The 60,948-nt window shown below is 36.1% G+C and overlaps 8 protein-coding genes and 1 pseudogene across 10 annotated transcripts; 4 read left to right on the top strand and 5 right to left on the bottom strand.

The window, feature by feature from the left end:
* Nucleotides 1–4,632: 4,632 nt before the first annotated feature.
* Nucleotides 4,633–9,669, bottom strand: LOC120264369 (beta-hexosaminidase 1). The gene is given in 16 exon segments (XM_039272183.1): nt 4,633–5,055; nt 5,123–5,373; nt 5,448–5,507; nt 5,607–5,705; nt 5,843–5,876; nt 6,131–6,167; nt 6,169–6,191; nt 6,307–6,407; nt 6,724–6,772; nt 7,095–7,111; nt 7,409–7,539; nt 7,662–7,732; nt 7,836–7,947; nt 8,639–8,674; nt 9,080–9,163; nt 9,249–9,669. Coding segments are annotated over 16 exon segments (1,653 nt in total). The 5' UTR covers nt 9,621–9,669; the 3' UTR covers nt 4,633–4,879.
* A 1,590-nt stretch (nt 9,670–11,259) lies between these two features.
* Nucleotides 11,260–15,534, top strand: LOC120264370 (serine/threonine-protein kinase AFC1-like). 2 transcript variants are annotated; one of them, XM_039272184.1, is made up of 12 exons: nt 11,260–11,606; nt 11,930–12,101; nt 12,628–12,654; nt 12,730–12,883; nt 12,965–13,013; nt 13,099–13,213; nt 13,428–13,519; nt 13,653–13,809; nt 13,937–14,001; nt 14,765–14,862; nt 14,958–15,063; nt 15,142–15,534. In XM_039272184.1, the coding sequence occupies exons 1-12, from the start codon at nt 11,499–11,501 to the stop codon at nt 15,289–15,291; spliced, it is 1,293 nt and encodes a 430-aa protein (XP_039128118.1). In that variant the 5' UTR covers nt 11,260–11,498; the 3' UTR covers nt 15,292–15,534. The 2 variants fall into 2 exon arrangements, with proteins under 2 accessions (XP_039128118.1, XP_039128119.1); XM_039272185.1 differs by lacking the exons at nt 11,260–11,606; nt 11,930–12,101 and adding an exon at nt 12,103–12,216.
* Nucleotides 15,535–16,392: 858 nt separating this feature from the next.
* LOC120265491 (metal tolerance protein 5) lies at nt 16,393–19,240 on the top strand. The gene is made up of 6 exons (XM_039273419.1): nt 16,393–16,610; nt 17,583–17,692; nt 17,811–18,056; nt 18,301–18,381; nt 18,476–18,709; nt 18,778–19,240. The coding sequence occupies exons 1-6, from the start codon at nt 16,448–16,450 to the stop codon at nt 19,129–19,131; spliced, it is 1,188 nt and encodes a 395-aa protein (XP_039129353.1). The 5' UTR covers nt 16,393–16,447; the 3' UTR covers nt 19,132–19,240.
* A 431-nt stretch (nt 19,241–19,671) lies between these two features.
* LOC120264843 (actin-7-like) lies at nt 19,672–22,433 on the bottom strand. The gene is made up of 5 exons (XM_039272703.1): nt 22,276–22,433; nt 21,383–21,458; nt 20,903–21,296; nt 20,201–20,814; nt 19,672–20,096 (listed from the first exon to the last, which is right to left on the bottom strand). The coding sequence occupies exons 2-5, from the start codon at nt 21,440–21,442 to the stop codon at nt 20,031–20,033; spliced, it is 1,134 nt and encodes a 377-aa protein (XP_039128637.1). The 5' UTR covers nt 21,443–21,458; nt 22,276–22,433; the 3' UTR covers nt 19,672–20,030.
* A 693-nt stretch (nt 22,434–23,126) lies between these two features.
* LOC120264372 (probable glutathione S-transferase DHAR1, cytosolic) lies at nt 23,127–25,797 on the bottom strand. The gene is made up of 6 exons (XM_039272190.1): nt 25,595–25,797; nt 25,150–25,240; nt 24,896–25,042; nt 24,497–24,614; nt 24,271–24,411; nt 23,127–23,397 (listed from the first exon to the last, which is right to left on the bottom strand). Exons 1-6 carry the CDS (start codon nt 25,668–25,670, stop codon nt 23,311–23,313), a joined length of 660 nt encoding a protein of 219 aa, XP_039128124.1. The 5' UTR covers nt 25,671–25,797; the 3' UTR covers nt 23,127–23,310.
* Nucleotides 25,798–31,006: 5,209 nt separating this feature from the next.
* LOC120265361 lies at nt 31,007–35,875 on the top strand. Its single transcript, XM_039273233.1, is given in 7 exon segments — nt 31,007–31,300; nt 32,244–32,332; nt 32,634–34,526; nt 34,723–34,903; nt 35,007–35,173; nt 35,175–35,582; nt 35,584–35,875. Coding segments are annotated over 7 exon segments (2,940 nt in total). The 5' UTR covers nt 31,007–31,197; the 3' UTR covers nt 35,683–35,875.
* Nucleotides 35,876–36,288: 413 nt separating this feature from the next.
* On the bottom strand, nt 36,289–38,089 carry LOC120264437 (60S ribosomal protein L35-like). Its single transcript, XM_039272250.1, has 4 exons — nt 37,999–38,089; nt 37,786–37,921; nt 37,549–37,705; nt 36,289–36,554 (listed from the first exon to the last, which is right to left on the bottom strand). The coding sequence occupies exons 1-4, from the start codon at nt 38,000–38,002 to the stop codon at nt 36,480–36,482; spliced, it is 372 nt and encodes a 123-aa protein (XP_039128184.1). The 5' UTR covers nt 38,003–38,089; the 3' UTR covers nt 36,289–36,479.
* Nucleotides 38,090–39,023: 934 nt separating this feature from the next.
* LOC120264606 lies at nt 39,024–41,111 on the bottom strand (annotated as a pseudogene).
* Nucleotides 41,112–46,414: 5,303 nt separating this feature from the next.
* LOC120264601 (ankyrin repeat-containing protein ITN1-like) lies at nt 46,415–49,831 on the top strand. Of its 2 annotated transcripts, none has more exons than XM_039272424.1 (4): nt 46,415–46,567; nt 46,657–47,148; nt 47,711–48,120; nt 48,722–49,831. In XM_039272424.1, the coding sequence occupies exons 1-4, from the start codon at nt 46,546–46,548 to the stop codon at nt 49,553–49,555; spliced, it is 1,758 nt and encodes a 585-aa protein (XP_039128358.1). In that variant the 5' UTR covers nt 46,415–46,545; the 3' UTR covers nt 49,556–49,831. The 2 variants fall into 2 exon arrangements, with proteins under 2 accessions (XP_039128358.1, XP_039128357.1); XM_039272423.1 differs by having other exon boundaries at nt 46,654–47,148.
* The last annotated feature ends 11,117 nt before the right edge of the window (nt 49,832–60,948 follow it).

The raw sequence follows: 60,948 nt of genomic DNA, 5'->3' as shown, positions 1-60,948 counted from the left end.
AGCGCAGTAGGCGGTGGGGAGGTGAACGTCGTAGAAGTGGTGGCCGTTGCAGTGGTGGTCGGCAATGGAGAGGTGGATGTTTTGCGGTGCCCGGTGGAGACGTGAACATTGCATTGATGGCAGGTGAAGTCACAGTAGGATTTGAGACAGACAGACAGACAAAGATTTTATTCCTTCTTGACACACACGATATATGCATCAATTTTGGTTTTTCTTTCATGTCGCCATTCTTCATCTTCCCTACATAGTCTCTCCCTCTTGTCTTCTCTCTCCTATCTCTCCCTATTGCATTCTCTCTCCTAAGCGGGGGCCGTTAGAGAAGAAGAAGAAGTCATAGTAGGATTTGAGACAGACAAATATAAAGATTTTATCCCATCACTTGAAATATGATCAATGGTTTTTCTTATATTTCATTTATGGTTATTTCAATTACATTATCATGAATTTATATAAAGGAAATTCTCAAATTATTCCTAATAACTGATTCCCCAAATCACTCCCACCTCATCACTGATTTACAAGTCTTTCCCTAAATATACAATGTCATATTCAACACAATCGTAATCTCATCAAATCCCCAAATCACTCTTGATAAGTGATCTTAACATTTGGCACAAACACACATGATATATGCATCAATTTTGTTTTTTCTTCCTCTATCGCCATTCTCCATCTTCTCTATTAAGTCTCTCCCTCTGGCTTTCTTACTCTCGTTTACTAATTATGTCTATCTTGCTCAAAAGCTTTAGTGAAAACAAATTTCCAATCTTTCTTGTATGTAGCTTCATTTTCCTGACCCTTTTGTATATAACCGTTAGTTTCAAGATTAGCCTAATGATAATTAAAGTCATTCTCTTTGCAATAGCTAGATTTAAATCATTGAAGGTTTAAAATTTATGGCTAGCAACACGGATGACCCACTCATTTAAAGATGAGCAGATGTGCGATGTGATCTCCCATCCAATAAATTGACCTGGTTCCCATACCCTAGTGTTGCTTGGAGTGACGTCGCATAAGAATACTTGGCCAATGTTTCATTTGTGAAGGCATACAAAGTTCTAATAAAGGAAATTGCCTGCATGAGTAAATAAACTATCATCTACATGGTGGGAATTCTCTGAAACAAACCAATAATCTCAATCTCTACTTTGAAAGCACAACTGCTTTTACTTGACCAAAAATAGAAGATTACAAAAAGTATCATTTCCAGGTAGAGTTTCAGATGCAATAGAAAATGTCTTTCCACATAAAATCTCACATGTAGCAACAGAAAATGATTGAAAGCCCACTATAAGTTAATAATAAATCAAGTTGGTGATCGACTATCATAGTTAATGAAAGCAAACAACATAGAAATGAAAAACAAATGTACAGAGAAAACAAATTTGTCAAGTAATTTAAGAGGGCAAATAACAAATAAAACACCTGCTCAGCTATGCTTGCTGCTTCAACATATGCATATTGAATATTTTCAGCTAGTATGTGAAGAAATATATTGGATACTCCTCCAGCAACAACAATGAATGAACTAATTCTTTATCGAAGAAAATAATGAATGGACCAGTAGTTAGTGTTAGCAGTGCAATCTGATCACAGTTAATCAACCCAACAACCAGACCTCCAAAAAAGGTAGCCACCTTCAGCATGCCTATTTTGGAGAATTTTATCCCTATCTTTTCTCTCTCCCCCGCCTTCAACATGCCTATTCCATTCCAACACTCTAGGGATTACAAATTCATTTGGTTTTTTATTCTTGTTTTGTCATTCTAGGTGCTCTGTATTTAGCTCTTAGTTATGGAAAGAGCATATTGGTTGTAAAATTATTTCTCTTCGGTGTAGCGGCAATTGAATTGCTTTTATTGTTGATTTTGTTTGTATGTTACATATGTCTTGAGTATTTAGGATTGTTCAATGAACCATGGCTGACTGAGGTGACCGGTGAGGCTGGTGCAACAGCAAAGGCCGTAGACGGCGCATTAGGAAGTGGAGAGTTGAACGTCGCAGAAGTGGTGGGTGTTGTAGTGGTGGTCGCCAGGTTGAGAGGTGGGCGTTTTGCGGTGGCCGGTGGAGACATGAACATTGCATCTGTGGCTGGTGAAGTCCTAGTAGGATTGGAGACAGACAGACAAACAAAGATTTTATTCCCTCTTGACACACACACACTCATGATATATACATCAATTTTGTTTATTCTTTCATGTCGCCATTCTCCATTTTCTCTACATAGTCTCTCCCCCCAAATAAATTGACTGGCTTCCACTCTTTCTGCACTCATTTTTTGGTTTTTAGGTTGCTCTATTGTCGGGTGATACACTGTAAAAATCCTTGATCATCTCAGAGATGGGGACTTACAGGTTTGTGGGTTTGCTTTTGATCTGTGTCGCCTCTTCCGGAGTGGTATACATGCTTAATGTTGGATGGGCGGTAAAGATGGTCAGATTGCTTTATTGTATGTTTGGCGCCATGGTATGCCTTGTTATTCTTCTATCCGTTGTTCTGAACGTATGTAGGTGGTGTGGCTATGACTTTAAAGGGGCCACCGCCGAAGAGGTCCAACTAATAGAAGCCTCGACAAAGAGGTCGACGAGGGCGAAGGTCTGAGGCCCGAAATACACAGGTTCTAGCTTCTATGTAGCTTTTATTTTGTTGTTTTTCTGTCTATTTAGGGTCACAGGTGCTGATGGTTTATGTTGGTTTTTCTATTTTCAGTTGGTTTATGTGCTTCTGTTAGGTTTTTTGTTTTCTGTCCGTCTGGACTTCTTTTGTCAACTCTCGTAAGATTTGTTTTTAATTTTCAGTTTCTTTTGTGTCTTTGGTTTGTTTTCAGAGATCCGTAAACAAATGTACAATGTTTTGATATAATTTAAAAAAATAAAATAAAATAGCCAAATAATAATAATAATAATAATAATAATAATAATAATAATAATAATAATAATGAAGAATTAAAAAATGAGAAAAAATAAAGATTTGAAAACAGAAATTAAACAAAATTTGATTAGTTTTGATATAGAGACTACGGAAAAAAAAAACTAACAAGAGAAAGAAGAAGAAGGCGGACTTGCGTATACTAACACTTATTGAAGACGCATGAGATTATGTTACTTGTATATGTCGGTGAGGATGAGCTAAGGTTGAGCGAACGTGGGCCATAACCCCACGGTTTTTGTTTTTTTAATATTATATATATATATATCAAATTAATACATATAATATAAAAAATAATATTTTTTTAAAAAAATTTGTGAAATTTTATTATTTGGTTCTTTAATATTTTATAAATTGATTTATATAGTTTTTTTTTATTTTTATAAAAGTCTATTGTTTGATAAGTTGACTTTTTTTACAAATTAGTATATATATAGCCTAAAAATATTATAATTTTAGACAAACATATTTATAAGATTTTATTGTTTAGCCTTGTAACATTTAATAAATTAGTTATATAGTAAACAATTTTTTCGGTAAAATTTATTTATTGTTTGGCAACATGATTTTCTAAAAATTAGTATATATATGCTATTAAAAAAATAGTTTTACAAAACTATTTACAAAAATATAATATTTGTTTCATTCACTTTCTACTTATCCTCTAAAACGATTTCTCCAAAAAAAAATTTCGATCCTCCCTTGGGCCAATTAGATCATGATAACCATCAATCAATCAATCTCTCTTCTTAATTTTCCCCATCTATCTCTCTAGCTTTATATATATACACTTGCCATTTTTATTATGTATTCTGATTAATAAATAATTTCTGTTTATTATTATTGTTGTTGCTGCCGTGCAAACATCTATTTTGGCAAGCATGTACAATTGTCTGGATAAAAAAAAAAGAAACTTTTCATATAAATAATCTATGTTGCTGTGTTGAAATTCAAATTCAAAATGTTGATATATCAAAAAATAAATTGTAATTATTTGACTGTGGATCATATATTATGTAGGGATATAAGGACTTATGTTTATAAGTTGTATAGACGTCATACAACTAATATTTATAATTGTGTATATCTCATTATTTAAGTTTTAAATAGACTCAATTGTTGTGATTCAAGTTTGAATAAAGGTCTTAATTATCTAATTTTAAATGGGTGGATTTACATATTAATCATATATTGTGTAGAATTTTTGGCAAAATCATCAAGTTTATGATGGGCAGACTTGTAATCAGCCCCATAAAATTTCTTATAAATTGATTTGTGGTCAATAAATTCAATCAAATAATTTATTAATTTGTTGGTAAAGTCAAAATTATTAATAATACTCCTATCCATTCATAATTTTTAAAAATATATTTTTTACGTTTAAGATTTCATTTACATAATTCGCTTATCATTCTATCCATATAATCATACATTTTTACTTTTTATTTTCTTACAATATTTTCTAAAACTATGTAAGTTTTTTTTTTAATTAAATTTTTAATTTGCATCTTATGCCCATCATTCTATTCACCTAATCTTAATAAAGCCACAGATTACCTCAAGTCTCATTTTTCCTGACCAATTGACCATGTGTTTAAAATTAATATAGAAAAGTTTCTTGATTAATTTTTAATATTATAATAATTATTCTTATTACCGGACTGTTTAATATTTTTCTCAATCAAATTTAAGAAAAAACTAAGCTGGCTCTTGAACTGCTTCATAGCCTACAAGGCCAACATAGTGCAATGTTTGCCATGCCAGCTCTCAAAGCCTCCATCATTACAAGTATCATCATTTGAATGTCAAGGTTTACAATTTCATTCTAACTTTGTCTTGCTTCAATGGGGAAAAACTTATTTTACAAACATATTTCCAGAATAGAATATATTCAATGGGGAAAATCAACAAGATAAATAGTTATGCACATATACAATTATGCTGCACGTCTTTATTGTGCAAAGCATGAACCTGGACCAACCGGCGCCGTTCTTGCCTCTTTGTTTGTCACAGGAGCAGCTGCAATTCCGCGGTGATTCAGTAAGCATCTGAAGTACTGCAGCCGTGGTAGCACTGTCGTATTTAAAGATTCGGTATCATTTATATACCTTGAACCCCACAGACGTTCTGCAATAGACAGAAATGTTCAGTTTGTATCGTTCAAAATGAATTCGATTGTCAAAGATATACATACCTGCAGCTGCAGCAGCGCGTGGCCATATAGTTTGCTGAAGATCAGAGGTGTCCCCGAATTCGTCCCACATGCAAACTTCTCCACCAATCACAAGTTGTTGTTGCGCAGGATCATCTATCCCTTCCCATGGTTCACTGGTGTAAAAATCCTCCCACGGAGTGTTCACCCAATTAAGGTACCATGCACCTTGATTGCTAAAGATGCATCTAAAACCATTAGCAACAACTTCAGGGCAAACTCCAGAGCTGTACCTGCATTTAAAAAACTGAAATTTTAACAGCTGCTTTTGAATGCACACATGTGTTACTTCAAAAGCAGTACCCACCAGTTATGAACCACTGTTTGAGGACTCAGTTTTTCCTTGAATGAATGGAATGTTTCCTCCCTGATTGATGTATAACACAGGCAGAACATGTTAGAAAGGACGCTTTGTTACTTGATGCTAATGGATGTTACACATACATGACATAGAGAGAGTGTGTACCAGTTGACAGGAATCCAATTATGAGCAAGTGCTATCTCTTGAGCTTTCAAAACAAAGTATTGATATGCAGCTTTGGTCGTCATGTTACGATCCTCAAGCCTGCAAATTGACAAAAAATGGATCTCTACTGTTTTAATAGTTTCCTCATGGTAATCCAGGATACTTTGGCATTTTTTAGGTGACTTCCTCCTGGTGCATCATAATTGTCTAGATTCAAATAAAGAAAAGTCTCCTACCATAGCTTAATATGTGGTGTTGAATTCCAACAATCTGCAAAAATATTGATTACACTTTTAGATAGTATTTAGAAGTATAACCTATAGAATATACAATGATGTGCGATATGACACGAATAAAAGGTACAGAAATCCATGTATGATGTAAATACAAGTATTTAAGTTCACCATCACTTTCCATGTAAACCGCCTTCAGTGGATATAATAATGAAAACTTTGAAAAAAAAAAACTTTAATGTTAACGCACTTCAGTTACTAATTAGAACTGGAACCATTAGGCAAACAAACCTGTATGGACTTCATCGCCTCCCAGGTGAAAAGAATCCAAATGGAAAAATTTTCCTCATGTCTGTAAGAAAAAAATAAAAATAAAAATGCAATAAGACCAAAACAGAAATTATAAACAGTTGGGTCAAGTTGCCATCATAAAAGTTTATCTTAAGTTGGCTACAGAGAGAGAATACCGGACAAAATTCCTGAAATCACTTCAAATGTGAAGTTCTTGGTAACATCCAGAGGCTCCGTACAATTAGAAGAAGGGAAGAGATCAGGATAACCATTACCCCTGCACCATGTAGCAGAATCTATTACACATAAACAAGCATAGCAAAGAAGAATCAAATCATAAAATGCTAAAAATGATATGGATCATATTTTGGACGAAAAAGGCAGGATGAGTTACACATCTACAACAATCCTAATTACAGACATATTTAAACAAGACTCGGATAACATTTTCTTACTCCAGCAGCATTAAAGTTGAAGTAATATTTGATGATCTGCAATGAACAGATCATCCGGTATGGGGTTCAATACTATAGAATATTAGCCAAACACCCCATTGTCAGTCATTAAGCATTCAAGCATAATATAAAACTCACCATGATTCTGCATGGCCAGGGACGTCAATTTCTGCCATAACATGGATCCCTGGGATAAGATAATTAATAACTGTTAGCGCTCATCAATTCCATCGAAAGGAAACAAATAAAATAAAGTGCTAATGATTTGAACTATAACCATTAGGTGCATGGTCTACCAATATAGATACTGGTTTTCTTATTCTAACATATGTGTGCATAACTGCATAAGAAACCATAATTCATAAATCAAGATTGCATTGGTATCTCAACTTCTAAAGTTTGAAACAGATGCACTTTCCAACTTTGAAAAGAATGGAACTTGAGATTTTACTATCTTGAAAATTTTTTAAGACAGCAAGTTTTTTGTAGTGAAAGAATAAAAAACATACCTCTTTTCTTGGCAAAGCTTCCCATGAGAAGATAGACATGCACAAAAAGAAGGCATAAAATACAAAATCAACATAACGTTAAAAATAAATATTTCACGTGAGAGAGAAAAGAATCTAAATGGCCAATAAGAAGAGTATAAATCAATCAAAGAAAATGTTGAAAGAAACATTTGCTTTCAATGTTGAACAATAACCGACAAAAAAATGATGAAACCAAAAGCCTTTGATATATATATATATATATATGTGAATTTGACAAGTAAAAGTATTGGTACGCATTGTGATGCGAAACAACTTGCAGGACAACAACTTACTTGACAATGTCTTTAGCATCTTCAACTGTGTATCTTTCCCACTTTGAGTATGAACCTTTCCATAAATCAGGATATGAAGGTACCTCTAAAGGGAAGGCTTCTTCATCAATAATGTGCCAATGGAGAACATTCTACTGAATGTAAACACCAAAATGCAAAAGCAAAATAATAATAAGTAAACAAAAACAACAAATGGGAAGAGAACGAAATGTAATACAAGCACTTTCATGTGTTCAAAATAAACGATTCTTACGAGTTTAGCATAAGACATAGAATCAATAACTTGTTTGATAGTAGAAATTGGTAGAAAATGCCGTGAGGTATCTGGCAATGAATAAATACGTTAAATGTTGCAGATAATACAAGAAGAAGAAGAAACTTTGATGAAATTGAACTTTATTTGATCAAGATACATGTTTTAGCTTACCAAGAAGAAGTCCACGGAAAGCAAACCTTGGCTCATCTTTTATGTACCACGGAGCCTTGTAAATTTCCACTCTCTTACTTTCATAATTAAATATACACAATTGACTGAATGTCTGTATTTAAAGAAATTGCATCAGATGAGAAAATCAAAAGCATTGGTATATAGGTAAGCATGTTAAGGAAAATGACAGATGACAATACTCAAGAAGATATAAAATAACTTTTCCAGCATGTTGTGCAATCTGTCAGTAGAAAAGCAGAGGCAGCAGCAGGATCACTAGTGTTTGTAGCAGATCAAATTACAATTTGCAAATGTTTTGAGATCATGTCAAGTTGTAAGCAGTTGTGCATGTATTCAAAATCCGAGACATAATACCATCACACAAAAAACGGAGGTAAAATAAGAGGATAACAGGATCACTGGTGGTGTGTTTCTAGCTTTCTAAGGTTTAGTTACAGAATTTACTTCTTAACTCTGGCCAACCTGGACAAATGGCAATGCATGAGCATAAGCAAACATGTCGCAAAGGTTACCTAAAGCTAAAAAAAGACTTAAATGACCATGGGCAAAAAGAGCTACCACCAGGATGAAAATTTAAATACATGAACAGATTAAAACTTATAGATGGAATACACCTTGTAGTTATTTAGAGATTGCAGCATGTAAAAGCGAACAGAAATCAATTCCATAAAGAAACATAGTAACTTATCAAGGTGAATAGATAGGTATGAAAGCATTCAAACAATGTTACTAAATCAAAATTAATATGGGAACAAGCACAAGTGGCAATATCTTCTGCGTACCTCTAATCCCCGTAGAGCCCCATAAATAGTATTGGCCTGCAAAGAAACAGATTACTGAGACATAAAGAATTATCAATATGCAAGTAAAGCACTGATTCACTGGACTCATAGTCATAACTCTCAAAAGATAAGATATTTAGCTGCCATTCATAAATAAGGTACAAAGCTAAACCTTCCCCTCTACAATAATTGAGAACCAAAGTAAATGGAAATGGAAAAGTCTCCTACTTTGCAAAGCAACCATTGCGGTTACAGTAAAAAAAGAGCCTTTTTCACAAAATCAAGATTAAGGTTCCAATTCTACTGTTGAACTCCAAGAAAACAGATGACAAAATAACAAACAGAACAAATAGTACGGGGGATAACCATATAATTGAAAAAAAAAAAAACCATACAAATCGTTAGGAAACTCGAAATTAAGGACCAGGAGCCCGTACGAACCTCGATAATCGCCTGTCCGATAATCGACGTACTATCTCCTCCAGCAACATATATCGCATAGCTCTCATCCACTCCAAATTGAAGCTATTGAAGCAAAACCATCACAACACTAATAACCAAAGCATCCATTCAAAAGCTAAAAAGACACAGATCCTCATAAGCCCCTCACCTCATCATCATCGGACTCGACGACCACCGTCAGCGTACTGACATCAAAGCTCACACCTCGCAGGACAACTTGCGACCTAAAAACGAGATCTTTATACCTCTCAAACGCTTCCGAAACAATCAAAGAGTTTCCACGAGCACCTCGGAGTCGTAGAGTAAGATCGGGATCCACAGTGAGTGTCTGGTCTCCTTGTGAGAAATTCTTAGGCAGTGGCCATAAATAAACAAGCGTGTCATTGAGATCGAGATCAAGGCTCGATTTGGAGACCCTCCGGCGAGCTTCCCGGGCTTTGCCAGCGTCGGAGAGTGGAGCGAGGACGAAGACGATGCCGAGGAGGAGCAGAAGAAGAACAATTCTCGATTTCGAAGGCATTCCCGATCGAAACGCGAAAATCGAAGCGAAGAGCGAGTGAAGAATAGAAGACCGGGGAACTACGGCCTAATAAAGCCCAAAGCTAATGATTTGAAGCCTGCTTAACTGACAGCTGGCGGTCAACATCGCACCAGGATCGCTACGTGACGGGATGTATGAAAACCGTCCAACGCCTCTAGCTTGTGTAACAAGTGGATAAGTCGATGACGTGGCGTGAAAGTGACTGCATGTAGGGGAAGGATGGGCTAGGCTGTGTGAGATTTTGAGTTTTGGGGGCCCATCACAGTGACTGCATGTAGTGGGCCCACCCTTGTCTTTGTCGTTTAATTATGTATGGGTGTACTAAAAATAAGGAATATTTATTAGTTGATAAAAATGAATATCAGTCATTTATTTTTTAAATTGAGAAATTTTGGTGATTATTCCACTCTGTTGCTTTCTTATCCCCTCGTCGTTCTTATCCTAGTTTCATAATTCATTATTTTCTCCGAGATAACCATCACCATGTCATCACCCAACTGAATATAGATATATGACATATCTTTTTATAGATATTCTTAAATCTTAAATTTAAAAATATCCTATAGTATTATTAGATATAAATCCATATGTTTTCATCATTTTATATATAATATAAAACCGTATTAAATAATATTAAATAATAATCATGTGTAATAAACAACAATAATTTTACACACTTGTCTATATAAATAAGTACTAGAAGTTCATCATCAAATATTTTTAAAAACAATAACTCGTGTGCGGTTGATGTTAGCAATTATCTAATATTTTTAAATAAGTACTTATTTATATAAATAAGTACTAGAAGTTCATCATCAAATATGTTTTTAAAAACAATAACTGAACAGATGATTTATTTATTTTTTTTATTTTTTTATTTTTATTTTTTGACTGAACAGATGATTGGCCATTTGTTTTTGGAGATTAGCATGTGAAATTACCAAGAAGTAAATGTGCTTGGCTAGTTGGCTAGAAAAATCCAAAATAAATATCAAAACAATCACTTTATAGTGCTGTCCTATTCTAAGAAAAAAGGTTACATGGTGAGATGGGACTACCAAAGCACAATCAAATACAAAAAAATTTATTCAAAAGAGCGAGGCATTGAAGATAGTTTGTAATTTTTATTTTTAATTTTTATTTTTGGACATGGAATTATCCTCGTAAGAGAATAAAAGTTTGCGGTTTAGATTAAAAAACAGTATGTATTATAAAAAAATTAAAATGGTCTTATTCACAAACAGTAGTATTTATATAAAAAATTAATGATTTTGTCCTTATTTAGTTTTAAGTGAAATGTCGCTTGAAGCAAACTCCTATTGGATGACATCTCACTGACAATTACACTTCATAATAAAAAAATATAAAAAAATACACAATGAAATTAATAAAAAGAAGCATAAGATATTTTCTCGAATAATGAACTATTATATTCTATTTTTTATTATAATAATAAAATTAAAAAAATAAAAATCAAAATACATACATATATATATATATATAGAGTGGTGGCATTAAAGGGAATTCAAAACACGTGCCAGCCGAATGACTGTTGACGCCTGCCACGTGGCCTTTGAGATTGGGACTGGAAATTAATGGGCGTGATGATGAGGGCTGCATCGTTGGCGATGCGCTGTTGTCATTGCTCTTTTTCGAGCTTCGATTTGGGGAAACGCCATTGATCGAGCTCTCTAGGGTTTGCGGGCGAGGAAGACATCGAGGGCCATCAACTCCCTCATCCTTCCTCCCCTCCATTATCACCGCCGATCCACGCCTCCCTTTCTATTTCATTGTCTTGATTCCTCTCCATCTTGATCTGGATCTGGATCCCGGAATTTTTAGGGTTTTCAATTGGGGATGGAGACGCAGTGGGTTACGGAGCCGCCGCATGCCGCCATGGATAGGCGTCCTAGGAAACGGCCCCGGCTGACCTGGGATATGCCACCCGCCATCCCTCCTCCCAAGGTCGTCTCTTTTTTATTTCTCTTTCTGATTCGCATGTGCTTTTTCGTGCTAGATTTTTAAACAAAATTAGATTGTGATGAACTTAGTTTTTTCCCCTGAATGATGGAATTTATTTGGATTCGGGTCATGAATTATGGTAATGTTCAGTAATTCAAGGCATTTGCTTGGTAGTTGATCTCGATTTTATGGAATTATATGTATCCTTTCGTGCATTTGTAATTTCTGGGTAGTTCTGAATCTTCTGCTGCGATTCTTGGAATGTTTATTGTAATTGGTGAATAGAGTTTTTTTGGCTTATAATTTTTTTTTTTTCATTTTGGCAGGGGCCTGGATCTTTGTACAGTGGGCAGAAATTTGTAATTGGAGCTGGCTCAAATTATGTGTTCCCTACGTATTACTATCCACCCGCACCTCGCTATGCTTCTCCTCCATGGAGAGGGGATGACAAAGATGGCCATTATGTCTTTGCAATTGGAGAAAATCTTACATCGAGATGTAATGTTTACTGTTTGTCATTACCCATTATCTAGTAGCAGTTGAAGCTCTTCTTTCCTTTTCCTCTACCCACTCTGGTTGATGGCCATGTCTATCCTGGTTTTGGAGCTTAATGGTGCGTAGGTGTCACAGGATCTCCATAAGCCAAATATTTTATAGTCCTGATTTACAACAATTTGCGAAAGCAGGTTACCATTAGTCTTCATGCTATGATGGCCACTAATAACTTTATTTATTGTGCTCTGCTGGTCTTTTATAGGAATAGGTCTTGGCTTTGAGATCGAACCATATAGCCTTTCATTTTTAGCCTCCTTAAATTTAGTTATCTCTATCCCACATCAATGCAGTTTGTTTGTTATAGATTATTGCTTCTCTATTTCCACTTCTTAGATGTAAATTTACAAGCTTGTGAAGTTATTGTTATTGAATCCTTTTTATTTTATCCTCTTATGTGTCAACTTTAATTTCTCGTTCCTTTCTATGAATTTTATACTGATGTACTCTTCTTTTCCTCCTGTGTTTTCAGATAAAATCCTCAGCAAAATGGGTGAAGGTTTGTGTCTGTCCATTTAAGAATATCTTATTGTTTGATGTGCAGTCTTTTTATTTTGCTCTGATTGTTTTCCAGGCACATTTGGACAAGTCTTGGAATGCTGGGATATGGAAAGGAGAGAACTTGTTGCAATCAAGATTGTCAGGTCCATTCACAAATATCGTGAAGCTGCTATGATTGAAATTGATGTACTTCAGAAGCTTGCCAGGCATGATATCGGAGGAAAACGGTAAGATATTGATGTGTCTCATCTTTTACTTTACTTCACGAATTTGAGATGAATTTGTATAAATACTGTTATTCCTTGCAGTTGCGTGCAAATTCGAAATTGGTTTGATTATCGTAATCATATTTGTATCGTAAGTATATGTTTTGTGCTTGTGATGTTATTTGTTTTGGAGGAAAGAAGTCACTCACTGTATGCTTCCTAAATGATTCTAACAGGTTTTTGAGAAGCTGGGACCTAGCTTGTATGACTTTCTTCGGAAGAACAGCTATCGCTCATTTCCTATTGACCTTGTCAGGGACCTTGGCAGACAACTACTAGAGTCCGTTGCATGTGTGTGCATTTTACTGCTTGAATTTCTTTCTGTTTTAACATTTCATTTCCCAGACCCATTTCTTTGTAAATTCATCATTATTCTCTTTTCCATTTTAATTTTGCTTCCTGTTCAAAGGTTCATATAGTTTCTACATTCGTTTATCAGCCATATTCTTTTTGTCTATTTTTTGTCTCTTATCAGCAGTTTACACTGTCTTTTTTATTCTTGCAGTCATGCATAACTTGCGGCTTATTCACACTGATCTGAAGCCGGAGAACATTCTTCTTGTTTCTTCAGAGTGTATTAAGATCCCTGACTACCGGGTATTGTTCACATAAATATATTTCCTTTGCTTAAGTTGTGCTTTTACTTGATTAATTTTTCGTATGGTGTCAAATTTAATAACTTTCTTTGGTAGCCCATAACCATCTGACTATCTTCTTCTTGATCATGAAGTTTCTATCAAGGCCTGCCAAGGATGGTTCAATTTTCAAGAATCTGCCTAAGTGCAGTGCTATCAAGCTCATTGATTTTGGGAGCACAACATTTGAACATCAGGATCACAGCTATGTTGTATCAACACGACATTATAGGGCACCTGAGATTATTCTTGGTATTCTACTTCTTTTTAGGAGAAGTTGGTCTTTTGCATTATCTGTTTTGAAGCTGCTTTATTTTGTTGAATCTCACTGTTCTGGAAGTTTTTTTCTTGCATTGATTCTTATTGGCCATTATGTCAGGACTTGGGTGGAACTACCCCTGTGATATGTGGAGCATTGGCTGCATTCTTGTGGAGCTCTGTTCAGTGAGTTCACAAGCCTGACCTTTTAATTTTTGCCTTCTAAACATTAATGATATTCTTTGAATGTTGTTCATTTGATATTGTTCTGCTATTGGTCCCGCCTTCGTAACTACAGTCAAGAATTCCTATTAGGAGATTCAATATTTGCTGCATTATATATTTAATATAATGGTTTTAGTCGATTTCTTATAATTTTTTCTTGAGCATCGTTCACCAATACAAGTTCAAAGATGCCATAGCTGGTTTCTAATCAAGTCCTTGAGCTAGTACACGTGTTTTCAAGGTTGGTCTAAGGACTGATTAATCCCAGAATCTATAATCCAAATAAGATATATATATATATATAAGAGGAATATCTTTATCCTTTGCCAGATGGAAGTGAAGTTGCCGGACCTGATGGTCAGCAAGAATCAATTTATCTTATGGGAGTTAGGCTTTTGGTTTGTTATTTAAAATATACCTTCCAGCTACATGAATGTGTGGAAGCTATTGATTAGATTTACTCACATTTTTTTTAAAAAAGATAATCTGTGACATGTCATCTTTAAATATTTACATTCCAAGCTTAAATGGTCTGTATTTTATTGGCAGTTCTTTGTCTTGGTGGTTAGTACTTTTCACTATTCAATTGACTGATGAGTTCATTCAAGCGTTAGTAATTTTTTTGGATCATTTGTTAGTGTAATGGTCCGAATTATATCAAGCAAAATGTTTCATAGATCTTTTTGTAAAGATCTTAAATTGTTCTTTGTTGCATTGATTGCAGGGAGAAGCACTCTTTCAAACCCATGAAAACTTGGAACACTTGGCCATGATGGAGAGGGTGTTGGGCCCACTACCTCATCACATGGTCAGCAGAGCCGAGTAAGAATTCATCTCTTAAGTTCCTTTTCTATTCCATGGCAATTCATGTGCATGTCATTTCTAATTTTGCTGTAATTATTCCGGTTCCTCGGCAGTCGGCATGCAGAAAAGTATTTCAGGAGAGGTATGCGATTGGATTGGCCGGGAGGAGCAACTTCAAGGGAAAGCATGAGAGCCGTCTGGAAATTGCCACGCCTGCAGGTAGTGTATTAATTTTCATTTCTACTGATCTGTACATTTACATGCCTTTGAAAAATGTAAAACTTAATTTCGTTGTAGAATCTGGTGATGCAACATGTTGATCATTCTGCGGGTGAACTAATCGATCTCTTGCAAGGGCTTCTCCGCTATGATCCAGCCGAGCGCTTGAAAGCGCATGAAGCCCTTCAGCACCCTTTCTTTATAAGAGGTGTCAGAAGATATGTTTGAGCTCTGTGAACCCTATGTTCAAGCTCCAGTTTTTGCCTGTCCGTTGAAAAGCAGTCAAATGTGGCAAAGATTAAGGACCACAACACTGATTGTTAGAAGGAAATGCAAAAATTTGTATGCTGAATCACCAGATAATCACCATGTAAATGGAACAATATATGGGACAACAACACTTGCCCATTACATGTTAATGAATCGGATTTGTGATCGTCGACTTAAATTCATTTGCGTGCTTTGTAACAACCATGTTTTATTGTCTTTATCAATGAGAGGCAGTCTGCCGATATGATCAAATGCGGCTTCTCGTCTTTCTATTGTTTTAATATATGTCCATTGCCAGGTCGACTTCAACCTTAATTTGATCGCTCTAAATAACCAGGGCTCTTTGTAAACATCAAAAGATTAAGTTATTTGCTTTTGTTAATTCTTATTTCTAGCTAGCTAACTACAAACTTCATGTAAAGGGGATCATTTATTCAGAAGCACCGTAGCCAAGATGTAGTTCAAACAATCAGAACCAGTAATATCTTTCTCAGATAACAAACCACCATCCAATTACTAGTCACTCTCAATTTCCGAACCAGAGGTGAGTTTCATACATTACAACTTGATAATATTACCTCGCATCCCGTTCCTTATCCCAAGCAAATTATAAAACAAAAAATCAACATCTCCCAATTTAAACCACTCTACATCTGTACTAGCTCTAATCTTTTTGTAAAATTTTTAAATATTTTGAATTTAAATCATATTTAATCTAGCGGTTCCAACTCCACTATGAAAGATGTGTGAAATTTTTAAATATCTCAAATTTGAGTTTCATCCGAATTACATTATAGTTGGGAAGAATCTACGAAATAGATGATTAATTTGTTGATTTATATATGACTTTTTGCATTTAAAAAAAATAAAATATAAAATTAATAATAAATATTTGGGAGTGGGAGCCGCCCGGCAAGGCTCCCCGCCTTGGTATATTGGAAGCAAATCATCTTCATCCACGTGTCCCACCAGCCCCACCAAATCGAACTTCCTTTTCAATAAGCCTTGCTACTTCGCAACCGATGGTTATAAAAAATTCATTTTTCATAGTTTCTCGTCGACTCGTCCCATTCGAACCCCTAGAGCGACACGGAGACGAAGACAGAGAGGAGTGATGGCGGAGATGAAGGAATGCGAGGAGGATTCGGAGCTCCTCCCGGTGGAGGATCGTGAGAGGGAGGCCTCCTGGAGGCTCAACTTCGATGGGCTCCGGACTCCTCAGCACCGTGAGAAGGATAAATCCGACCGTGGCCTTCATAACTTCCTCTGCGCTTTAGGTATCCGACCGATTTCATCCTAATCGACTTGTTGCTTTTCAGCATCTTGGTTTCTTCATGATGGTTTTCCTTGAGGTGGAGATAACACTAATTTGTTGTAAAAATAGAGATTTTTGTTCTGATTTTGTTAGCTGGATGTGTTTAATTTGTAGGTTTTTTTTTCATTTTCTATTAGATTGATGATCTTAATTTACTGTGATTTTATTGGCTTGTGCTATGTATTCATAGATTCTTAGTCATATACACAAGCCATACTATTTTGTTTTAGTAGAATTCCTTTCTCTGTGTGTCCATTTCATTACTCTGAGAAAACCATGATGCTTGTGAAAGTGCACTTTTTTTTCACTCATTTGTATTGCTGTATTGTACATTATCCCTGTCATCCTTATTGCATCTCAGATAGAAACGTGATGAGTAGTTGGTATTGCAGGAGCATAGGCAGAGCAGGTTGTCTGCTTCTATGATCACTGCGTTTTTAGTGCATTAGTTAACCTTTTGGATTTTCTTTAATTGATGATGTATTACTCGCCATGTGAATTTAAATTCATGCAGAATAAAATTGATTGGAACAGTAACTGGTCACTTTCTTCGTGTTAGATCAGACTTGCTATCTGCCTTCATACTGTGTGTCTGTGACTGATCTATTTAACATCATGCCCGTCAAATTCATCAATTGATATGTATTTAATGATTCTGTAAGGTTGTCATTCAGTTCAGCCTGTGTCTGATTCATCTCTTAGTCTTGTTACAGGAACCCCACCGTGTCGGTTAAAAAACTTGTTTAACATCTCTTGACCTGAAAGTTTGCCTTTGAGTTCCTTGAAATTATAGTCACCTTCCCTTCAAGCATTCCCATTTTGCATATGCTTAGTTACTGGTTATCTCGATTGTTTTTCTGAATTGCTGATGGCGTGCAAATATAGCATGGTTCTTTTTCAGCATATTTATTGTGTGTGTGCATCCTTGATTTAGGTAGCGAAGATGTCATTGCAGAATATTATCAGCAGCAAGTTCAAATGCTGGATGGTTTTAGTGAGATGGACACCCTTGCTGACCGTGGTTTCCTTCCTGGGGTATCAAAGGTATAAGCCCTTCAATTATGATTTGTTTCTCTGATTTTTAACAAGAGTTTATGGTGCACTGTAGGTATTGTTCGTTCTGATTGAGTGAGTTTTGGACTAACTTGCTAAGCACACACAGGAAGAGCGTGAAAAGATTGCCGCTAAGGAGAGAATGGCTATCCGCTTATCAAATATTGCAAACATGATCCTTTTTGTGGCAAAAGTCTATGCTTCAGTTAGAAGTGGCTCACTAGCAATCATCGCATCCACATTGGACTCTCTACTTGATTTATTATCAGGTTTTATCTTGTGGTTTACTTCATTCTCAATGCAAACACCGAACCCATACCAATATCCCATTGGAAAAAGACGCATGCAACCTCTGGTCAGTATTTCTCTAGGATCATTCTTGAATTAGTTGATTTTAACGCACTTTTGTTTGATCACATAACCATTTTCTGGCAGCTGATCTAAATACTAACACATGGTGGATATCTTTATCATATAAATTTTAGAAACCTTATAATGAAAGGGCACACACTTTTCATTCTAGCTGTGGAAAAAGAGAAAAGAATTCCTTACACGTTTAGAATTGTTCCTTTTCATCCTAAAGTTAGGTTTGTTTGCAGGGAATTCTCGTCTTTGCATCTGTTATGGCAACACTTGGTCTCCAGATAATCCTAGAGTCAGTGCGCTCCTTAATGTCTGATGTAAGCTATCTGAACTCCAATAAATGATATTCACATGATACTTCACTTGTGTCTTCCCAATTTGGTAAAAAAATTTGTATGAGTTGTGGTGCAGGAAAATGGGTTTATCTTAACAAAGGAACAAGAGGAATGGGTGGTAGGCATCATGGTATCAGTGACCATAGTGAAGCTTCTCCTAGTGATATACTGCCGATCATTCACTAACGAGATAGTTAAGGCCTACGCACAAGATCATTTCTTCGATGTAATAACCAATGTAATCGGTCTCGTTGCCGCACTTCTTGCCAATTATATCAAAGACTGGATTGATCCTATAGGAGCTATAATTGTAAGTAATAGTATTAAACTAGTTCTCTGTATTAGATTGTTACTTAAAATACGAAAATTGTGATGCAGTTGGCTGTGTACACGATCAGAACATGGTCAATGACTGTGCTGGAGAATGTGAATTCATTGGTTGGTCGAACAGCTGCACCGGAGTATTTGCAGAAGCTAACATACCTTTGCTGGAACCATCACAAGGCGATAAGGCACATCGACACGGTAAGGGCTTATACTTTCGGGTCTCATTATTTTGTGGAGGTAGACATTGTGTTGCCATCAGAGATGGCATTGAGAGAAGCTCATGACATTGGTGAGGCTTTGCAAGAGAAGCTTGAGTCATTGCCTGATATTGAAAGAGCATTTGTGCACCTTGACTATGAGTTTACTCATCGTCCTGAGCATGCACAAGCATGTTATGATACGTAGCTTTTGTGTATGTATCTTTGGATAATAATTGTTGTAGTTTTATGTGAAATTTGGGGGTTCTGTATACGTTCAAGTGTTTTATTATTTGGGGGTTTTACTTGCCACCCCCCTTGAGAAATAACCAAATTGCTTCTCACCCTCTAATTTTACTGTAAATTTCTTATAAGCACGTTAATATAAGAGATTTTTACATAATTGGGAAAAATATTTGCACATATTATAATTTAAATTAAAAAAATATAAAAAAACTGAGGGTGACAAGAGAGAGGTACAAAGTACTTGGAAAAGTTAGGGTATGACAAGTAGAAAAGCAGAGATGGTAGCTGGAGAGAGGAGGCAAAGAAACACACACTTGAGTGTGTGACATGCGGTTCATACCTACTTGCCTTTAAAGGAACCAGCTTTTAATTGTCATGCTTGTCTCCTGTTTGATCACCATCACCATCACCATCACCATCCTACCAAACTAGCAAGCATGTTCCTCATGATTTAAATACAATTTCTAGATATATATATATACATGTTATAATAAAAAAAGTCTTGATGAAAAAGCAATATAGCAATCCATTAACCAAGTTGGAAATCATAATAAGTGTTTCTGGTACAACAGAACAAACTAATGACCATGATACATACCACAACTAGCCAGGAAAAATTAGAAAATGAAAACAATAACACCATCCAATACCAGAAGCAAATGCCAAGAAATGTCCACTAGAAAAGGAATCATCTCTCTAAGGGTCCAGAAACTCTTCTTCTCAAACACAAGCAGTACTGAAAACCACGAGGCTCAATCATCAACCTCAATCTACCACAAATACATCGCAAATGCCACTCCACATATATATACCGTAAAAACTGCAGAAAGATGACTGACTATATACTGTAAAATGGAAAACTTAGAAGCACTTCCGGTGGACGATCGAGGGGCCGGATTCATCATACTCTGCCTTTGAAATCCACATCTGCAAATTCAAACAATCCATTGTTATTTGCTACATTAAATGATGAAGCAATGTCATATTGAGGTAAAAATAAAAGAGAGAAGCTTGATGTGATGATCACAGACCTGTTGGAAGGTGCTAAGGGAAGCAAGGATAGAACCACCAATCCAGACACTGTATTTCCGCTCAGGGGGAGCAACCACCTTGATCTTCATGCTGCTCGGGGCGAGTGCTGTGATTTCCTTGCTCATTCTGTCAGCAATTCCAGGGAACATGGTTGAACCACCACTGAGCACAATGTTGCCATAAAGATCTTTCCTGATATCCACATCACATTTCATGATGGAGTTGTATGTGGTCTCATGAATTCCAGCAGCTTCCATGCCGATCAAGGATGGCTGGAAGAGTACCTCAGGGCACCTGAACCTCTCTGCACCGATGGTTATGACCTGCCCATCTGGCAGTTCGTAACTCTTCTCCACAGACGAGCTGCTCTTGGCAGTCTCCAGCTCTTGTTCATAATCAAGGGCAATGTATGCCAGCTTCTCCTTGATGTCCCTGACAATTTCCCGCTCTGCCGTTGTAGTAAAAGAATAGCCTCTCTCAGTAAGGATCTTCATCAGGGCATCTGTGAGATCACGACCAGCAAGATCCAAACGAAGAATAGCATGGGGGAGAGCATAGCCCTCATAAATTGGAACAGTGTGACTCACACCATCACCAGAGTCGAGCACAATACCTGTTAAAATGAAAACAGTGTCAACAACAAAGAAGATGACGAAGATCAAAAGAATTCAGTAAGCAAACTATCACACAGTAATAAATACCTGTTGTACGACCACTAGCATAGAGGGAAAGCACAGCCTGAATGGCAACATACATTGCAGGGACATTGAAAGTTTCAAACATAATTTGAGTCATTTTCTCTCTATTCGCCTTAGGGTTGAGAGGAGCTTCAGTAAGAAGCACAGGGTGTTCCTCTGGGGCAACACGGAGCTCATTGTAGAACGTGTGATGCCAGATCTTTTCCATATCATCCCAATTGCTCACTATACCATGCTCAATTGGGTATTTCAAAGTGAGGATACCTCTTTTGGATTGTGCTTCATCCCCAACATATGCATCCTTTTGCCCCATCCCAACCATGACACCGGTATGACGAGGACGACCAACAATGCTAGGGAATACTGCTCTAGGAGCATCATCACCGGCAAACCCAGCCTGTGAAAATGTTGCAAATATGGATGTTATTTTGATAAAATCAGATGATAAATCAGGGCAGTATTATAGTACAGACTCTGACTCACCTTGACCATGCCAGTTCCATTGTCGCAAACAAGGGGCTGGATATCCTCAGTGTCGGCCATCTTCTACAATACAATGCTAGAGTATAGAAGAACATTGCAAGTTAACTTTCAATGGCATAACAAATAATTGGCAACTAATGAACATGCTTGGTCTTGATTACATCTAACATTCTAAGCACAAAAAAGACCGACAGTATGCATAAAACAATCCCTTTCTACATGAACTTTCAAGATCCACATACTAAGAGAGATCACGAGAGTATATAAAAGTAATACAAGATGTGATCAAGCACACTATGCCTAATGGGAAAAATAAAAAAATAAAAACATTCCACTCCTTTTCTACCAGATCTGTTACTAGTCACCTTTAGATGAGAAAATTTAACACTTTATAATGCAAATGGCCACATTTTCAAGTGAGATGTGCATTGCCAAATCCATAGTAGTAGAAACACAAGAATACATAGTTACAATCGTTGTCAAAATTCCTTTTTGATCTAATATTAACCATTTTGAATCAAGAAAATAAGCAATAGATCTGTGGCACTAAAGATACGATCTTTACATAAAAATGCTCATTCGATCTAGACAATAACAATGCATGCACTCCAGATCACACCTCCGATAACGGGATCCGAGACGCAATGCGTGAGTAAACTATAGGAAAGACCAGACAACTCGAAAACTCCACAATCCAAACAATCAAGCCCTAAAACCTGAAAGCTACCCTTCAAAGCACAACTCATATCAGAGGAAATCAACAGATCTCCACATACCTTCAGTTAAACACCATAAAAACTCAAAATCCACAAAAAATCCAACAGAAAAACAAAAAAGCACCCAGATCTAAGGCCACATCATGAAATCAAAACCAGTAACAACAAGATACTAACCTCAACGAAGAACGCAACTGGGGAGACGATCTCTGATCTTGGATCTCCTTCCCGGACGAAGGAGGCAACGGATCGACGATGGAGGAGAGAAGAGGATGCGCAAAGGTGTGAGATTTATACAATGGTGAATACGAAAAGCGAGATCAAAGGCATGATTTTTCCAGGCTTTCGCCCACCAAAGCACAACTGGATGGAGAACGATAGTTCGACCCGAATATGTGACCCACGTTTGTGACCCTGCGATGCCATCCACTCACTCTTCCACAACTATTCTGGGCCCCCTAATCAAATTAGCTTTTTCTATTTTATTTTTATTTTATTACAGACTAAATATAAAATTCTAATTTATACCCGATAAAATTAACTATCTTATTATAAACATATTTTTAAGAAAATTAAGAAATTAATATTGTAAATTTTGTTTGTTATATTTCTTATATCTACATAGTTTTCATTAATCATATTTATTCAATTATGTTATTATTATTTTTTAGATAATAAATAAATTATAACTAAAAATCTAATGCTAATAGACGATAAGATTGTTGACATCAACTCAATTTTAAGTTTTGAACTTTTATATAACTAAAATATTTTTATTATATAAATTTCATCGTCTAAAATGAATAAAACATATATTGTAAACAAACCAGAATGATGAAATATAAGTTGTGAATTATTTGCTTGTCTAGTTAACAACATGATAGCACATCACACTAATTGGAAAATGAAAAGTAAAATACATGGTTCATAAATGAATTTAGTTTTAAATTTGATATAAATACATATATAATGTAGCATTAGATCATTCAAATGTGCAAGAAAGAAGGTAGAAGAAAGTCTGAAACAGATTTATAGTCACACATAATTATTGTATTTTATAATAATATATGATAGAACAAGCATTCACGTTCAAAAGCATAGACAAATAGACATACATTGGTTTTAAATAAATATTTTATACAGCCAAGCATTGGTTCAAGGGATGAATAGCTCAGCATTGTTTATTGGATTCTTGGTTTTGGATGGAGTGCCTCAAGCATTCACTTTTGGGGCCCATCCTGCAATCACATGCTCTTCTGCAGGCTTAGTCTTTAAGAAAGATTCTCTATTGAACAACAACTGCACCACAATAAGAATAAGATAGAATTTTCAATGTTTAAGTGACAATTAAATATATTTCTTTTTCAGATTTGAGATTATAGAGAACTCTGTTGCATATTATTCCCTAGATTGAATTAATTAATATCAACACATCGTGCAAGTAAAAAAACAATAAACTAGACACACATATGTAGTTATTTTGGATTGTTGAGGTTGAAGGTAGAGTAAATTTAGCAAATTTGCATGCCTTAGCTACACTTTGACTGTGTTGATTTCATAGAGAAACAAAAAAAGGTGCTTAGAATGTCATATGGTGTTCTAAACAAGGATAATAGGAAATCAACATAACAACAGATTGGTTTTTGATACATGTAAAACAAAAAGGAAAACCAATAGACATACATAACTAGGATGTTGCAGCAAATTTGTCTTCCTCAGCTACACTTTGAATGTGTTGATTTCATAGAGAACCAAAAAAAAGGTGCTTAGAATGTCATTTAGTGTTCTAAACAACAATAATAATAAAAACAACATAACAATAGATTAGCTTTTGATTCATGAAAACACAAGGGAAAGTAATAGACAAAGAGAGGTGGCTATTGGTTAGAGAAAAATTCTGCTGAGCCTTTTAAATACAAAGGCGATGAAATCATCTAAAAAGAGAGGTACAATATTCTAGTGTAACATATACACATGCCGAATGGATTCCCAGATAATTCATGAGGACACAGATTTTGTTGTATAGCCAGAGTCCAAAATTTCCAAACAAGAATGCCGAAACTTAGGACAAAACTCACTAAAGTTCATCACATCTATGACAAGGATAGTGTTTACCATAAAAATATTTATACGGAAATACAAAAGCTATGAAGAATTAATCCTAATCCGTACCTCCAAATATGCAAGAAGATGAGTCAAATTTTCAGGGATACTCCACCCTTTGAAATGGCCAAGTGCAACCTTGAGATGGAACAACTTTGGAGCCAGACTAAGATCAACAGCAGAAATATTTTCCCCACTGATGTAAGGACCCTACCAAAATCCATCAATCCATGAGGTTATAAAAGAATCCAAACCCATGAGAGAAGCCACGCATAACCTATGCAAGACATCATACATGTTTTTTGAGGTGTTCGTCCAAAGCCTGTAGCTCAGCCAGTAGCACCTGCTCGGACCCATCATTTGGATCCTTACTTTTCAAGAACTTAACAAATGAAGGAAATATCTTTGATCCCCTGTGTACACAATTTTCATTATTTGCTTTTGAGACAATTAAAAGCCAATGGACATTATAAATTTGTAAACAGATAAACACAACGCAAGAATGATCAGAAAATTTACAGATAACTATTTTTTCAATCCCTTACAAGTAAAGCACACTATATTATTAGAATGTTCAGCTCTAATCTGGAAAAACTCAATCAAACTTGAGCTTGTTCATATTGACATTGCATCAATAGATCACAAATTCAACACATGAAGAGTGAAGACTGAGGCAGAGAAAAGAATGACTCACACTGAAGCAAACTCCGGTGGAGTAGCAAGACAGGGATTTGGAAACTTTTCCTCAATGATCTGTGTAATAACATCAGAATCAGCAATCCATTCCCCATCATTCCCTTTGAACACAGGAACCTTCCCTTCAGGATTGATCTTCAAGAACCTATAACACCATTTCCAAACAAAAAATACTCCAACTTTAACAAAACTCAACCAATCAAGATCACAAAAAACTCCTTTTTTTTAGGAAAAAATTTAAAAGTAATTCACCAGTCAGGCTTTTTATCAAGATTGACCAACTTCAATTCATAGGCCACTTTCTTCTCCTCCAGCGTCAGCTGAACCCTCTGACAAAAGGGACCTGTTTCACATTCACTTAAATTATTTATTATTATTATTACTTTTTGCCATAAAATAACATTAAAATAAAGATTTTTATATAGTTAAATATTGAATTAAACCTACACAACAAATCAGAAAACAAAAATAAATTACTAAAACATTGATTCAAATCTGCCAAACTGACAACTATAACACATCGCTCCATCCAATCCAAATAAAAAAAGGTCACATTTTTCTAGAATCAAATTAAACTATCAAAAGACTAGAAGAGATTAAATATAAAAATAGCCACTTTCCACGAAACACACAGAATTTCAACCATAAAAACACGAGAAAAAGTAAAAAAAGAGAAAAAGATGGGCTGATCGCTTACAATCGCCGACGACATCCTCTGCGCCGGTGGCAGCCTTGACGCAGAGCTCAACGGGCTTCTCAGAAGTGACAGCCATGGGGGAACACGATCACTAGGGTTGCCGCCTACGATTCGTCCAAAGAGACGAAAAAGAGGGCTAGAATGGGATTCGATTTGTGCCACAACGAGAACAACCACGTCTCCACAGCGCGGTTTCTGTTTCTCTAGAAAAAACCCAGCACTTCTAAACTGTAAATTTTACATTTACCACCCCAAAAAATAAAAGAATTAATTAATTAAATAAATTTGGGAACCAAATAATGTTTAAATTTTACTAATTGCTGTTAATAAATGTGTTATATATATATATATATATAACTGTTTGGATATCATTGGGCTTGTTACGGTGAAGTTGGGCCGAAATTATTTGGGCCTTACTGAGGGTTGTTTTAATGGCAAATCTTTTGTACAGTAAAAGATAAATCTATAAATCATATAATTATATCATTATCTTTTTAATAAATGTGGCTAAATTAGCCAAAAGAGTAAAAAATAAAGTGTTAAACCTACCATGCACGTCTGATATAAGAGTAGAGTAAATGTAAATATATAGAGCTAGATAGGCAATATAAAAAGTAAAACTACTAAAGATGGTGTAGTATCCTATAGTATTATACAATGAAAATGGCATAACAGAGTTTTCAGAAAATAACAGCTAATAAGATCATTTATTAATAATTGAAAGATGGCTCTCGAAAAGCATTTAAAGAAAAATTTAAGTTTTTGTTTTTTCTTTCTTGCTGAGTGCAGTGGTAACAGTATACAGATGTACGCAAATTTTCAACCCCACTCTTTAATGTTGTATTTGTAGGGTAAAAATTTTAGGAGGTCACTGTATTATACTATTATTATCGTTTTTTACTTTGCTCACTGAATTTTAATTTGTTTTTTTTGCAATCACCTTATATTAATTTTATTTTACCGGAAGATCACCAATAAAATTTCTGATCAATTTTTGCTTAACTGGCCACTGGAATTACACGTCATACATTAAACTAAAATTACTTAATCCACGATGGCTTTAACATATCAGTAATGTGTGTTTAAAAATACACATAACCATACACATTAGCATATAATGCATACACATCTGCATTTCATGAGAAGCCTTTAATGAGGTGTTTGCTAAGGTGTCTTTCTCACACACCTTGTTGACGTGTCCAAGCTAATGTGGATTAATGCGTGACATGTAATTCTGGTGTCAGCTCAATAAAAATTAATTATAATCTTATGTATGATCTCCCGATGAAACAGAATTATTATAAGTGATTAAAAAAATAAATCAAAATTCAGTGAGCAAAGTGGAATACGATCATAGTACAGTTATCTTCTAAAATTTTTACTCTGTATTTATGCTATTTATAAAGTCGTTCATCTATTGTTGCATTAAGTTCACTTTAACTAATACATTTTTTTTATATAAATTAAGCACTATATCCAATATTAAAAAATAAATAAAATTTACTTGCCCAGTTAGGACAAGCACTATATCCAAGGTCTAAATCATCAGGAAACCATTCTTGAAATCATGCAAACACCTGCCAAGCTTCTGTTACGTTGAACCATGAAACATCCGAGTAATGACTGCTTGACAATCCAAATGGGTCCGGGCCCGTAAAACGGGCCATAATCATGATAACTTCACACCAGAAATTTGGATAGTGTGGAATGGGGACTATGGTCCCATGTCGTGGATTATAATTATAAATAAATAAATTAATTAATTAAAGATAAGGGCGAGACGGTAGCGTCTTGTCACGTTTTCAGATGGGCTCCTACTCACTTTACTAATCTCGAGGAGGAAAACACGTTCCTGATTTTCCTGTTAATTTTGAGCGCTTCGATCATGTTTCGGATTCGCTGTTAAATTCTACAGCAAACAACTTCCACTTGTTAAAATTAAGTTGCCAACGACCTTCGGGTCTATTAGTATATGGGTCACCGATAGATTTCCGAGTGGTGAGAATTCGATTCTCGGTTGAGGCACATTTCTAGGAGTTGTGAATAGTGGTTGTGTATGAATGGTTCCAGTGCCTACGTGAGCGCGATCTCGTCCCCACTTGTTCCATCGAGGCTTATGCACGTTTCTGGGTCTCTAGTGGGTTCGCCCCGCTTTTCTTAAAAAAAAAAATAAAATAAAATAAAATTTGATTGATTAAGTTGTTTAAATAGTTAGGATTAATTACATGATGATGTGGAACATTCCCAACCTTTTCAACTTCATTATGTAATAAAACATAAAAATGATGATTAACATTGGTAATTTATATTATCATCTTTAAAATGAGTCTTGTCAGCTTGTATTATAAAATTACTTTATTGTAAAAATTAACAGAGTATAATTTTTTAATCCTATGAATAGTGCAAGATAAAAAGTATGTCGGTATTTTAATTATTTCTATAAAAAAAACATGTGCGAACAACATAAGATAGATAAAAGTGGCAAATAGTGTTGTCATATTAACATTTGTAATTTTATGCGATTTTATATATATAAAATAGATAAATCACGGAATATATTAAAAGGAGAACTACTGCTTTTGTATTCTTAAATTTTTTTTTCTTTGAGGTTCTTTTTTATTTTTTTTATTATTTTTAAAATTTACTTTTTTTCTCCACTTCTTATGGTAATTTTGTAAAAGCTTTTGGCTTCTGTGTCTCATATTTTTTTCCCTTCTGTGTTTATCTCCGTTTTTAATAAATATGATTTATCTATTTTTTTCAAAATATATATATATATATATTATTTTATTTTATTCAAATTAGGTTAGAAGCAACATGTTTGACATTATGTGTTACCAGCTTTTTTTAAAATGGGATAAGACAAATCAATGTAATATATATAAATCAACATGACTTGAATATGACCTCCCAACACTAATTACTTCATTAGGACTCCCAGTATGTGATGTGTATAATAGTATGAGTTAATAATAAAGTCATTAATGAGCGATTATTTACCTTCTTATTTTATACATCAAATTACTTATTTAGGACTCCTACTATGTGAAAGTGTATAAGTTAATAATAATGTCATTAATGTACTACATCAAATTGATAATTAGATCTGACCTAGTTTGGTTTTGGTTAGATATTTCATACTTATTAATTGAAATATATATACAAAAGATATATTACGAATTAATAGTTCAATTTAGACTTTGGTTTTTAACTTGTAAGGACCTTAATTGAAAACTTTAAAGCTCTAGTTTAATGTTTCAATTTTATTAAATAATAACAATTCTAATTAGGTCCAAGCGTAAGGTCAACAAATGTCTTCTGTGCTTAATAATATATATATATATATATATATATATATATATATATATATATATATATAACTTAATCCATACGTTTCTAAAATTTGTCCAAAGAACAACACAATCTTTTTCATTCATAGTGACAAGTATCAATAGTCCAAATATCATTATGAGATGGAATATTGAGTAAAAATTTCATGGAAATTATGCTCCCTACTTAGGTCGTTTGACATTAATAAAACTAGGTGCATATTACAGTATAAAGCCATGCATGATTGAGTGAATTGGGCGGAATCAGTTGTCAAATCTATTTTAACTTTGCCTGCCATTGGCAAGCTCTCTCCCTCCCTCCCTAATGTATTTTGTGGAACATGGATGGTGTCTTGTTCCTAGGTGACAAGACATCAACCATGGCATCTCTATTAAAGTAATCATGATCGAATTACACTTTTAAAACTCAATTAGTTACTAATTCATTGTTTTAAAACATTCAATAATTCAATTTTATACTTTCATCTCTTGTTTAATTTTCCATGAATTAGTTATTATCTATTAAATTATTTTGTGCAAAATCTAAAATGTATTTATGTCATGAAAATTAAACTTAATAATTGAGACATACATGGTCTTATATCATGCTAGATGCAAACCACTAAATGGAGATCTCAGCTTATTTATTCAAATTTATGTAATAGTTCATTTATTATATTACTTAAAATCGAATTAGAAAAAAATCTATGTGAAACGTGTTGTACTTTTTAGTATCAGTAAGCTACTATAATAAGTGCATTTTTGTACTTATCTGTCTCTTGACAGTGTTTGTCGATTTTTATTAAAACAATTCAAGCAAACTAGGAATATATCACTAGATTGATATCGACACATTTTCAATAATAATCATTTTTATGACATTACATCTTCATAAGTCTATATCTGATAAATCAAATATCATTATCAAATGCAACTTTGATTTTACCATCATCACTAAACCATCACAAGAAGCAAACAAAATACAACATAACTTCAATAAATTCTTGATTTATTTATTTTGTTATAAAAAATATATAATCATTCAAGTTAAACAACATAATTAGTCAAAAGTTAATAAATCTCAGTGAATATTTAATGATATAAAAAGTTTTAAAGTCTTTGAAGTCTAGATTGTTTGAAGATATGACATGTTGGCCAACCTGACTCATCCTTTACCTAACAAAAGACATATCAAACTAGAAATAAATTATAAATGGTGTGGCTTTACCAAACAAAGCTTGAATTATATGTTATAAAGTGATATACACTGCATGTCATTGTGTCTCTCTTCTCTATTAGCTTTCCACCTTAACTAGTATTTGTACCTCTATTATTGGTCCTCTTCCGTGCTATTTTTTTTCCTTGCTTTTATTTATTTAATTTTCACTCTTTATTAATTCTTTTTCCATCACATCAACACCAAAGAGCAGGTGTCTTCTTCCACAGTAAACTTCAGAAATTCAGGGCAAATAATATAAATTATCTTCTTCTTTTTGACTCTCTATCCTTCACATGTGCTTCATAACAAAATACTAAACAAATAATAAACGAATATATACATATATATATATTTTTTTTTATTTTTTTAAATTTTAAAGAGTAAACAGCAATCTCATCTCCTGCTTCATTACTTCACTCTTTGTGTTTTTATGCATGCAAGACAATATGATGGCTTTACTGAAATAAAGGCGTTAATTTTGCAAATTGATTAATATAAAAATTAATAATAATTTTTTGCAAACAATAGAATATCTATATATATAACATAAAAATAAATGCATTTATTTATTTTAAAATTATTAGTTATCTCTCAATTATTTTTTAAAAAAACATAGGCCCGTTAACAAACCGGGTACCTCGTAAAACCCGCAGACAGAGCCCAGCCCGCTTTGAAATTCAAATCCAGCCAAAATCCACTCCTCCGCGGAGCACCGTAACGAGACTCGACGAAATTGTCCAATGAATGACGGCCACGTACTCTTAATAAACAACACTAACGTACGCCTGCGAGTAACTATTCGATTCTCTTCGAAAAGATGTCCCAACGAGGAAAACAGTGTAGTTTTGTCGCTATTTACAAAGAGAGAAAGAGAGTGAGATGCATTGCCTCCAAGGACGCCATTGACGACCTTGGAGCTCTGTCGGTGAGAGTCTCGCTCCCCAAGACGCCAGCATCTACGGAGACCCACCTTTCCTTGTCTCTTTGTCTCTCTTCAGTGCTTGAGCTTGTTGTCTTAGCTTCTCGCCCACGGTTTCATCGTTGAATTGGAAGAGATGGACTGGATCGGATACGGAGCTAAACAGAGGTCCAAGCGTGGAGGGTCTGGGGTTGGGAGGAAGGGGATCGTCGCTTCTGTGGACCGAGCGAGTGGAGAAGGTCGGAGTCCTTCTCAATGCCGCCTTTTGCTTGAGTTTTTCCCTTCTTCTTCTGCTTCTCTGGGTTTTGAGTTTTTTTTTTCATGCTGATTTATTATTTTGTTAATTGATGAATTTTGATGGTTTTGATGCTTTAAAGAAAATGCTCATCGGTGAAAACTTGTTGGAGTTCTTCTTAAAAATGTTGATATATTTTTTTAAATTTTTTTATTGGATTAAGAGAAAAGGTACTGAACTCTGTCTGACTTCTGTCATGCTCTGTGTATCGTGTTAATTTTTCTGGTTTTATTCAAAAAATTTTATTTTTGCGTCTTTTTTATGAAATAAAAATCTCACCTTTGTCTGTTCTTCCCACTTGTTTATTTATTAGAACTCTTGGCTGGATTTACTCTTTAGTAATTGTACTTCTCTTTTGTGTTTGCAGCTTATGTAAATCACAGCTAAAGCTTTTTTGCTGTTTTGTTTAGGATTATCTTTATTTATTTATTTATTTATTTATGTTTTGTTCTATGAAATTTATTTAGCATAATCCACTTTTTTCTCATGTTAAATTTAGGCAATCCTATGATCATTGGTGGTGTTGAGAGTGTTTTCTTTAAGTGTTGATCTGATTTTTCACAATGTGTTACTGTTTGGATCTCTAAATTTTGGTGCCAACCTTTATATCAACCTTCCATGAATCTCAATGCCAATTCTTACAGCGGAGGACACTCTAAGAAAGGGTCTCAGTGCGTTTGAGAGGGCTTCTAATATTAAGCATTCTATGATTTTGTCTTGTATAAAATAGAATTATTGTTGTGAAAACTACTTGGTTTTTGGAAAAACTATTGAGCATTCTAATATATATATTAAGCATTTGTCAGTGAATTTTACTGTGATGCTAGCTTTTGATTGACTTTTGATACAATTACCCTGTTTTCTGATGAATATGGGCATTATTTCAGGCAAAGGGCGCATCAGACAGAGAGAATATGCCTCAAACATACCAGATGCTTCCAACTATGATGATGGCTTTCCTTTACAAGGAAATTCTGTAAGTTCACTTTTGTTCCTGTTGGAAATACAGGTCTTCTGTGTCTGAAATTTTCTCTCTCAATAGATCATGAGATGATAGTCCTTGTTAGCTTTTTATTACATACTGAATTATGTATGAGTATGAACTTGAAAGTGTGATACCACTTTGTGACTTGCATTGTAATTTGAGGACTGCTAACTTGACATTGCTAGCATTTGGATTAGTTGCCTTTTATCATGTATTACTTCTTTCATGCTGAATATATTCCCAGAGCTTCAGTTCAGGTATTAATGTGTTTATTATGGTATCACTTGTTCAGTTTGCCCAGGAGGTCAGGCAAAGTTCATATAGGAGAGGCGGTGGAACACCCATAAGGACACTTATAGATGAAGAGATATCAAAAGAATCAGAGATTAGACGGCATTCACCTAGTCTGGTTGCAAGACTGATGGGCCTGGATACATTGCCTGCTCATGCAGTCCAGAAGAAACACAATGTGATGGATACTCGTCGTTCTCATGAATCATTTAGTGGTTTTGAAGACAAGTATGTATCTTCCGAAGATCATTCAGCTCAGAAGACTTTGGATGAACATGAAGATATCAAAGATGTTTATGAAATTGCTGAAACATCAAAGTCTGAGAAGCAGAAAAATCAATCAATTCGAAGGGGAATATCATACTCAGGAAGAAGTGACACCAAGTATATGGACTCAAAGCATCTATCAACTGTTGAAACGCTTCAAAAGCCGCACAAGCTTGATGACATGCTGGAAATATCAGATTTGAACAAGGACCCTTTTCTGAAATTTCTCCAAGAACCCAATTCCTTATTTTCAAAACATCTCCAAGACTTGAAGGGTGCTCCACCCCCTCACGCAAGCCACATCACTATCCTAAAATCAACTCGAGCTCGAGAAGCTAAACACAGTGAGGTATGTCCTCAATCAGAAAGGAGTGGTAGGAGACGTGCACGTATACAAGTAGATGACATTGCGTATTTTAGGAAACCTGCCATTAGACATGACAGCAGTTCTCTCAACGAGCACAAGTCTGCTCTCTCACACATGTTGTCAAAGTTAGACTATGGGGTCGAAGCTGATGGTTGCAGGCATCCAACTCAGATTGTGGTTTTAAAACCTCGTCTCAGTAAAGTTCACAAGACAGCAAGAACTGTTAATTTATCAAGATATGACGATGATTTTCGGTTTGATCACAAATGGCGTGAGGAAACACTAATGTCTGTTATTCGGGAAGTGCATGCTAAAGGAAGAGCCTTGCGGAAGTCACTAGATGATATGGAATTCATGCCTCATAATGTTCAAGGTTCTAGAGATGTTGCTCGGGAAATTATGGAGCAAATGAAACAGAGTATAAATTATGATACACAAATGAAGAGGAAGAAGAAGAGAACAGGGAGATCACGTGTTAACACCGAGGAATTTCAATGTACCCTGAATGATAATTCAAGTTCCTCATCTTCTTATTCAACTAAAACATCAACATCTATGAGCAGGGAGGATAAGAAAGGTCTGTCAGAGAAATGGAAGATGACCAAACGGTCGCCGGAGATGGGTCTTGTTGACAAAGACTCAGGTACTTTGGGAGAAATGCTTGCTCTCTCTGTCATGGAAACACCATATGCATTTCTCAATAATATTGCTACTACAAGGGATGAAAGACTGGCTAAATCTGGAGTTATTAGCAGACAAAGTCTTTCTTATGGTTTTCGTGGTAGTGATGCCTGGGAAGAAAGGTGTACTCGAAAGTTGCAAAGATCTGTCTCCGCCCCATCTTCTTCTGGTGCCAGATGCAGAGATGCTGAAAATAAAAATAGTGATTGTTATATACCTAAAGACATGCTCAATCTCGAGGCTGATGACTTTATATTGGAACCGATTGATCAGATGGGGAGCTTGTCTCGCAGAAGCTTCAGATGCCAGAGAAATAGAGCTGCACGGTTGGATGTTTGTGGTGAAGAAAATATACTACCTGTAAGAGAGATACATGTGAATCTCGAGGAGTTAAGGAATACAGCTTCTAAGAGTCATCATCCCAATAAAGGTATGATCTTTGAACCTTCTGAGGATGACACAAGGCACCTAGTCCATGATTCCCCTGTTCCAGAAACAAGAACATCTTCTCATGTGGCCAATGAGCAGTTGAGTAAACCAGACACATATGGTCATCGTCAGAATGATTTCACGATAAAGGTTTGTTTTCACGTCCTTTGCTATATTTGCTAGAATTTTAGAAAATAACTATGTAGAATAAACTGTTTTTATGACTCACTAGATGTGCATTGGGATATCTAGTTTCTCCAGTGTTGCCAAACTATATTTCTATAATAACAAGTAATTTGTTGCTATTCTGATTCAAAATAATTATTCATCACCATCTTACCTACAGGAGACATCTGGCCTTCAAGTGGACCAACCGGTTCCATCTCACCTTCATTCAATTGAATCAAGGTCCTCCTCAGGTTCCAAGGAATCTGAGCAACCAAGTCCTGTGTCTGTTCTTGATCCTACTTCTGAAGAAGAGAATTCCAGCAGTGGATGCTTCGAGAGAGTCTGCGCAGATCTTAAAGGGTAAGTGATACAATTTAGTGGGAAATTTCCTTTCATGTAATAGCATCAATAACACTACTTCAATTTGTTCATTTCTTCTCTTTCCTTTTTGTGTTGAATTAGAACTCCGAAGGCAACTTCGACGTCTTAAGTTGGAGTCCTTAGACATAGACTCAGAGCAATCAGAGTTGATAGTAAGTGATGATGATGATGATGCTGTAGGAGAAGGCCATTTTACTACAAATGCCGGAGAAATTCTACAGTCATTTAAAGATGAAGCTGATCGTGACTTTCTCTTACCTGCTTGATGTACTCATTGATTCAGGTGTTCATGGTACAGACCTGGATATGTTCCCAGATCCATTTCGCTCAGTTGAATATCCAGTTCAGATGAATGTGTTCGATAACCTTGAAAAGAAGTACAACTTTCTGGTGTCATGGCCAAAATCTGAAAGAAGGCATCTGTTTGATCTTATAAACTTAGAATTAGCAGAAATCGGTACTGCTTACAGAAACTTGCATCCATGGATGAAACAAACGAGAACGTTTAGGCCAATAAAGTCCCGTGATGATCTAGTCGAGAAGGTCTGGCAAATGGTGGTGAAAAACAGAAAGGAACTGACTGGCAACCTAGAGAGTTTCCTTGAATTGAAATGGCTAAATTGGGAAGAAGAAGTTGATATGATTGGAATGGATATACAAGGGAATGTTACAAGAGGACTTATTGGAAGACCTTGTCTCTGAGTTCATGCTGGAATATGATCAAAGGCCATTCCTATTCACTACTGCCCTTAACTAGACCCGGCCCCTCATAGCCTTTGATCTGCGAGGGTGCTACATGCTGCTATCAGCGCTCGACATTCACTTCTGTGGCGTTTATTGAAGTAATTTTAGCACATCTTGTCCATAATTGGAGTTGATGCTTTTGTTTCATTATGCTGTACATTGGAGTTGGTCTGGGGAACATCTATGGAAACCTGTAATTTGCAATATGTTTAGCTTTTTAAACTGCTACATGGATTGTGATTACCATACTACTAAAGTAAGAATACAGGTTGGAAAAAGAGATGTGCATCGGAGCGGATGGTGTACATCCGAGTTGATGTATGGAATATACATCCTTTGATTCTATTAATGAGGTGCTTCGCATCATTGTTTTATAAAGTATTATTTAAATATTATTATTAACGTTTTATGGAAGTGGGACGCAGCTAGAAAATTTTCTTATAGTTAATGCTTGACACCTCAAATAATATTTTGTGTTTTCCCTTGGCTGTGAATTGGTCACAGAACAAAAAGGCTGCTAAATATCCAGAAAATTCAAGGTTGTAGAGAGCTCTGTATTGATATAGCATATTGCAAGAAGAGCTTGAATTAAATCCACAAACAAGTTGGCAATTAGTGATGATAAGATGAAAGGATTGGAAATTGCACTCAGACATTAACTTCAATAAATCCAGACAAGGTTTTAAATTAAGAACAAAATAGGAATACTCAAGGATACAGAAAGCATTCATCCTGGAAGAACACAAACCGACTAGAGCATGTACTACTGGTTGAGAGAAAAAAAGAAAAAAGTCTAGGCCCAAAACTTGCTCATGCCTTGATGGCATATTTTCTCATTGGGAAGTACAGCTCTCGTTTCTTCTCCCGCTCTGTCTTCAATGACAACTGAATAAAAAATTAAGTATATGTTAGAACCGTTTATATAGGATAGATCAAGAGTAACAATGTCTTAAAAACTAGTATATTGTAATGCATTTTGAGCAAACAAACAGAAAATTCTACAAACTCAAAGAAATCCTGATTATTAAAGAAACTTAAAACTACTTCCTTTGGTGATAGTATAAGGTGGTGCAATTGACACTTGCTGAACCCCACCCAGGGGAGCCACAAGGAAAACTAAACCAGAAAACCCAAATTATTGAAATGTTAAATTACAGCCTAAACTTCATAGGCAGCCATTTCGGTCCCCTAATCCTGCCTGCATGCCCGCCATCCCTATTTCATCAGCCTCACCTCACCTCACCTCCCCAAGCTTAACAAGTTCCATAACACCCATAGTTGGACTTTGGATCACAAGGTTCTAGTTGAGGAATGTGTCCAGTAGATAACACTAACTAATGTTTCTAGGAAATAAAGCAAACTAATATTAAGCCTAGGTCAAATCTACAGGGTGCTTAGATTCACTTTCCAACAAATGCATCCATGGGGTAACAGGATAATGTATAGCTTAGCAGATTCATTGTCCAAAGAAGACAGCAAGAATACTATCATCAAAGAAGAAACAATGGAACCAGGGGAGGGGGGAAGGGTTAATTCATTTAACTAATTACAATAGCAAACCTTAAAACAATATATAAACATGCAAGGGTCTTTTTCATCAGTGAATCAGAAATTGAATTCAAGAACCAACCCCCACATACACTCTTATCTAGGAAGGATGGATTGTTTAGAAGCTGTAAATCAATTCATCATATTTACCAAGAGCCTATTCAGATTTCGATGCAAACTGTTGACAAGAATTTCTCTTTTTAAGACTAATGTCTAATGAGAAACAGCCACGAAGTTGATAAAAATTCTATTTTTAGGATTCAAATGGCAAGCAAAATCACAAATTATTCGGTATGTTTAACTTAGAAAGATTAAAGCACAAATGCAGTACCTGGTGCTTGGAGAGGCGGCGCCTGATGGTACGAGTCTTCTTGGGGCGGAGGTCAAGGGGAAGGAGCTTCTTCTTCTTATAAACCTCCCTGAGCGCCGCCTTCTGCTTCTGCGAGATCACTGTCAGCACCTGCGCGATTGACAACCTCACCACTTTTCTGCCGCATTTTATCGAACACATGATAGGTTAGAATTCATAGGCACAGAATAACAAAGCAAAAGATCAGAGAAAGCGCACATCTTCGAGAGCTTGTTGGGGGCACCACCGGTGACCTTGGCGACACGGAGAAGGGCCAGCTCCGCCTTGAGGTCCTTCAGCTGAGTAAGCAGATCCGCTTTGGACTTCCCTCGCAACTCATGAACCTTGATTCTCGCTGCCAAAGAAGAGGGACAACTGAAAAGGAGAAGCATATCCAATGAAAAAAAATGGCGACGGAGATCGAATTCTCACCCATCGGAATGATTTTCTCTCACGGCGGCGCTGCGAGAAGGAAGACGAAACCCTAGTTCCGAAGAGATGGAATCACGAGAGAAGACTATTTATAGGTAATAACCTATAGATGGGCTATCGGATCGGGTTTCCAGAGAAACAATATCCATACCCGATAACCCGATAACCCAACAACCCTATTAGATGATATGTGGGGGAAAAAATCAGGTATTACCTATCTACGTATACCACCTTTGTGATTTGTAAGTATCCGAACTATACCTGGTGTTTACCTATATATATATATATATATTAGAAAAATTTTGAATTCCCCTCTACCTTCAACTCCAACAAGTGAGGTAGACGACTCTCCATCAACGAGGCCTCTTTAGTCTGAGCTCCTTCAATTCTATTCATCCAGTTCGACAATGAATTTATTTATTTATTATTTTGTTGTTAAATTTTTTTCTTTTTTGTTTTGGGTTTCAATCCTAGTGAACATGTTGTTGTTGTATGTGTTTTGTATTTTTACTTCACTTTTATAATACATTCGTAGTTTATCTATTTTTTTAAAAAAAATTAAATTCTTGTACATCCACACTGCAATCATTCATGAATTATGATAAATATGCATCAAACTCTTTTTTTAAATTGATAAACCACAATGCATTAAAAATGAAAAAAACGCGTACAAAAAAGAAATATAAATATGGTAAAAGAAAAATATAGGGAAAAAAGCAAAAACAACAACTATAAAAAGTGGTTTATAAACCCAACGACTCGAAACTACATATCAGACAATAAATTAAAAAAATACAAATGAGATAACGAGAGAAAAACCTATAACAAATTATGCGACGAAATAAAAAAACAACCTCCAGAGAAAGAGACTCCCTAACGAGCATAACAGGAGAGAGCAAGAGGATTAGGCAGCAGATCATCGTCTTCAATTTTGAACTCTTTCAATTTATAATAAATTAAGGGTGTGGATTAAAAAAATAAAAAATAAATTTTATAATACATTATAATAAAAAATGCCGTGAAGAGCTGCTATGGTTATTCCTCTTTCAACCCTGACCTGTTAACCACTTCAAACAGATCTGATAACCCGCTGATCAAATCAGCGGGTGCGAACTTGATCACAGATGCACCCGAATCCGATAAGGTCTCAATGCACTGCTTATAAAGAACCCGGTAACATCATTCCCGCGATATCGTCCTTCACCTCCTGCTTGAATGATTCGTCTTCAATCTCGAACTCTCTCTGCGATCTCAGCGTCTCTTCGAACGCCGCGGTGAAGGCTCTCATTTTCTCCGGCGCCGTCGCCGCCGACGTCTTCGTCGTGGCATCCGCTGGCTTATGCCAGGCCAGCTTCTCGTAGTTCGTGGCGTATTGCCTCGCCTGCTCGATATGCAGAGCCTCCCACTCCTCTCCCAATAGAAGCCCTAGCTTGCCCTCTTTGGCTTTGCTCACGATGAACCACATGTTGTTGGCGAGGAACAAGTACGAGATCGCCTCGTCGCGGTACATTCCGGCCTTGGAATCGAGCTTGGAGAGAAGCACCAGAAGCAGCCGCAGTAGAAGCCAATTGATGGACGGAGTCGTTGCCGGAGAAGGGCTTTTCACCGGGATCGGTGAATCAGCGAAGATCTCGTCAATGGTCGCTTCGTGATCCGTGAGTGAGGAGATGTAGTTCATAGCGTATCGCGTCAATGGATGGATTCCGGCCCGTGGAGGTGGTGATTTCGAGGCGTCCTTCTGGATCTCCACCTCGATGTCGGCCAGGGTGGATCTTGCCGCCTCGCGGAGCTTTCTGGAGTGATGCTTGCGCTTGAGATCGCACCGCGGAGGTTGAATCGAAGGAGAAAATGGATTCAATGTCCGGCCAGAGCTCCGAGATCATGCTATAGAGGTCTAAGATTTTGAACAATTTGTCCGGCGATCTCTTGGATTTGGCTACCAATTCCGCAAATCCGAGGAAGCTGGACGGCTGCGTCTCTGGCTATGTCGGCGAAGCAGGACTCGCTAATTGATTCTGACCCACCGAAGACCTGGTCGCAGAGAATCCGCTCGCCGGCGAAGAGGGTTTTAACGGCGACATTGGCGGCGGAGATCCATGTCCGGATCCTAAGATCGAGCGTTTCCCGAGAGAGTTTCTGGACTTGTTTAACGGTGAGCTTTTCAAACCCTAAAGCGGTAGAGCCCCTCATCAACTATGGATTTCCTGAGAATTTTGTAGATTTTCACGCACTCCTTGCCGTATCCAGCGGAGATCATGGCGCCGGCGATGGCACGAAGATCCGCCACGGCGAGTGCCGAAGAGCTCTCCATCTCGCTGATAAACTCACCCGCAGCGCGGATCTCTTCATCAGGATCGTCCCCGTCCCTCAATCACAGTCGAGATCGAGGAAACAGAGGATATCGTCGTGACCGACTCTGGATACATCTGGTCATGGTTCGCAGAGAGAATCTGGTAAAATTCTCGCTCGAGGCGTCGCATGGCGGTCTGCATAAGATTCTGGGCTCGCACCAAAGCATGAGAGCGGGACACTGTAGCTCCGCCGAGCTCATTGTCGACGAAGAACACCATGGCGTTCTGGAGCTCAGCCACCGCGCGGAGGAACTGTTCCGCTTCTTCTCGGTCGTCACTGAAGAGCAACTTGATCTTAGCGTAGGCATTCTTCTCCGCGTCCCACTTAGAGAAAATGAGCTCGGCGGCGTTGATGTTCTCCTCCATCATCAACACTGATGAGCTCTCATTCGTCGGAGACGGCGGCCCATGCAGTGCTCTCCCGTTGTGGTGGCGGTGGCGGCGGTGATGAAAATGAGAAAAAATGCTTTTGATGCCATGATGATGATGATGACCTTGGCCATGGGGATCAAGTGTTTGATGGAGATGATGATCATTGTCATGGTGCTGGTGATGATGTTCGTTGTGATTGGAGAACAGGCTAAACATGCTCATTTCTCGGCATTTCTAATGGCGGATTGGTTCTTCGTTTCGGTTTCTTCAAGCTAGAGAGGATTGTGCGGCAGCTTCCTTCGTTTTTCTCTCTTGACTAAATTAGAGGGAGATACGAAGGGAGGTGTTCCTTATATAGAGCTCAGCAAGGTAGTTCGCTGACTCTTCACTCTTCAGGTACGTAAGCCATTCGCTAATTAATGTGGATGTTTTATTATTTATTATTTATTTTATTTAGAAAAATAGATTTACTAGGATTGATGATCCTCCTGGCTTTCATTTTTAATTTTTATTATTTTTTAAAAGGTTTTCTTTTTTCCGGAGGGATGTGAAAAGGACAAATTTCCTTGGACTGAGAAAGCTGTGAACTTTCTTTCAGCAGGTACGTAAGCCACTTGCTCATATGAACTTTCCATTTTACTTTTATTATTAAGGGTTTGAAAAGTTGATTTATTTTGCGCCTCATTTATCATAATTTATTATAAATTACTTTGTTTTTTTAATTAAGAATAACCTCTCTTTTTGGATTTAAATAATATTGGCACATGAAATTTATCACTGAATTTATTTTCATAAACCAAATCAAAATTATCTGTCTTTCTTTGAAACTAACTTATGTTTTACTATTGGGTTATGCTAACATTATTTGATTGTTAATGCAATAAAATATATATTTTCCATCTTGAAATTGTATGGTTGCCTGCGAGTTAATTTGTGGTGATTTAATCAACAATGTGTAAAAATTCGTTTAGTAAGAACAAGCTCCTATCATTACAGGTCAGTCAGTCAAACTGTGGTGCTAATTGGTGTGGTAAAGAATTGTTACTTTTTTGAGTTTTGATTCTACTTTCCCTGTTGTTTATAGGTTCTTTGTGTGGAATATAAATCACTATTAACTTTGACTAAAAAGTATGATCTAAGATGTGATGCAAACAAGGACTATGCAGTTGTAATACTTAGGAAAGGTTTTAGTCTACATTCTACAATCTAAAACCGAGTATAGGAGATGTGATTAAATAAGAAATAGGAAGATATATAGGAGAAAATTCAAAAATTTGAAAATTCATGGAAGTTTAATCTATGATGTGAACATTAAATTTGAGTTTTGTTTAAATACAATGAAATTGTAAAATACATAACTCAAATACATTTTATTATTAAGTGGTATTGATTGACTCATTAACACAATTAATTGAATGAAATTAATTTTTTCAAAGCACCAATAATATTTTTCCAGTGACATGTTGTTTGTAAATGCGTTTATGTCAAAAATTTAGAAATTTGGTTTAGGAATATGTGTAATGTGGTTGTTTATAACATTTAGTAATTGGACAAAAACCAAGTCAATTATCTCATTATCTGGGGAGCAAGAGAAAAGGACAGTAGATGCTGAAGTTATTGAAAAAAAAAAGGGTTGTTTATAACATGTCTAGTCAATATACATTTGTATGAAAGCGTGCGCATTTCATTTAAACTTGATGACAAAGTAACTTGTTAAATTCATGTACGCGTCATTGATGATGTTTGATTGATTGAACTTGGTCCATTCATTTTGTGCTTTGCAAATCTGTTTTACTTACTACTTGATCCTGTTTTACTTGGTTGATAAGTTTACCATCACCCTTGTTTTGATGTTAATTGCTAATATTTTTCTTTAAGTATAAATTAATTTATTCAAAAAATTAATCTATTTATGTATTTGTCTACATGAACATCACTCATATATAGTTAGTTAATCGGACATGATCAGACAGATGATGTGAAAACAAAACTTATGAAATTTTGAGCCGTAATTTATTGTCATTAAAATTCAAGATAACGTGCAAATCTTTTAAAAAAATATAGATAAACCATATTTATTAAGATAAACGAAGATATATAGAATAAAATGTCTATTGAATCGAAAACTAGTCCCTGTGTTTTGTGAGGGCCTCTCATAAGAATCCGTCGACTTGATATTCGTTGCCTCTACATGAGACCCATAAAAAACTCAAAGTTCCGTCTTATTGTGGTACGTGCAAGACTTTGTGCTGCATTTACAATGAAAAACAAATTAAAGATTTCTAAAATCACCCTAAACCTAAGTTAATCATAGCAAGAACTCTGACGTTGACATGAATATATATATATATATATATATATATATATATCAAGGACCACCACCACCAAACAATGCCACTAAACCAAAATCCTCAACTTCATGCATACCATTATCTTTGATGCCTGCCATGATTTTCAAGCCGTCTAATGCAATTGCATAGAGTACAATAAGGAAGGCCAAAAACATTACCGCTCCCAACCCAAGAATGATGCTCATGACCACAGCTCTTGTAAGACTGTTGAATATTAGGAAAAATATTCCTAGTAATGCATGAGAAGAGAAGTGTAGACCAATTGCTACCTTAGCTTTAAATTTTATCGGCGTCGCCATTAATCGTTCCATTCTAATGATCAGAAACTGAGAGAGTAAATTGAGGATGGTACATCTTAATTATAATATATAAGATCCGTTTGGTCAACAAGATGTGTTAAAAGAGATAAAGTGATAAGCTGTTATTTATATATATATAATTTTTATCTTCTTATTTGAAAGTCCACTAAAATAAATAGACACATAAGATATAATAAGTTTATCCTATTATTTTATTTTATTAATTATATCCGCAATATAATAATTTATATAAAAAAAACTGATATAAAAATCTGTTAAGGAAAAACTTTTATTTTTTTAGTTTTTAGTTTTTTTTTTTTGTGAAAAGGTGGATAAACTATTTAGATATCTTTTTTTAGTTTTTAATCTGATATTCACATTTTATATCTTTGTTGATTCTTTCTCTCTTGTTTTCTTCTCTCCCGCTTTGCTTCTTTGATATTATTAGGTAGTTAAATTATTTTTAAATTTTAATTTAAATAAATTTTTATATTAAATAGTTTATTTTATATATATATATATATATATGTTTTTTTTACTAATTTGCAAAGATTAAAGCATAACTAATTTGCAAAAAAATCAATATATTCATAATATAGATAAAATTCCTTTCACTATGTGTGGAAATTTTGTATCTATAACTAATTCAAACTTTAGACTAGTAATAGCCATGCTTGCTATGGATTTGGTTATTTCGTGTCTATATTTTTTTTTCAAAGACCATTCATATTTTTAAACACATAACCTGCATAATATATATTTTTTTAAAGTGAGCATTAAAATTAAATAGTGTATAAGGATAATTTTAAAAAAAATAATAATAAATGTTTTTTTAATTAAAAAATAATAAATAAAAAGAACATAAATAAATTTGTGATAGATAAAAAATGGGAGAGTAATTTATTGGCTGATTCCATAACTTTTCCAAAGATCCCTTAACCTAGTTCCTATTAAAAAGTTTACACTACTATTTCATCTAAGGACCCAACCGCCAAAAATTGAACTACCAGACACTATTATAAATATTTTATTTTATTTTGTTCTATTTATTTTATTAAAACAATAATATATCTAAATACGGATAATTATTTTATTATCTCTTAATTTAATATTTTTAAATGCGATTTGAAAGGTAGTTTTTCCTTTATTTATTGGTTAATATTATCTGTCACTATGGATAAGTGTTGGATATTTGTTAATCCACAAATAGATATGAATTTTTTTTAATATTTAAAATTTCCTCTATCCACCTGTCATCACATCACATGACATAGGTGGTTTTTCATTGGGACAATATTAGATGACTCTAGGAATTTAAACAAAGTAATGATAATATATATAATTACCAACTCAACAGAGGGTAATATAAACATTGGGGGCGGAATATGAAATCTTTTGCTCATTACACCATTGATTTAAATATTTTATCTAATATATATATACTTCTTTTATGTAGGGCGACAAGCGCCAATTCTCAGGGGCGTACGCGGAGGGGGGGGTTGGAATTGCTACAACATTCTCACCCTCTTGAAACTGGGGAGCGCGGTCAGGGGGAATCGAACTCGTGTCTCCTCCAACGAGGGGACCCGGGGTACCGCTAGGCTACAAGTTCTTTGATATACTTTATTTTTTTTTGACTAATTTGCAATGAGGAGAATATAATTAATTTACAAAACTTAATATATACATATATCTAGATAAAATTTCTTTGATTATGTACGAAGTATATGTGTTATGGCTAGTCCGAAGTTTAGATTAATAGTAGACATGCTTGTCATGCATGCAAATAATATTAATATTTTTATATTTTGAACAGATAAAATTTAAAGCACAAATAATTTATAACAAATTAAATTCAAGTGAGTTTTAATAAAATTTTTTTAATTGTACTAGATTTTAATAAATTTAAATTATGCATAAAATAAATTATTAATAGCTTTATTGTAAATAATTATAAATAATAGTTTTATTTATTTTATTTTTATATAATTTGGGTTGGGCCCAATTGGATCCAGCCAAAAATATTTAAAATAAAAAAATAATCTATTTTTCAAATGAGCCCCGTCTTTGTTAAGGCCCAAGTGTTATATGTTTAACCAAAGTCTCTTAATTTTTGAGCAAATCTTTAAATTTGGGTGGGTAGTCCAGTCCGGGAACAAATCTAATACTAAAAATATTTTTAATTTAAAAATAATTATTAAAGTGGATAAACCACAAAGTTTATTGAGAAAAAAAATTGAGAATTTTTCTCCAAAAACTAGTTTGGAGATTATTAAAGTCATACAACCGAAAACATCATTAATAATGTCAAAACTCATATTTCCTATCAAAGAAATTTGTTTGAATTGAATCAATTGTCTGGTCTTTTAGTCTATATCCAATAATTTAATATATCAAATATATTTAAGGTTGATGCTATATGTACGTACTAAATATATTCATTTTAAAAAGAACACGAGATCGAACTTCAAAATTAATACAAGGTAAAAACACAAGTATTTATTGAGATTATTCTATACTTATATACATTCATAATATATATACTTATTGTATTTTAAAAAATACGGTCAAAATAATTTTTCACTGAATAAACGGGCTATATAATGCATTTACAAAGCTGGATTAGTTGAACCTCCATAAACAATCTCAAAAAAAAACATTAATAATTTCAACGGCAAACTCCTCACACTTAATTAAATTTTAGTAGTTAATCACCCATTCTTATAAACAACAAAGCGACAAAACACGTCATTAGGAAAAAAACATATGAAAGCCAACTCAAGCGGGACCCGGCGGCGTCAACGCGTAGAAACATCCGCTGTTTCGTTCCAAACAGCATTCTTCCCTATTTGATCCAATCACAACCATTCATCTCATTTATGTCACATCTCGAGACTCTATCAACGATCAAAGTGGGCCCAATTACCAATCGCCACATCCCATTGTTCATATTTGTTTCTTTTAAATAAATTTATTACCATAAAAAAAGAAAAAAAGGCTTATAATTAAAAAAATAAATTAAAAAATTTTTAAAAAAACAATGAAAATTCGATGACTTGAGTTTTCTCCTCCACCTTCATCGATCCCTCTCTCAATGTCGCCAGCTCAATTCCCTTTTGCTTTCCTTCAAAAACCCTAACCCTAGCCGCGCCAATACCCCTCTCCCACTTCGGAATGGAACTCCAAATCAAGAAAGGTATGCCCGATTTCCCTGATTCTAGCTCAATTTGATGTTTTTGATCGTTTTTTCAATGAAAATTTGGTTTTTTTTTTGGTTGGTAGTAGGAGAGAAGGATCTGGAGATTGGGCAGGCGAGCCAGTCGCCGAGCGTTGCTGGGGTATCGCCGTTGCCGTCTCCGGGGCCGTCCCCGACGGCGGCACCGGCCTTGGTGCTGTCGAACTCGGGGAAGCGGATGGATCAGGCGGGGAAGAAGAAGTATGTGAAGCAGGTGACGGGGAGGCACAACGATACGGAGCTACACATCGCTGCCCAGCGTGGGGACCTCGCCGCCGTGCGTCAGATCCTGAGCGAGATCGATGCGCAGATGATGGGCACTTCTGGGGGTGCTGACTTTGACGCTGAGGTCGCGGAGATCCGGTCCGCTGTTGTCAACGAGGTCAACGAGGTGGAGGAGACGGCGCTTTTCATCGCTGCTGAGAGGGGATTCATTGATGTTGTAGTGGAGCTGTTGAAGTACTCGGATAGGGAGAGCATCGCGAGGAAGAACCGCTCGGGTTATGACGCGTTTCATGCAGCTGTTAGGGAAGGCCAAACGGGTGAGCAGTGATCTTCACCATTTTTCTCATATATCTTGTGTGCTCATCAGTCATATTTTGATGTTCTTGTTTGTTTCTGGTTTACCTTTTTATTTAATGCTAGATTAGATTGTTGATCTTGATTAGAAAAAAAAAGTAACTTTTTTGGATTATGGTGAGGGCTCTATGGATGATATGGTTCTCCTCTTCTCCTTGATGGCTGAAATTTTGGTTTTTTTTTCTCCTTGCATTAGTGCATGCGGTGACTGTTAGAGATTTGCATGTCTTTGTTACACTTGATAGAACAAAGTCTTTTGTTTGATTCATGCAATCTGGAAAAGCTTTCTTTTCCTGTTGAGATCATTTGCATGTTAATTCGTAAATTATTAGGAGTGCAAAAATATTATGCTTTGGCTACTGAGTTGGTTATTGTTGAGATTTTATGATTTATTTTGCAATTGAACTCTTTCTATGGGATTTTACTTTGCTATTATCTTACTGGTGTTGTATGTATTGCAGTTCTCTTTTTTATCATTGTTGTATTTTGTCAACATGATCATCATAACTGACTAATTACGTGCAGCCATTGTTCAGGTGCTTTTGGACCATGACCCAACGCTATGTAGGACATTTGGTCCATCAAATGCGACTCCCCTAATCACCGCTGCTACAAGGGGGCACACTGAGGTTGTTAATCTGTTATTGGCAAAAGACTCTAGCATGGTTGAGTTAGCTAAAGCCAATGGGAAAAATGCTTTGCATTTTGCGGCCCGTCAAGGACATGTAGAGATTGCGAAAGCATTGCTTGATAAGGATCCACAACTTGCTCGAGCGACTGACAAGAAAGGGCAAACTGCATTCAACATGGCAGTGAAGGGAACAAGTTCTGCTGTTGTGCAAGCTCTTGTGGATGCAGATCCTGCTATTGTTATGCTGCCTGACAAATACGGGAACACAGCATTACATGTGGCAACAAGGAAAAAAAGAGCGGAGGTATGACTTGCTGTCCATTTGTTGGTAGCCGGATATAGCTTTAAATGAATCTTGTGAGAATGCCTCATGTGATTTATATCATCCCTGATAAGATCCCCATTGTTATATCCTGATGCTGACATTTGTTCTGAAGTATTTGCTATAATTTCTGTGGCCTCTGTGGCTGTGGTTTTGTGATTTTCTTTCTCGTAATTTTTTTTCGAAGGATGGTACCACCTCTCACATTTCATTTCTTCACTTTGGCTTTTTGAAGAGAGTAATCTTGTGATTAAAAAAATCATCGTTTTGAGCTAATTTCTCTTCTCTTCAGTCTGCCAATTTTGTTAATTGAATGAATATCAGTGAGTTGCGCATCTTTATAATCTGTTAGTTTATTTGGAGAGCTTCAATAGTTTTAATTTTGTATTTGTGATGACATCCTATAGCTTCCAAGTGCAACAATATTGCTGTCCATGAATCTGATTCTCTTTTCTACTTTATGATTGAATCTGGTTCTCTTTTCTAGTGGATGACTTTGATTTTTCCCAGGTGAATTGATCTTGCTTAAAGAATTATAACTTGATTTAGGTGGTCTTACTAAGGTTGTTGTTCTTTTATGCAGATTGTAAATTTTCTTTTAAGCCTTCCAGACACCCATGTAAATGCACTGAATAGGGAACACAAAACAGCCTATGACATTGCTGAAGCATTACCGCTCTCTGAAGATTCTGCAGAGATTAAGGAATGTTTGGCACGGTTTGGTGCTGTCAGAGCAAATGAACTGAATCAGCCTAGAGATGAGTTGCGAAAGACAGTGACTGAGATTAAGAAGGATGTCCATACACAGCTAGAGCAGACAAGGAAGACCAATAAGAATGTGCATGGTATTGCTAAGGAGCTCAGGAAACTCCATCGTGAAGGCATTAATAATGCCACAAATTCTGTAACTGTGGTTGCTGTTCTTTTTGCCACAGTTGCCTTTGCTGCTATCTTCACTGTGCCGGGTGGTACTCATGATGATGGAGTTGCGGTGGCCATCAATAAGGCTTCTTTCAAGATTTTTTTTGTCTTCAATGCTGTCGCTCTGTTTACCTCATTGGCTGTTGTTGTGGTTCAGATAACTCTTGTTAGGGGTGAGACGAAATCTGAGAGAAGGGTTGTGGAGGTGATCAACAAGTTGATGTGGCTCGCATCCGTATGCACTACTGTTGCTTTCATTGCTTCTTCATACATCGTGGTTGGTCGGCATTTCCAGTGGGCAGCAATCTTAGTAACATTGGTAGGTGGTCTGATCATGGCTGGTGTGCTTGGCACCATGACTTACTATGTTGTAAAGTCCAAAAGAAGCCGAAAAATCAAGAAAAGGGAGAAGTCATCAAGGAGGAGCGGTTCAAACTCATGGCACCATAATTCAGAATTATCTGACTCCGATATAAGCCGGATTTACGCCATTTGAAGCATGTGAACCACAAATCATGGTTTAATTCCATTTTGATTTGTATGTATACAAGAAAGATCGTCACCATTTTCTTCCTGGAATTGGAAGGAAACTACTTTCTGTAATGGTTGATGTGTTTACTCCCACCACTGTTGTTGTTATTATTGTCTTCTCCTGAATGAGCTCGTGAAGGGGTTCTTGTTTGTTGATTTGCAGGGGATGGATGAAATTTTAACTTCACTTTTGTGAAAAAGCTCATTTTCTAATGAAAATCATAAATTACACTTTCCAAATTATACATGCTCATTGCATATGTTTTTTTGTGTGACCTGAAAAATCATGTATTGTATGCCCTGCAACTATAAATATTTCCTCGTGATTTTGTTTTGGTCCCTTGTTTTTTATTTTTTATTTTTATTTCCTTCTGCTGATTCATTTCAGAGAGAGAGAGAGAGAGAGAGTCAAATAGTGATATAAAACTTTTCCATTGATTTTTATTAAAAAATGGTTTATGTATTCCATAAAATTATATATTATATATATATATTTATATATATTATGAGTGTGCGTTTTCTACGAACGTTTATCCTCAATCGTTTGATGGGAATCTAACGGTCTTTATTGTGCTACCACAATAACATAATTATTTCAGTCAAATTGTTATGCTTATAAACATGAGCATAGTATTGAACCGTTCAATCATACTTGTATAATAATTTAATCAATTACAACCGTTGAATTTTATTTTTGCTAGATTCGATAATAACTCTCAATATCTTTCTACGTAAAGAATTTCAAGTCTGTGCCACTAAGTATCCAAACATGAACAGATTTAGGAATTTTATTCAATCTGGGCAAAACTAATATAAATATAAAATATAAATATAAAAGTAATATACTATAATTGCTATCGACACCTTTTCATAATTTAAAGCCGTAATAGGATCTTTTTATTTCTAATATCATAATATATATATATATATATATTTCTACATATAAACAAAAAGAATTTTTCATTTGGTTACACAAGTGATATTTCACAATTTTTATTGTAAAAAAAAACTCTTTCACCTGCTTGGCTTCATAAACTTTGGCCACTATTCAATGACATGATTTGATTGTCGAGGTCAATAAAATTGAGGTGTATCCCGGTTCACTTGCTGCGTGACCACAAAATGATGGTTTAATTATACAATAACTTTAAAAACACTTCTCAAATAATCAATTATATATAAGTATATGATTTTTTTCCGTCTAGATGATAGATTTCAATACATTGAGTTCTGATCACCAACTAAAACTCCTAAATAATATATTAAAATAAATAATGCCGAACTATAACTCTTTTTTTTTTTTTGAGAGAAACACTTGCGAAAAAATTTTTTATTCTTTTAATTACGAGTCAGTCTTAATGCATGTATATAATTTAAAACGTAAAAACCAAAGGTGATTCTCATTAATTTTATAAGTGAATGTGCGTTTTGATTGTTTTAATCTTAAAAATGCGTTAGTTACATCTTAAAACTACATAAATAATTCATCACTCAACTCCTTTTTACTAAGCTTCACGTTTTCATGAATGACACATGCCTCACACCGCCATCGATGTGTTTGCCTCAAATAATCCATGTTTTGAAATTTATGTGAACCCAGTTTCAACCAATCTAATTTTGACTTTATGTTATTTATTTTATTTTAATTTTTCTCTTCAAATATTCGCAATCAACTCCAACTTTATCACTAAGGCCCATTTGATATATTTTTTTTAAACCGTGGGTTATTTCAATAGTAATTGCTTATAATTGTGATTGAAAGTTCTCAAGTTTAAACATTTCAGATTATAATTTATGTTCAAAATCTCTATGTAAGAGCTTTGTGTGAGTATTATCTTTCGTTCTCCTCTCAAAAATTGCATAACGGGGAATTTATCCCTAAGATGTTAATTAAGTTATCGTACCTAGTGCACTTCTGTACCCGTTTATTCTTTACTTTTTCATTTGTTGACTTTGTTTTTTTGTTTTTTGTGTTTTTTTATTTGTTTACGTATGTCCATGTTTGAATATGTACCAAAAAAAATATTGAACTGGATTTAGAAGGGATTTCATCTCCTCAAAACCCAGATTGAGCATGCCCTCTATAGACATGTTTTGGATGAAACTTTATAAAAAAGTGTTTTTTGGCTTTTTGTAGAAGACTTTTGGGAAAAGATCTTTTGAAGTAAGTTAAGTCTTATAAAAAAAGTCTTGTCTTTTGTAACTTATAAAAATAAAATTTGTTTTTGAGCTTATTTTACGACTTTCACTTTATCCAAAAAAGCTGATCCAAACACCAATAAACCATCATAAGCACTTAACTTATGAAATAAGTGCTTTTGGATCAGCTATAAGCTGATCCAAACAAGCCTGGGGAGAATGTTAATCCTAACCTAAAAATTATCACTTTTACTCTTGAAAAATTAAAAGATGATATGTTTATATAAGTATAACATAATAGCTTAATTAAAATATTAATTATGAAAATTAGACAGGATAGTAGTTACACGAATAAATTAATTAAGTATTTAATTATATTAAATGAACTGGATACTTGTAAAATATTATAAATCATCTTACACAAATTTAAAGGGCATGTGTTGACAAAGACGGTCGTCCTATAGGACAAGAGGAATAGTAAATTAAGTTGTCTTCCATGAGTCATGACCCTTCTCCTTCTTCTAGTGGAATTTCTTTTAACTAACATCACAGGATGCATAAACAATCCAGAGGAAAGTCTATGTGCTGTTTTTGATGATGCAAATGAAATTCAATGGGGTTTGTCACATGTAGTATCAAAATATTTGAGACCGGGTCCATGAGCATCAAATAGGGCTTTTGATAGGTTTTTGAATTTGAAAACATTGCATGCAAAGCTTTGATTTCGTGGGATCATATAATACATTTCTTTTTTTACAAATAAGAAAATGTTGACACTTTTTAAATTTTTCTTTTTTGCTTTGCTTTGCTTTATTTGTTTGTTTGTATTTTTTTTTCACTTTTCCTCTCTTTTCTTTTCGCGTTAGTTTTTTTGTTTTCACCAAATACCATCAAATCTAAAATCACAGGACAGGCGAAAAGCAATTTTAAAAATCTAATCCCAACTTATTTTTTTCCTTTTTTTAATTTGCATTGCGTTGAGATTGTGCTTTGCATTTTGATAATTTTTTAATTTCTGTTTTTGTTTTAAAAAATTATCTCAACTATTATTTTGTTTTTTCTTTTTTTTTGGATAGTTTGAATAATTAATTAATATTTACCCACCTTTTTAATTCTAAGATCGGGTTTTTTTTAAAAAATTAATAAAACCACTTCAATTAAACTGAAAGAATCATTAAAACAACAAATCTCCCCTCAAACCGGATGAAGAACACGAAAAGTGACCAACCACTAGATATGGTTCCACTGCTAAAACCATAACAAAAAATTATTATTTATTTATTGGTCAATTTTTTTTTCACAATGATGTTTATTTATTTATTTATTTTAATGTTTTGCTCTTATTTATTTATTTATTTATTTGCATTTATCTTTTGATTCACTATCCTTTCATTATTTTTTTAATAACTATATTTTATAAGAACTTTTTTATTTGATGAATTTTTTTAATTTTTATATTTGTCATTTCGTTTGTTTTTTTAAAGCTTATTTGATTTTGTATGTTGATCCAAATAAAATCATATTTCTATTACAATTCAAATACTATAATATAATATGGCATATATCAAAGGAAACCAAAAAGGTGAAAAGTGAACTTAAGTCATTGCAAATACTCAAGAAATGCGGTTACATTAATTTATATATGACATTGGCAATTTTGAGGTTGGGTATGTCTTGCTTCTACTAAAAAAACGCATTCATTTTTTCCGAGTAACAATGGAGACCACTACAATATGTATCTTATGGTACATTGGAATATATTCACACCCAGAGACGTAAAGAGGGGGGGTTCACCCCTTTAACCCAGTCAAGTATATCTATATCCATCTAATTATATATATTATATAGATATCTAAATGAGAAAGGAATAGTTGGGACATGGGAGTACACCCTCTCTGTTTATTCTTGGATTTTGATTTTTGTAAAAATATCAAATTTTTTTACAAGGTTTTTAAAATGGATAAACCACAATTTATTAAAAGGATTCAAACAAGTACATAAAGCAACACAGCCAGAAAGGCCGACCAGTCCCAAAGAACAGCAACAGACCGAAAACCAGATCCAGTAGATGTGGAAAGGAACAGAAAGATAATAACGCAACCTAGCGGGGAAGAAACCACTAGGAACTACACAAGGTGATCAGGGGTTGCTAGACTCTCCCCTCCTGGGCTCAGCAAACTCCAGGCTCCTCTTGACTGAATGCGAAGCCTCCTCAAGCCTTTGTCTTTTCTGCTCAGGAACTGTGGAAACCCAAAACATAAACAAATGAGAAACTTTAATAATCACAGATAAACAATCATCAAAACAATCATCAAAGATTCTTCTGTTACGCTCAAGCCAAACATTCCAAATTAAGGCCCTAGACAAGATATCCCAGGTTTCCTTGTTCCCCCCACTGAGCTTCTTCCTCCAATGACCCAACAAGTCTGAGAGAGACGAAGGAAGGTCTGCTAAGGCAAAGGTCTGCCTAAAGTGTTCCCAGATTTGGATAGTAAACGGGCAGTGAATGAACAGATGCTCATTCGATTCAATGTCCTTTAGGCAAAGCAAGCAAGTAGCAGTTGGGAGCTTATTGCATTTTCTTTTCGCGAGATTTTCGAGAGTGAGAATTTTGTTGTCCCAAGCTAGCCAAGTGAAAGCTTTGACCTTCCTCGGGCAATAACCCTTCCAAATAATTTTGGAGTTAGAGCATCTAACACCTCCATCGATTAAGAACGAATAGAAGGATTTGACCGAGAAAACACTATTGGCAGTACAATTCCAGCATTTAAGGTCATTGGAATTTCCACTGAGCATGTTTAAAAGATTATCAATGTGGGGGTCAAACTCCCATAGCAAATTCCGTAAACTAGGAGCTAAGGCATTCACAGTCCCGTACGGTGCTAATGATACAGCAAAGGCTTCTGGCCATAAGTCTTTGGGTGCACGGCCTCCCAACCATCCATCAAACCAAAAGAGAGTGGATTTGCCATCATTAATAATATGTTTAATGCATTTCCTAAAGGCTGGAAGGCAATTTAAAATACCACCCCAGAAGAAAGACTTAGATTTAAAATGTGGGTGGAAGAGATTCCAGTATTGGTGATGCTGGTAATATGTGTACTTTGTTACATTAGCACCACACCAATTTGAGTTGGAGATTATTTTCCACCACCATTTACCCAGTAAGGCAAGGTTGAAATCCGCAATACTAAGCACACCCCAGCCTCCTAACTCGCGAGGTCTACAAATTCGTTTCCAACTTACCAGTCTACACCTGGCTTTGTCAATATCAGGTCCTTTCCAAAGGAAGTCACGGCGGATTTGTTCGATAGCTTTGACTACCCAAGAAGGGGGTCCAGGTAGAAACCCTGCATCCTCGTTCCATTTAGAAGATGGTTTCTTTAGTCTTCCACTCCGCCTAGTGTGCTGGGGCAAGTCAGCTTGTGAAGGATGACAAGATTTGCTGGAGTTGCCATCTTGGAAAAGCCGCATAACTTTCTCAGCAAAATCAGAACCAGAACTATCATCTCCTGAGTTTGCTGAGGATAAGGCCTCAGAAACTAATCTTAGAGGTTGCTCAGGTTGAGGACCTTTTACAGGCATAGGTTCTGAAACTGCGGCAGGGAGAGGGCTAGCATTTCCAATATCAGTACTTGGAATGGAGTCCAAGTTAACCCCGAAACCAATTGGTACAAGGGTCCACATGTTTTGAGTAAAGTACCATTTGAACCCCTGAGGAATAATAATGGAAGGAGGTGGATCAGCTGGGTCAAGTAAAAAGGTACTAGCTTCGGAAATTGGAATGAGTTCCGCTGAGGAAGTATTCTCAGACCCAGGAAGATTAATAAGGGGAGGCGCGAAATCATCATTTGGACCAACAACAGGTCCAATGTTAATTATGCTAGGGTCCACCTCACCACTAAACTGAAAAGTCTCCACTGCATTCACATTGAGTGTGTGAGTGGGATCCAACGAAGATGGGATCATGTCAAGAGATTTACATGTATGCTGACCAGAATCCACTGTTTGAGTGAGTAAAGGATCATGATCATCCGTTTTAATGCTAATAATATCAGTTAAGCCATTATTAGCAAGGTCTTGGTTAATAAAACCTCCCTTAAAACCGGACTCAGCCCTACAGACAGGCTTCCACTCCATGCGTGTCGTCTTATGATTGGCATGCATGTCGGACGTGACTGAATGTATGATTCTCGGCTCCAAACGCTTCACGACAGCACCCTTTGACGCCTCGGAACTTGGGCGGTCGGTAGTCTTTGACCTCGCCGGCGGCACCACCGACGGACGAGATCTAAGTTCACGATCACTAATATCCAAGTTCGCAACTTCAACGGTTGTGGCGAGATAATCCCTGGCTTGCAGGGATGAGACCTGCAAGCCTTCTTCCAAGTTGTTTAATCGCTTCCTCTTCATCGGAGTAACCGGCAAAATCTTCTTTCCTTTATCGGCCGCAGTGATCTCGTGAGTGTAACGGAGGTTGGACGGTGCGACAGCGATCACATGAGGATTCTCAGTGGAAGAGTTGCCATGGGAACGGAGGTGCGGCTGGGCAGCAGCATCAAAGGAACTCCCGGGAGAGAGGTTATCATGCATGACATAACGCGTTCTGCTCGCCAAGTAGAAAGGATCGCTTTCCCATTCATCGGTCACCATTACAAAGAATTTTCGCATCCCCACACTAAACTCAATTTCATGAGGAAGCGAAGAACGTCCATGTAAACGAACGAGAGCTCGTAGGACACCCGTGGGGGCAGCTTTGCTCTTGGAAATTGTGACAAGATCACCGACCTGATGGAGCACATCGACAACAGTCGGCCAGCTCCAGCAATGGAACGGCAAGTTCCACACCCTCACCCATGTCCCAGAGCCTATGGCTGCACTCACAGAACCAATCTCCGGAGACCACTGAGCAAGCAAGAGAGAACAAGGGCCATGACTAGCTTTGACTTCACAGGCTCCCATTTTTTCCAGCTTCAGCACATCAACAGGATCTTTCAAAGAAAGAAGGTATGAATCTTCGCGAAACCATTGCACTGTCCCTCCTCCGACAAGCTTCAGAGCATCCGGTAAGATACATTGGAGTTCAGTGGCATTCACATAGCCAGAGATCACAGTCACAAGGAAAACTTTTTTCAGATCGTTCTTAGCTTTGATGATATCAGGGGTTAATGGTAAAGAAAGAGACGAGCGATGCAGTTTCACAGGTAGCTTTGATGAAACACCGTCGTCGCCAGAAGATACTGTACTGGTCTCAAACTTGAGAGAAGGACGCCCTGCACCCTTTGGTTTTGGTTTTTTCCACATACTAGTATGGCTTGCAGGACATCGCACCGGACAATAAGCAGCGATGTGTCCCGACCCCTTGCATCTACGACATGTGGTCAGATGTCGGCATTCAGATGAGACATGTCCAGCACGAAGGCAACGACCACAACGAGCCGGTTCTGGGGAGAATTGCTGATTACCACCACGTCCAAGTCCATCGTTGCGGCCTTTCCGACGAACAACTGTCCATCCTGCATGAGGTTCCTCCAAAGTAGCCGGCGCTTTTGCGGCGTGCGCATAAGTGACGTCGGATCTCACCTGCCCATGTTTCGAACTAGCTTCTTGACCACCTCGAGAACCTTTTTCGCCACCACGAGCTCCATCATCACCGCCTCGAGATCCACCATCGCCGCTGAGATCACCGCCCAAGAGAAGGTCTAACGGCGACTCCATTGAGTTTCAAATTTTTACGAGCTAATACCTATATACTAAATAAATTATGTTTACGAAAAAAACAAAATTAATTAGGCCTTCATACAAATAGTCCTACCAAATATTAAACAACTAAATTGAATGTCTGCTCAGTGTGATCACTATATATATATATATATATATATATATATTTTTTGAAAAAAATTACAATTTTTTTATATATATTTCAATGAGCGTGATTATATTCATTTAAAAATTAAAAAAATTTCACCCATTTATGGATGATAATGAGACTGTCTTGGTTTAGCTGCAAAACCCTGCCAATGCAATTACTACCTTATTCTTTTCAGAGAGTAGGAAGCTGCCAAAGCTGCTGCAAAACCCTGCCAATGCAGTTACTATCTTATTCTTTTCGAAGAATAGGAAGCTGCCAAACATTTCAATAAATTGTACTCTTCATCATGTTTCATGACTTTTAATGAGAAACCGTCCAAATTAATGACTTCAATGGTGGAAGTGGAACCAACTTTGAGATGAACTCCATTATCATTAAGCTTTGTTGATGGTGGAGGTAACTTATTCTCTGAACAAATTATAATTGTAAGTGAAGCTTATGTTGTGTTTCGTTTTTCTTACAACACCCTACCCAACCATGTTCTCCAACTCTAAATTGTTAAGTCGTAGAACATATTAGTATATATATACATTATATAAATATTTTTATAATTTTAATTTCGGGTCGGGTACGAGTTCGGATACGCGTGGGGTATTAGAATTCTCATACCCACACCTGTATCCGTTTTATATAAATCAGGTTTTACCCGAACCCAATCTGAAACCCGGTCAAATCAGGTTTTACCTGTCAAATACGGATCGAGTCGGGTCGGATCTTGTAGGATCGGATTTGATTATTATTACCATCTCCACACACACACACAGAGATCGAGTCGGGTCGGGTCTTGTAGGATCGGATTTGATTATTATTACCATCTACACACATATATATATATATATCGTACATGTACGTGCATATAAATACATGGCTGTTAAACATGACTAGTGGATTAAGTTAACCAATGGGGTTATAAGTTTGTGATTTACTTTTCAGCTGGTTACTTTTTGAATATATAAATGCAAGTGAGAGCTGTATGCTTGAGAAAAAGGAGTCTTCACTCTTGACGGACTTGTCTTCTTCTCTTCACTGCTTGTCTTCTACTTCTTCTTCTCTCTTCTTTCCAACAGTGAGAGGTCTCACCGGCGACGTGATCCTCAACACCTCTCTCTCTCTCTCTCTCTCTCTCAAGTCTCAAGGCAAAATGCCTATTCCCTTCAATGATATTAACAAGTGGAGTTTTGGTCTTGCCCTATCGTTAAGCTGCGGGGCTTTCTTGTTGCTCTTCTGGATGTCATCATACCATTCGCCCATTTCTTCCGTAAACGCATTCAAGATTATTCTTATTGTCGTGGGCGGCATCGAATTTCTGGTTTTTTTGCTAGCATTTTTTATGTTCATAGCCCGCCTGTGTGGATGTGATTTTGCAGCGGCACCAAACCTAGTCCAAGGAGCCAACACGAACCCCGACAACTCGAACCCGCAGACTGGCGCTGGCACCGTCGACAACTCGAACCCGCAGACTGGCGCTGGCACCGTCGCCAACCCGAACCCACAGACTGACACTGGCGCCGTCGCCAACCCGAACCCACAGACTAACACTGGCGCCGTCGCCAACCCGCCGAGCTGTTGTGTTTGTTAGTAGGATGATTGATTTGTTTGTATGTCAGTATCTAGGAGGATTAATATGTTTGTATGTCCGAGGGTTATATTATGCTTAACTGTGTGACTGTTTGACTTCTTATATTATGTTTAACTGTGTGACTGTTTCACTTCTTGCGTATTTTTCCGGTTATTCGCTGATTGATTTTTGGAATCCTTGTTTCTTTGTCTGAGTGTTCTTTGATGGTGGGCGGAGGGCGTACGGTGGAGGATCACGTCGAGGGTATGGGTGGAGCGGAGAAGGTGGCGGAGGGAAAGGAGGTGACGCAGAAAGGGAGGGTGGGGCGAGGTTGCCGTGGAAGAAGCCGGCGCCACAGCAAATTGCAGCGGCTGCTGGTATGACGGGTGATGGGAAGAAGCCGGTGACGGGGGCTCACTCATAGCCGCCGCTGCAGGATGCGCGGCAGAAGGGCTTGCCGGATCTTGGTGGAAGTCATGTTTTGTAAGCTGAGATCTGTGGAACTGTGGAAGTCATGTTTTCATCCACTGAAAGCAGGAAACCAACACACTGCACTAAGCCATTGAAGAGACTTTGGGAGAGTCTATGCTGCTTTCTAAGCTTTTCTCCAGTATTTTTTATTTGAAGTGTGCTTATATTAAACTTCAGCAAGCTCACATCTCTTATGAGCTTTGAAAAAAATCAAAGCTGCTGATGAAGTTCTTGCGTCTCAGTTGGAGTTGGATTGCAGAAATGCAAAAATGATGAAGTTGATTGAGAATGGTGTTTGTTGTATTTATTATAATGTTAAGCGCGCTATTTAGATAGATAATCACAAGAGGAACAACTTTTGTATTGAAGATAAGGATAAAAAACAACTCAGTTTCACAGGAAAAATCATACAATAGTGATGATTCATAAGAAAATCGAGAAAACCTTAGCATACTTTAAACATGACCAAATATATACATAACACAAACTTGGGTGACTAAAATGAAACGGGCTAGCTGAGTCATGTTGCTACGTGTTGTGTTCTGATCAACCTGACCGCTTAACTGATTTCTTGCCTCGAACTTAAAGCTTTTTCTTAATGCTTTAATCACAGCCGTCCATCCAAAGCACAAACCTTGCCTTCTTCCTTCTGCCTCGAACTTAGAACCTTTAAAACTTGATCAAATGCATCACAGCCATTCAATCTCTCCCTCTCATTCTCTATCGACTTCAACAAACTTTCAAAGACATGAAATGACACAGCTACCCTTCTACTGCAATCTAATTCCACCAGGACGAACACTACAACCATCTCCTTGCTTCTTTACTGCATCTGCACTTATCTGCACTGCAATTCTCCCTTGTTATCTTCAATCACAATCTTCATTCACTCCTAACGTTAACGCCAAGTGTTTTTTCTGATGTCTTTGGATTATCATATAAATTTGTTCATAGCTTTGCAAAGCTTGTTATTATATATATATATATATATATATATAAAATGGATATAAAAAATTTAAAAAAGAAAGGAAAACCGAAACATATTTACCGTTTTTTAGCTCAACTATGCAAAACTTTGTCACCGTTTTGCCTAATTGTGTAAATATTTTAAATTTTACTTATTTAAGTAATTAAAAATAAAATGTATAATATTTATAAAAAAAAAAAAAAGCCAGTGTTTCTTAACAAGGGAACAAAAATGTGTTATGGTGATTGTTGATAATGCTGTTGATGGTAATGAGTGATTGAAGGATCCGGGGAGATGTGCCAGCAGGGGAGTGCAGGCGATGGCGGCAAGGAGGTACATAGCATGGGAACA

This window comes from Dioscorea cayenensis, chromosome 7 (assembly GCF_009730915.1).
Source record: "Dioscorea cayenensis subsp. rotundata cultivar TDr96_F1 chromosome 7, TDr96_F1_v2_PseudoChromosome.rev07_lg8_w22 25.fasta, whole genome shotgun sequence".
Taxonomy (NCBI): Eukaryota; Viridiplantae; Streptophyta; class Magnoliopsida; order Dioscoreales; family Dioscoreaceae; genus Dioscorea; species Dioscorea cayenensis.
Note: the sequence above shows the minus strand (reverse complement) of the source record. Positions and strands in the feature narration are given on the sequence as shown.

Excerpts from the sequence above, each read along its gene's own strand:
- LOC120265491 (XM_039273419.1), top strand. The coding sequence starts at position 16,448 with ATGGCGGAGATGAAGGAATGCGAGGAGGATTCGGAGCTCCTCCCGGTG. Across the intron at positions 16,611-17,582 it reads TAACTTCCTCTGCGCTTTAG|GTAGCGAAGATGTCATTGCA; the intron begins GTATCCGACCGA and ends TCCTTGATTTAG. Across the intron at positions 17,693-17,810 it reads TCCTTCCTGGGGTATCAAAG|GAAGAGCGTGAAAAGATTGC; the intron begins GTATAAGCCCTT and ends AAGCACACACAG.
- LOC120264601 (XM_039272423.1), top strand. The coding sequence starts at position 46,546 with ATGGAACTCCAAATCAAGAAAG. Across the intron at positions 46,568-46,653 it reads GGAACTCCAAATCAAGAAAG|TAGGAGAGAAGGATCTGGAG; the intron begins GTATGCCCGATT and ends TTTGGTTGGTAG. Across the intron at positions 48,121-48,721 it reads CAAGGAAAAAAAGAGCGGAG|ATTGTAAATTTTCTTTTAAG; the intron begins GTATGACTTGCT and ends TCTTTTATGCAG.
- LOC120264370 (XM_039272184.1), top strand. The coding sequence starts at position 11,499 with ATGGAGACGCAGTGGGTTACGGAGCCGCCGCATGCCGCCATGGATAGG. Across the intron at positions 13,520-13,652 it reads TTAAGATCCCTGACTACCGG|TTTCTATCAAGGCCTGCCAA; the intron begins GTATTGTTCACA and ends TTGATCATGAAG. Across the intron at positions 14,863-14,957 it reads CACATGGTCAGCAGAGCCGA|TCGGCATGCAGAAAAGTATT; the intron begins GTAAGAATTCAT and ends GTTCCTCGGCAG.
- LOC120264372 (XM_039272190.1), bottom strand. The coding sequence starts at position 25,670 with ATGGCTGTCACTTCTGAGAAGCCCGTTGAGCTCTGCGTCAAGGCTGCC. Across the intron at positions 25,241-25,594 it reads AGAGGATGTCGTCGGCGATT|GTCCCTTTTGTCAGAGGGTT; the intron begins GTAAGCGATCAG and ends AATGTGAAACAG. Across the intron at positions 24,615-24,895 it reads CCACCGGAGTTTGCTTCAGT|GGGATCAAAGATATTTCCTT; the intron begins GTGAGTCATTCT and ends TTGTGTACACAG.
- LOC120264437 (XM_039272250.1), bottom strand. Across the intron at positions 37,706-37,785 it reads CCCAACAAGCTCTCGAAGAT|AAAAGTGGTGAGGTTGTCAA; the intron begins GTGCGCTTTCTC and ends AAAATGCGGCAG. Across the intron at positions 36,555-37,548 it reads GCCGCCTCTCCAAGCACCAG|TTGTCATTGAAGACAGAGCG; the intron begins GTACTGCATTTG and ends TTTTTTATTCAG.
- LOC120264843 (XM_039272703.1), bottom strand. The coding sequence starts at position 21,442 with ATGGCCGACACTGAGGATATCCAGCCCCTTGTTTGCGACAATGGAACT. Across the intron at positions 21,297-21,382 it reads ATGGAACTGGCATGGTCAAG|GCTGGGTTTGCCGGTGATGA; the intron begins GTGAGTCAGAGT and ends ACATTTTCACAG. Across the intron at positions 20,097-20,200 it reads CCCTTAGCACCTTCCAACAG|ATGTGGATTTCAAAGGCAGA; the intron begins GTCTGTGATCAT and ends TTGAATTTGCAG.